At 29.1% G+C, this 72,089-nt stretch overlaps 2 protein-coding genes across 2 annotated transcripts; both read right to left on the bottom strand.

Moving 5' to 3' along the window:
- Nucleotides 1–32,573: 32,573 nt before the first annotated feature.
- LOC147807695 (uncharacterized) lies at nt 32,574–34,375 on the bottom strand. Its single transcript, XM_087166755.1, has 2 exons — nt 33,425–34,375; nt 32,574–33,356 (listed from the first exon to the last, which is right to left on the bottom strand). The coding sequence occupies exons 1-2, from the start codon at nt 34,373–34,375 to the stop codon at nt 32,574–32,576; spliced, it is 1,734 nt and encodes a 577-aa protein (XP_087022881.1).
- Nucleotides 34,376–34,461: 86 nt separating this feature from the next.
- LOC147807694 (uncharacterized) lies at nt 34,462–62,673 on the bottom strand. The gene is made up of 3 exons (XM_087166754.1): nt 62,633–62,673; nt 35,163–35,974; nt 34,462–34,988 (listed from the first exon to the last, which is right to left on the bottom strand). The coding sequence occupies exons 1-3, from the start codon at nt 62,671–62,673 to the stop codon at nt 34,462–34,464; spliced, it is 1,380 nt and encodes a 459-aa protein (XP_087022880.1).
- Between the last annotated feature and the right edge of the window lie 9,416 nt (nt 62,674–72,089).

The following is a 72,089-nucleotide window of genomic DNA, read 5'->3' as shown; positions in this document are numbered from 1 at the left end:
CCCAGAATTTTATCGCACCAACTAGGTCCATCAAATGAAGCCATTTAGTTCCTTGCAATTGTGTTCATATTATAGCCGTGAGAGAACTAATCTGATAGTCTTATGATGGTAGTCCAAGAGTTGATACCACAGCATTTCCTTTATTCACATGAAAAGTTTCCATTTTCCTACTCTTTCCAATTTGCAAAAAGCCTAGTTTCTATGTCTAGATAAATTGCTTTTTTTTCAGTTTTAAAACCACGCTAGTTATAAATGGTTTAAAAAAATTTATAGTTTTGTATTTAATCTTTTATAACCATACTACTTGAAACCGTACAGGTAAAAAATGTTCTTTTTCGTAAAGTTTATGGTTAATCGGATGGACAGACTTCTGCTGGTTATCTTTCCATAATTATGGAATGAAAATTCCAACAATGTAGTTGAAAATTTAAATGACATGGTGATGAAAGAATTTCAGGTTTATATTCAAAATAGTTAATTAAATATATAACTTATCGTGGATTGTCAGCTTTTTAATTGCAATAACACATGAAAAAATTGAGAGTACCAAAGCTTGTTAACCTTATCGACGCAGGAGTAAAATTTAAATGCAATTGGGAAGTTGCATATAGAAAAATCATATATTTTTAAGGTGATGCAGCTCTTCTTTAATGCCAGTTTTTATTTTATTCTTCTCCTTCCGTAGATGCCTAAAATTATTCATTGCAAATGTTTTCGAAAGTTCCAAATACTTGAAAATATATCCATTATATTACATGATGCCGTACTGATGTAAAATATATAATAGATTAAAATTTAAACGCGTTCTTATGTGCATCAATATCGATAAACCAATAAAAAATATTATTTATACTCGTCTGTTAAAACTAACTGAGTCAAACTTCAAATTGTTTTATGAAAAAAATATACATTTTCATCTTCTTTAAAGCTATTGAAAATTTGAACTTTCCTAATTTTATAAAATATGTAAGCAGTTTTGTACCGTTTATTTACATTAAAAAACTGAACATTTTAAAATAAGTTTTAATTTAGTTAATTCTTATCGAAAAAGAATCCAATCTTTTCCTGTTCTAATCTTAACGCTTCTGAAGCTTTTAAGCCGTTTCCTATATAAGTACAAAACACGAGTCTACCAGGAAAAGAGAGCTTTGTCATTCTTTGAATCACCCGATATCTTTCTCTCAGCATTATAATCGCCACGAGAGGGAGCTCTTAACTGTTGAAACTCTGGTGTTTGGGACGAAGAATGATGGAGTAATATAACAGGGTGGGCTCGCTATATTTCTGTTTAAGCTCTACGGTTCTTAAGAACACCGATAATGTTGAAGACTATAGCTTCCCAAATTTGGTGACAACATTAGAAAATTTAGAGAATTTCTCAAAATTCTATAGAAAAACATGAAATAGAAATGTAACTACAGAACAAATGTATTCTATTCAACCAAATCTAAAGAATAACCGTTACCCGTGTAAAGCAAAGTTGCAGTAAATATTAAATATCCTGAAGATATCAAATGATAAACTGCAAAATATCTTGCGTGAATTCAGCTCGCGATCATTACTTTATCCACTATATTTTTCACATTTGATTTCTACCTGTATTGACTAAAGGAAATTCAAGGGAAAGATCTAAAATGTGTTAAAGCTAGAAGATATGTACAAAAATGTCTATCTCATACGATTTTACTTCTCAAACATTATTTTCTTGGAGTGTTTGTGACCCAAGGCAATATTATAAAAATGAATGATTATAGTATTCACGGTTGATAACTGCTATGACATAATTGTAGGAATCATTATACAGTATGGCTCCTCCAATTAAGTTGTAGCAGCTTATTAAGATTTACACTTTTCTTGCCATTTAAAAAAAATGAAATTTTGAACTCTTAAGATTCTGAATGTATTGGAAAATCGTACTGTAGATAAACGATTTTTCATATAAATATATGGAACTTGAACTGGTGTTTCTTAAATATATGGTTTACGCTTCTAGAAAAACCTTAAACTTTTTCAGTAAAAAGTACTGGTACTCAGAGTGCCATTTCTTTTTATTGTGTCTGCAACAATAATAGTGGAAAAATAGTGCTCGGTGGTTCTCAGGACTAGAAACCGGAAACTCTATTTTATGCAAGCACACTTACCTTGTTCCATTTCGCCATTCAGTACGAACAGAATTAAAATACGATAAAAGATTTTTGAGAAACGGTCCTGACGTTGGATGATAAGCAAACTATCATTACCAAACATTCAGTATTTACTTCTTTCGAGTACACTTTTCTTAATAAAAATTAAGCAGTACTGTAGAGTCTTTATTTTTCAAAAATAATTAACAACAAAGTTTCTTTTGTAGCTTCCTAGTTCAAAATTAAATCAGTAAATGTCATATAATAATAAAATTTAATAATAAGAGACAAATTTTCTCAAACCTTAAAAAAAAACTACTTGAATTATAAAAAATACACTTAGTTGGAGTTGAAATAAAAAATTTATAAAAAAAATTATTCATGTTTTATTCAAAAGTAAAATGATAAGTGATTTATAGTTACATGCTCAAACATTCAAAAATATGTTGCTTTTTTCCCTGTAAAAGTACCTAATATCCCTCCCTTTATGTCTGACTACTCACTTTATTTCAATCACTAATGCATTTCTAAGAATTCATTCCCTTTATTTATTCCCTATCGTATGAAACTGACATTTGTAGAAAACATGTATTTGAAAGTAAATAAATATCTTTTACCACAACTTCACGAAATAAAGTAAGCCGTGGTTTGATCATAAATAATATTTTGCAAGTTTAATATTTATTCAGCTGTTGCTTTTTATTCGCCTTTCAAAAACAACTAAGCGGACAAAAATAAATACAGAAATAAGAATCATTTTCCCAGCTGAAAATTTTTTACAGTAAATGATACATATTGATATTTAAAGGTGATTCAGAGAAAAAATAATACTGTGAAATGTTGATAAAAAAAATAAGTAATACAATAAGAAAAAATTTGAAAATATTATACATTAAAAAATATTTAGAGAATCGTTAAATAATTAATTGCAACAATGTTAGTTTATCAAGCAAAGACATATCTCAAAACTAATGTAACTTGAACATTATGCAAATAATTTATTCAGATTCAAATTGTTATTCTTTAACTTAAAAACTTTATTTTAAAGCTTGAAAACTAATTATTCAAGTGAATATAAAGGGTATAGCGGAATAATGATTGAAGTATTTACAATTTCAAACGGATATTTCAAATTAAGTAGTAAAGAAAGATGAAATTTATCGCCTATTTTTGTTGTGTAGCAATTTGGAATCAAAGAAACCGGCACTTAGTGGATGGAACTCAGAAAAAGTTGGCCAAAATTTAAAAAATTAAATCTCATATAAGTACTAATGATTAATGCTTTTTAGTAAATATAAAATAATTCATTGCATTGAGGAATATTTTTACTTTGTTTTCTGTTGCATTAGATTTTCATGACAGATCTCTGATTTCAAATCTGCAATCGGTTACTCTCCCTAAGACACGCTTTTTAATGGCATTTTAGTCTATTTTTTGTCAAAATCCAAATATCTAAAAACGTAATATATAACGGGAAATCGGAAAAATGTTGCTGCATAGTTCTAGGCACATCGTCAGGATTAAAATTGCATAAAACCCACTCTCGGAAGCATCGTCATACGCTGCTAGGAGCGCTTCCCTTATTGAGAGCTAATTTTCCGTGTGATGGAGAGCAGGTCATTATAGGGAAACTCCTTTAGCTGCTTACCTCGCCATTTCCGAACTTAGGTTTTTATGCAATTTTAATTTGTACATTTCGACAAAAAATGCCATTGAAAAAAAAAACCGTAGCTTTAGGAGAAAAACTGAATTCAGATTTGAAATTCCCAAATCCGAATTAGTCAAGATCAAGTATTTGTTTAAATGCAACAAAAAGTTTTTTGTTATTCATATATTATTATTGTATTATCCATGCAAAGTAAGTAAAATATATTTAAAAGGTAACATATATTCTAATGATTTTAATTATTTCCTATAACTAATATCTTTTTCAATGGGATCGAGATCTCTGAACACTTTTTTTAATAAATACTATTCTAATGAGAACTAGTGAGAGAATTACTACGGATAATTACTGAGTAATAATCTCTAGAGCAATTCTTCATTGTTGTGCACTCATAATTCGTTTCTGAGATATCTCAAGTTTAGATTCAAAAGCAAAACAAAAAATAAACTATATCAACCCATCTTTTAGAAAATGATAAATAAATATATTGCATAATTATAGAAAACCGCAAGCATTTTAAAATTATGAGAAATAAGCAGCAGCTGTCTGTACATCCGATTAACTGTAAAGTTTACGATAAAGAATATATTTTACCTTTACGAATTTGAAACCGCTAACTACAAGTGCGGCTACACTGTTAGAAATTTCTCAGAAATAATGGGTAAATAGCAATTTATTGAATGGTTATTTTACCATATTTAATCAAAACAGTCAAATAACCATAAATAAAATGGTAGTCAAACTGTTAAATTTGAGAAAAACTGCTTATTAACTGCTTTCCCCTAATACGGTATAACAACCAGAATTTTGACGCACCAACTAGAACGATCTAATGAAGCTACTTAGTTCTTCGCTACTGCGTACATATCATAGCCGAGCGGGTTTATCTGTCAGTCTCATGACGGGCAGAACTGGAGTTCGAGTCCAAGTGCTGACATCACAATATTTCCTCCATTCCCTTTAACACATGAAGAATTTCCAGTGTCCAGCACTCTCCAATGCCCATTACCTTACGAAAAGCCGAGCTCCTATGTCTAATTACATAATCAAATTTTTCTTTTTTTTTACGTTATGGTTTTAAAAAAAACGTATAGTTTTGTATTCATGGTTTTATAACCATACTTTTCGTAAATGATTTCAAAACCATAAAGGAAAAAAAAACTTTTACGTAAACTTAACGGTTAATCGGAGGGTCAGACAACTGCCAGTTATTTTACCATAATTTTAGAATGAAAATTTCAGCAGTGTATAAAAACATGAATACAAAACTATACGGTTTTTAATCATTTACAACTGATATGGTTTCGAAACCATAGAAAAGAACTTTAACTGTACAATGGAGTTAGGATTTCTGTTGGGTAGTGGGCATTGGAGAGTGCAGGACACAAATTCACGTGTACAGGTCACAGGAAACATTTCATGTGTGAAAAGAAATGGGAGTAATAGTATGGTTTCGATGCTGGGACTCAAACCCAAGTTCTACACTCTAAAAACTGTACCTCTTAAATAAAAGGCACAAGCTAAATGTACCCTTTATTTTCTCGCGTTAGAGGCACATAACTAATGTGCCTTTAAAAATGAGAGGCACCACAGGAAATGAAAGGCACCAAAGCAAACGCGAGTCAATGCGCGGTACGAAAGGATTTTACCGGTTCCCTGTGCCTCTCAAATGGGCTTCCCTTTTTTTTCTTCGGTACGATGTAACGGAGAAGAAATATTTTATGAAATATTTTATGACGAAATACAAATAATAAAAGCAGAAATATTTTATGACGAAATACAAATAATAAAAGCAGACGATAAAATTAGAACACCAGAAAGTTGTTGAGTTTTTAGAATTAGTTTTGTGTGGAATTTGAGTTTTCATATTACCCGTTACGGGTTTATCTAGTTTGTTTTATGATATTTTATCTATCCCGTTACGGGTGAGTTTTCATATATCCCGCTACGGGCACTTTTTCTAGTTTCCTTTATAAGATTTAACTATCCCGTTACGGGTACTTTATATTTGTTATTGTATTTGTTGTGGTGTGAAATAAATGTTTTTATAAAAAAACTGAACAGTTCTTTAATATAGCTTGATACGCTACAGCTATGTATTAATTGGTGGCAGCGGTGGGATCCGTTCCAAAAATGTTTTATTAAGTTTTTGAAAGAATTGGTGATATTATTGTTATTAAGGATTTCCTACTTTAGAAAAAATTAGTGAATGAGATGTTTAAAATTGATGCCAAGAAGTGTGGAATTCGACGGTACTTCGAACTCTTTGAACAGAAAGCGAAGAGATTTAGTGTGAATTTCGATCTTTGGTTTTCGTGTGCTTTACAGCTTATTCCTGCTGAGAGGTCAGAAATTTATGATGATAATTATTATTACTTTAAGGGGACACGGGACCTTTCAAATGAAAATTTATGAAAACTTGTTTTTTAATTTAATTTTACTATTATGAACATAATTTATTTATTTTTTAGCATATTTTAGGAAATAGGCCAAGTAAAAAATATTTTATAGAAATATTGATTTGAACATAAAAAAAAATCAAAATAAGCTTGATAACTACAATGTAAACAAACAGACAGCTTATGGAACGTCGAAAGTGCCACTTTTCAGAAAAATAGCTATAAAATCATAAAAAATCATCGTATCAAAAAAATTTGAACAACACGTGATTCAGGCTGACTATCTTTACATTTTTAACAAAAAAAATTTTTTTTGAAAATTTTATGATTTCAAGGTCCCGTGTCCCCTTAAAGAAAATCTCATTGCCAATTTTCAGTATGATCCACAAGCTATTCCGTGTAATAACGATCGCCAGAAAGAACATTTTAATGAGAAATGGAATTCGCCAAGTATTGTGAAGAAATTTAGATCTGAACGTGAATGTTTCTATTGGGGTGAAATAGGTTATTTTAAGAAATACTGTAGACATCAAAATTCGGATTATAGAAAAGAGAATTATATCCGATTGTTGTTATCAAGTTTAAGCTCGAAAGTAATTTTTATTTTAATAATATTTATAAAACAAATGCATGTTTTGATTGGGGTAAAAATGCAGAATTTCACGTTTTTTAAAATACAATAAAAAAAAAAATCTGAAACAAGCTTTCCAAAAAAATTGCAGATGGTTTTTCATATATTCTGAGCTCAAATAATATCATCGATTAAATAATATTAAGTACAGTTAGTTCTAAAAAAATTGAAAGCTAATGTTCCCAAAATGGGAATGATGGCGTCTAGCGGGTTAATATGTTTCGCCAAAATCTGGATTTTAAAAAAATTCCTTTCAATGGAAAGAAATCTTTTATTTTACACTTGTTAAGTCATTTGTTTAAGCATATTTCATGTTATAAAATATCCAAGTTGTCAAAATCTACTTCTATCATTTTAAAATATTCTATGTAAGTTCTATTTTTCCATATTTGTGCAACTGTATACATCATATTGCAACTGTTACTAAATTATGTAAAATTGTTCTTTATGTGTGAAAATAAAAGATATTAGATTTCATGATATTTAGTGTTTAATTTTGATCCGTATAAAACTATTTTATTAAATCTCTAAATATTTAAAAAATATCTAAATTTATAAGAAATTTTCATTTTGAGGATGCATTTTGGAAAAAAAATCCATGAATTATGTTGACTTGGCTTAACAGAAATAAATATTATCTTTTTGTACCTATATCTGATTAGAAAAGCATCATTGTAGTTGTTGAAGTATCATTAAACGATACATAATTAAAGAACTGGTATAAATTTACATATTTTATAATTGTCTATGAAAAAGTCTTAGATGGAATCCCTTGAAATGATCACTTTCAAGTGGCCAATATTCAGAGAATTGAGAAATATTTTTCATTAAGAATTATTATAATTAATATCTTGGTAATAGTGTAAACCAAATAGAAAGTCCCTTTTTATATGAAGTGCTAGCAAATTACAAATAGGTATAAAAAAAAAAATTTCAAATCTGGTAAATAACAGGTTTTGGTACCACTAAATGCTTGTTTCAATGAGCGGTACATAAAAGCAAAATCTAAGGTACAATGTACCTTTCAAGTTAAGAGGTACATCTGATTTTGCCTCTGAAATCAGAGGTACATTGTGCCTTTCATTTTTAAAAGTACGTTGTGCCCTTAAAATTCAGAGGCACAAACGATCCAAATGTGCCTCTGAAATCAGAGGTACATTGTGCCTTTCATTTTTAAAGGTACGTTGTGCCCTTAAAATTCAGAGGCACAAATGATTCAAATGTGCCTCTGAAATCAGAGGTACAGTTTTTAGAGTGTATAGATCATGAGATTCGCAGGTTGATAATTTTGATTATACTATGCATTTTATTTACTTTCAAGTGGGGAAAATATAGTGGCTGAAAATATGGAATTTGTTTGATCCCTGCGGGCTTTGATCTTGTAAAAATCACTGTGAAAAGGCCTGGTTTCTTAGGACAGGACGCCGTCAGCTGGAAATCAGCGCTAACCTCTGATTGGTCCAAATGTGAGTTTGATAGTATACGTCATCGAACGCTCATCTTGAACTACAATTGCCATCCTACTCAACTGCAGTTGGATTACAACGTGACGTTAACCACAGAAGCAATGGCGGACAACATCCAAAAGCACATTGAAATATGTGCTTTTGGAATCAAAATCTTGGCTGATTTCACAGCCAAGATTTTGATTTTGACATTAAACATAGCTTCTTCATTAAACATAGCACTCTTCATTTAGCTCAGCTATAATGTGTTTTTTCTTGGACAAAGTCATTATTTGTTCCCTAAAACACTGGTCGACAGAAACAAAATCAATACTAATTCAAAATAAATATTTGTTTACGTTATTAACGCATGCGCAATGAGAGATAATATTTGCGTTGGACCGTTAGCTCACGCTGAGCTAACAAAAAAGTATTTTTTTGGCATCAGCTCTACGTCAACTTTCCGCTGACTCCCAGATAAGGCGCTTGTTCTAAGAAACCAGGCCTTGAGCTAACAAACCAGTATTTTGTTGGCCTCAGCGGGACGTTGACGTCCCGCTGACGCCCAGATAAGGCGCTAGTCCTAAGAAACCAGATCTTAAACATTTGCGGATCAAATTACAAAAAAATGTATCGGCATTCAGGATGCAGATACTTTTTACTGTAAGATTCCTTTTTATCTAAATATGCTAAGGAAGAAAAACAATCTGATATACCGTAAGTTTTACAGTAGTAATTATCGTAAAATAACAGAATTACTCTAATTAATTAAATAAATATTATAGTAAAATTTACGTAATAATATTTTACGGTAAAAATGAATTTTACGGATATAGCACCCAAAGTGCCGGTACTTTATATCGTAATTTGATATGTAATTTTTTATATGTAATTTAAAAAAACGGCATACATACACAGGTTTACAAATTAATTCATGCTTTTGATTGGACGATCAGTAACGATCGCTGATTTATCACTGATCTTTATTGAGGTTGATTTTAGTGTCTAACAGAGAATTGGATCTGTATACTCCAGTTTACAATTGTTATTTTTGTTGCAATAAGTATGCAATTCTATGTCAAGGGGAAAAACAGATGATGCAATTTAAGAAGATGTGATATCATCAATCTTTCTTAGGTTTAGCTCTTATGTCCAATTAAACCAATAAGTATACTCTTTAAAGAGAATGTTAAGTATCAGAAAACTTTAAAAGTATAAATTTAGTAACGTAGACCACACGTGTTGATCAAACACGTAAGCTGTTCACTAAATTTATTAGACATAGTGAATATAGAATAATTAAATATATTAAAATACTAGCAATAAACTATTTTTTTTCATCAATTAGCTAGAGATTATCACTGTTGTTATTTTTTAATAAGTGAAAAAGTGGATCCTCTATAAAAGTGAATCCTCCTAACGTTTAGCTAATAACAAAAGTTCTACTTCGTTTTTCGTGCATCCGGCTCGAACGGTTCGCCGTAAAATGTTCCAGTATTGACAGTGATTTTCCTCGTGCTTTAAACTATCTGTACATGCATTGTTCTGTAAATTTCATCGATTTTGATTGGATATATATATATATATATATATATATATATATATATATATATATATATATATATATATATATATATATATATATATATATATATATATATATATATATATATATATATATATATAAAATTACGCATCTAAAAATTTTTCAATGTGCAAATCCATTTCGGGCAAATCCGTGTTAAAACTATCTATTAAAATTTTTTCTTTGATAATTTAAGTAATTTTTCTATGTGCTAATCCATATCGTGCAAATCCGCGGCTAAAATTATTTGCAAAGCAGGAAATTTATGTTTCACTTTTCTATTTTATATTTTTTCTTAAATAAGCATCTATCTTCTAAAACTATTTATGATCAATTTCTAAAATTATCCAGTATAATATTACCTTGCGCACCTCCATTTCGGGCCCATCCTTGGTAATTAAAAAATCAAAGCTCAGAATAACAAATCACTTCAGCAGTGCAGTAAGAACGACACTTTAAGACCCTTTTGTTACACTCAATTTGCGCTTTTGTTTTCATCATTTGTTTCCATATTTTGTAATCTGGCAATCTTTCTGCGAAAACATTTTTAAATCATTCTTGAAAAATTTTCTGTCCATATAAGTTGATCTGATTTTGCTACTCGCTTTATAGTCCCTTTTTAATGTTTTTTCTTTTTCTTTTATTTTATTTTCTGTTTTTACATGTTATTTTTACTTATTTTTACTTTTTGTGATCTATTTTATTTGCTGCTATTTTTATAAAAAAAAATTTTGAGTGCTCCTCACACTATTGTATTAATATATTTTGCTTTGGCTTTATTGATACAATATCAGAAAGCATTTTTTTTGCGGATATAATCGTGTGGGCTGAAGAAAAGATTATATCTTTTTTTTCCGGTTTTTTAAATAAAATTTCATCCTTTTTTTTAAGCTGTTGTTTGTTATTTTTTTACTTATTTCCCCCCCCCTTTTTTTTCATATGTCATTGCAATTATAATTAAAAACTGTGAAAGGAAATTTTAAACCTTTTAACTTTTGTTTCGTCGAATCTATTTTCATTTTTATAAAGCGCTGGGAATATTAAAAGTTCAAATTACACGAAATTTGCATGATTGTGTAGCTTTAATAGCTTGCAAGCACATCTCCTATGATACTGCACTTAGTAGGTATCCCCTTAGTTGACTAGCACCGCCCCTTTTTTTGCATTTCAGGTATAAAACGTATTTTTCTCTGCAAAGTATGAAGCCTCATAAAAGATAAATAATATATTATTGATTTTGTAAAGATTTCTAATTCAAGCAGCTTTTGTTGAAAATATAATTATCTTTGATTAATACGACTCTTTGTATGTAATGTAATGGTCACGGCCAAATCTTAAAATTGTAAATTTGAAGAGGTAAGCGAAATGTTTGCAAATTCACAACATTTTTTCTTTGTTTAATATAGAACATAAACTGTTTTCTTTATCTTAGACGCAGTTCAGTTTATAGAACGTGTGTTTTATTGCACGCCAGGAGGGACGATTTGAACATCTACCTGCAACATATGGACCTGCAATATTCAATTTCTTTTCCCATTGTGCTCACATATGCCATCAATATGAGAGGTATTTTTACAAATGTATTTTTTGGATATACAATAAATATTGTGCCTTGCCTGGAGCTTGCTACAAAATTGCTGTTCCGAGTTTCTTACATTCTGTAATGTTCTTTTCAGTTTATTTATTTATTTATTTTATTTTTTGCGCCCCTGCCTGATTCTTGGAAATGGGATCAATTAAATTATATGTTATGATTAATGCATGAAGGGCAAGCATTTGATAGAATGCTGATTGTTCCGAACTAAGTTTGAAACATGAGAATTATTACATATACCTTAACTTACGCATTAGACACAATATGTAAATATTTTATAAAGTGACAAATGTTCTTTTTTTTCAAAGAATTTAAAAAAGGTCACTTTTTTTTTGTTTGAAAGATGTTCCACGCAAAATACAAACGCGATTTTTGAAAAAAGAAATATTGAAAAACTACCATTAAGGAAGAAAATTATATTTGTTTCTGACAACAAAGAAAAATGCACTTTCTTTAAAATACTCAAGCATTTTATGAAATACCTGATGTGTTTTTATACTTTGTTACTTTTACATATAGAAATTCGATTTTAAGCTTTGGCATTGAATAAAAATTTAAATCGTTTTGTACTATCCTAAGCAGCTTTCGGCATTCTATAAAAATGACTAGGAATTCCATAGAATTTCTCCTTTCAAACTCTGCCGTTAGTGAATGACTAAAGCCTTATTTGAAGATGAAATTGTATAAACCCGTTTAAAATAAAAATAAAAAATAGTATTAAAACCATTTTGGTAATTTTTCCGTTCATTTGATAACGGTTTTCCGGAAATTCTGCTCTTCCAAAACATGGTTTCTATTACCATACATTTTGTTAAAATACAAAACTGAGAGGTAAATTTAACCGAATAAATGTTTTTTATACCATGCTCTAAAGTATCAAAAAAACTACCAAATTTATACCATTTATCAAATTTCATCACATATTATGAAACAATATTTTACTGTGAACCTTACCAAAAATATCACCAAAGCGCTCCGGTAAGAATTACTGATCTTTTCTCTTCCATAGAGCGAGAAATATGGTAAATTTTACCATATTTTGGTAATTTTAACCATACCTTTTCTCAGTGTACGTAGGTCTAAAGTAGTCTTTAAAGACAATTAGTTATGGGTGAAATTAAACAGTATTGTGCGTATCATAATATATTCTATATGCATAAATCCATACCGTGACCTCGCAAAAAAAATCTTATTTCGTTTCTTTTCAGGTGGCAACGGCAATGTCTTTATTCCGAGCTGCGATGACTTATTATTTGAAGTATTATTTGAAGTATTTAACTCTTTTGGCAATATTGCAAAAAGAGCCGTGGTGGCTCAGGGGATAGAGCGTTCGCCTTCCCTTGAGGTGAACTGGGTTGGAATCACAGCGATGACTGGTAGATAAGAATTCCGCATCCGGCTTGCACTGACCACAGTGCTGACGTGAAATATCCTCAGTGGTAGACGGATCATGGGTTAGAGTCTCCTTGAAATTAGGCTAATTGTGTTAGGTTTTCGTGGTTCTCCTCTCCATGTAACGCAAATGCGTGTTAGTTTCATCAAAAAGACATAAGTGGAGGCAAATTTCTCCCAACACTTGATCCAGGAGTTCCCCAGTCTTCTGGATTGGATTCAAAATTACAAGATTTTTTATAAATTATTTATAATATTGTCTCGAATTTTATCTCAATCAATTCTGAATGCATAAAAAAATTACATTGGAAAATTTTATTTATCTGTTCAAATTGCACCTAGAAAGCAAAGTAAATAGCAATTAATAAAATATTAGTTCCACGGACTAGTTAATAGTCGATAAAACTTTAATGATGATATTACTTTGAAATATCTGTATTAGAAAAAGTATATATACATCATCTGAAAGATAAAGTATATCATGTTAAGAATGTAATAATTCGCTAGTAAAATGGAACATTATTGCATGCCTGTTATTATTTTTGTCACTATTGCGTTGAATGTACCCTATTGCATTAAAAATACTCAAATCTTTAATTGCATACTTATACTTTTTAATTACTTGCATTGAAAAACCAGCAATAAGCAATATTGTTCGGATTACGATTAATTTTTGTGCGTTGCTACAAATAAAAAACGGTTCGCACTGTTAGAAATGTCTCAGAAAAACAATTACTCTGACAATTACAAACTCGGGTAGCAATTTATTTTCTTGCAGAGATGATTGTGCTCCAGAAAAAATCCGGATTTTCAGATTTTTCGCTAACTGCGATCTGGAAATTTCCAGAAATCCAAAGATCAGAAGTTTACTGAAATCATCAATCTCATTTATGTATAAAAATTCTTGAAAATTTCATTTAAAAATATTAGAGCTAGAATTTATGCTTGGTGTCTCTTTCATTTGTAAATGTTTTTTCTGGTAGAATAATAAATGTGCTTAGATAAAAGTAAACTAAAATTAAAAAAAAAACTAATATTAATGTAAGCTGTGAGAAGTACAGTTTATTAATTGCTTTTATCTAATACAGTTAAAAACCAAAATTTTATTGCACCAACTAGACCCAACTAATGAAGCCACTTATTTTCTTGCAGTTGAATGCATGTCATAAGCCAGAGGGCTAATCAGTCAATCTCAATGAACTACAGAACGGCGGTTTGTATCCCAGCGATTACACCACAATAAATCCTCAATTTCCTTCGACGCATGAAGAGTTCCCTGTCCTCTGCACTCCCTTTTTTGTGACCCTGGACTATTAAGTTACAATTCTCACACTCACATATGGATGACAGTACGATAAGGCTTCTTAATTAAAGCAAGTCTTGTATTTTCAATCTCATACAATAGGTGAAACTTCCAAATAAACTATTTAAACCATATAAACCATATTCCACGATTCATATGCTAAGACTCAACGGCAACCCATTACCTATTACAACCCATTACTTCAATACCCATTACCTACCAAGAAACCTAGCTCCTATATCCAATTAAAAAAATTTCACGGTTTTGAAACCATGCTCGTTATAAATTGTTAAAAAACAGTATGATTTTGTATTAATGGTTTATTTAATCATTCTAGTTGTAAACGGTTTCAAAACCATACATATAAAAAAAGGTTTTTTACCTTGAATATTACCGTTAATTAGATGGATAGATGCTGCGATTTGTTTTACTGTAGTTTCAGATTGAAAACTCCAACAGTGTGGACCATTTAAGTTTTAAGAACTTTTTACGAAAGATTCAGTTTTCAATTCCATCTATAGCCATGCTGTTTTAAGGTATTGTGGGATACTTTTAAATAATACTTTTCATTTTTATGTTTGTTTTTTAAGTAAATTAAAGGGAATGTCTTAAAGAATGCGGGGTAAGTTTAAATAATGCTTTTAATTTTTATGTTTTTTTATATAAATTTCCTTCGAGTTATAATTCATTGTTTCAACTTAAACACTTATAGCAGAACTATATTTACAGAAATATTAGTCATTAAACTAGAATTTATAAATTTAAATTCTAATATAAAATTTAATCTGTAATTTTATGATTCAAAAGGGGAAATAACTTTAATTTGTTCACTATTTCTCTTCCCTTCTATATAAAAAATAAATTTCTAATATATTGATAGCAGAGTCAGCTATATTTTTTTAAAAAAGAAACGTTGGCTTACTGTTTTTATATAATATAAAATTATACGAATTTAAAAAAACAAGTTTATACATCAGAATTTTTAAAGTTTTGTGAAGCAAGTATAATTTATTTTTGCCCCAAAGCTAGCTAAAACAAATGAATAGTTTTCATATTAGTTGATAGTTAGTTGAGATATTTTTAAAAAGTTCTCTAAATTACTACATTTACATATTGCTTAGGTAGGCAAAGCAAAGCAGCATATTTTCTTTGAAGGCTTAATTCTGCTTCATTACCATTAATAATAACCATTGAATTTGGTAATGCATAATTTTGTGTTTAAATTTCTAAACAAAATATACTTTGAATTCATATTTTAACTAAAAAAAACTGCATTATATTATTTAATTTATTGTTTGCAGCATGAAATTGTTTGAAAAGAATTTTTTTATACGAACATGAAACTGTGATTTTGACAAACTACGCTCATTAATTTGCTACCCCCGACTCATATATGGAATACAATCACTGTATAGTAGCGCCTTTATTATTCAAATGAAATGCATAAATCAATAAAAAGTTCGCTTTTTAATAACTAATAATTATATTTTTCTAAAGTCTAAAACAGTTCTAAATTAATTATGTTCGTAATGATTGAAATGAATTTATTTCAAAGATAATTAAATTTTTAAAATCAATGGTTTTAAATGTCTCCTAAAGATTAGGTAAAAAGGTTACTAATTAAATGCTAACTGTTCATAATTTAACTATAACTAATTAAATGTCTTAATACACTTCGAAACAAATTTGTACAAGGTAATAAAAAATGGTAGATAAAGATGTGATTTACTATCTCGCTTGTAAATATGTTTAAACAAGATAATAAAAAATGGCAGGTGATAAAAGGGAGTCTTATTATCTTGCTTACGCTTGTTCTCTGATTAAATTACTTCGCGTTGCTTACGTCTCTGTCATAATTTGGTGTTTAGATACTAAGAAGGTTCTTGTTTGTGGAACCGAAACTATTGTATGTCCATCTGTGCTTTATCCAAGCTATTTTTCGCCTTTGTCTACCTAGCACTAAACTATTTGTTTTGGGTATAAGAATTCAATTACTCTCAAATATTCAATCGGTTTAATAATAATAGTTCAAATATTCAATAATAATTCGATGGTTTTAAAAAAAAGAAATTTAAAATGTGTAATCGAGAAATAGTTTTGGAAATGGAATCAATTAAACAGCGAACTACTATGCGCAATCATATTTTTAAAATCATAGTTTTTTCTTTCATCAAGAAATTTTGCAACTACAGGTTTAATAATTTTTTTCATATTTAAATGAAACCGTAATTTATCATAACAAACAAATTGTGATAAACTTTGCAAACTTTACTCATAAATTATTTGTCATATTGTTATTTGACTCATCGTTTTTTTTCAACGCATACATATTAAAAGAAACAAACATTAAAACTGTCAAAGCCTAAATTTTTGAGTCAATAAACTATTAAAAAATCGGCTTACTTTAGCCTCATAGACCCAGTTTTTTGAACATACAAATTTTTTCAAACAAACTTATATAAATATTGAAATTTGTACACATAACTTTTTAATACATGAGCAATTGTTAATTTATCCCTGTCGGCATTTCACAAATAAAGAAAAAGGGGAAATGTTGGATGCTTAGAACAGTTTAGGTCAAAATAAAACATGACTATTCAATATAAAACGAAAACTATTCGATGAAAACTATTCGATTTCTGTTAGAATTCTTTCAAAAATAACGGTTAAATAACAATTTATTTAATTGTTATTTCACCATATTCAAACAAAACAGTCAAATAACTATAAATAAGATGGTATTCTCGCTGTTAACTGTGAGAAAAGCAGTTCATTAGCTGCTTACACCGAATACGGTTAAAGAACCATAATTCTATCGCACCAACTAGGCTCACCAAATAAAACCACTGTATGTTACAGCCGAGAGCGCTAATCTGTCAGACTCATGACCGATTGAAGGGGGGCTCGAGTCCCAGCGCTGGCACCACAATATTTGCTCCATTCCCTTTAGCGCAAGAAGAGTTTCCATTATCTGGCACTTCCCAATCTGTTACCCTGGATTATTAGAATATCATACTCTACTTCACGAATAGATGGCAGCACCGTAAAGCTGCTGCACTATCTCTAATATCCAGTTAAATTTCTTTTTTATGCTTTTGAAACCATGCTAGTTGTAAATGATTAAAAAACCGCAAAGGTAAAAAGTATACTTAAACTTTACTGTTAATTAGATGGAGAAGCTTCCGCCGGTTATTTTATCATAATTTTAGAAAGGAAATTCTAACAGTGCACAGTTGCAGCGCTTTCATATAATCATTCCTAAGAATTTTCTGGAAACAAATATTTTTCTTCAAAATTTTTATTCCTCTTGAAACGACACATCAAAAGACAGATCGTTTGAAACGACATACCCCTGAGACATTAAGTCTACCTTGAGAGACAAGGATAAGTGCATACCCGACTTCTATTAATAAATAGATTATGGCAACAGTTCTATAAATGTACCATAAAAGCAAATGTATGACTTTTATAATCTTTCCTTATGCACCCTAATGCACTGGAAATAAAAATAATTTTTTGGTTTGGTAACCAAAAGTTCATCATAAGAATAGTAAATGTTGGGTATAACATTTTTCTGATGATTTGTATCTCAAGTTTAAGAAATTTATGATTTATGTTCTGATAAATATTAACGAGAAAAATCAGACATCCATAACAGCATATAGATTTAAATCATATATGCGGACTTTAGTTTCAAATACTTTAAAGAGTTAAGAGTTTTGTTTAAGTATAGTTTATTATAGCTTATCTTTTTTCTTCATTTTTTTTAGTTTGTTTGATGTCGTATGGCAATTCTGGTAAAAAATATTTTTGTTTTTTATTAAATTATTTTCTTCTGATTTTTCTAAGTCATTTTCTTAAATGCAAACATAAATACTTTAAAACATTTGAGTACATTTGGTTATACTACGCTGAGAAAAAAAATTATGGAGAAAATTATCAGAATATGATAAAAGTTTCCGTGTTTCTGACTCAGCAACATGCTCGGTTATTTTCATTAAAGTGCTTTGGTAATGATTTTGATAAAATTAACAATAAAATATTGTTTCATAAATGTATGTTAAAGTTTCGTAAATGTGATGAAATTTGGTAGTTTCATTATGATGTGATAGGACATGGCACAAAAAAACATTTATGCATTTAAGTTTACTTTTCGGTTTTATATTTTTGCTAACTGTATGGTAATAGGAACTAAAAATATGAAAATCAGAATTTCCGGCAAACCGTTACCAAATGAAGAAAACCGTTAACATATGAATTACTGAATGATTTAACTTCAGCATATTTTGGTTTTATCACCAAAGTTAAGTTTTTTCAAACCAGAAATATCTTTACCATACAGTAAGGTAATTTTACAGGAATTCCTTTGACCCTGTTCATATTTATTAGTTTCTTTTCTGTAAAATATTTTTCAAATGAAGAAAAGCAAGTTTTTTACTGAAATAAAGCAAATGCTAAATTTGTGCTATGCGTGTATATATTCGGCAGTTGTGAATTTTTATATATTGCTTTGAATCCTCTCGAAAAAATTATTAATAATTTTAGTAAACTTCATAAATTAAAAAAAAGTATAGTTTTAATAAAGTTATGCTGAACTTCCTTAATCTCAACTAAAAACAAATTACAATAAACAGTAAACTTTCATGCAAATCTAAAATAATTTTGCATTTCTAGTATGGTTCAACAATTCTCCTGAATTTTAATTTTGTTTTAATTCTGCTTGGAATGGCTGTTTGAGGAGTCTCTGCGTAATCATTCAAATTTTTGAAGCTTTAGATAAATACACTGCTTAAAAAAATTTGGGGAGCACATGACTTTAACAAAATTCTACAAATATTTCTTCTTATAACTGAGACAAAACATAACTCCCATAGTCTTAAGTATAGCAGAAAACTGAAGAAGAAAATTTCATATGCAAATCGACCATCATGACGTCAAAAATCAGAAAAAGAATATAAGGGCAGAAATCTTGATTTCACAGAGGTTGCTGTCTTTCGTTACCTCAGTGGTGAAATTTAACCTTTCAGCTTTTGTTCTGAGGAAAGGTTATTTAAAAATGTCACGACATCATGAACGACCAGAATCCATGGCTTGGCATATCATCGGGAGATTGGAATTCGGGCGAACATACAGAAATACATCGAAAGATGTTGGAATGGCAAGAAATGTATCTGTAAGACTCTGGAATTCATTCCGAGAAGCAGTGCAGATTCGACGTCATTCAGAACACGGTCGTCTAGATGCTACAATAGCAAACAATGACCGATATATCTAGTTAATAGTTTGCTGATACAGAATAGTCAATACCACGTTAATTCAAAGACAGTTTCTTTTGGCATCAGAACGAAGAATCTCAGAACGAAGAATATGCAGACGAGATCCTGAGATTTCATGATAATGACAAAACTCATACAGCTCGTCTGGTGGAGAAATTCTTGAAACTGAAACATAACAGCGTATAGAGTGGCTGGCATGCTCTCCTTATCTTAATCTAATCGAATTCACTTGGGATGCACTCAGGCGAAGCGTTGCTGGAAAATCAAGGTCTCCTGTTACGACCTAAGACTTCAATATCGCACTTTGTCGAGTTTAGAACAGTATTCCTTAAAGCCTAATTGATAATCTCATCGAATCCATGCAAAATAGGCGTGCGGCACTCTTAGCAATTCGGGGGGAGGACCATACACCATATTAAACATCATGTATCATTTCCGTACAATCAGATTTTTTAATTTATCCGTCAAATTACTGCCTTGAAACATCATTTCATGTTCTTTATTCCATTTCAAATAATTAAAGTTCCCATACAATTGTTTTTTTCTTTCTTTTGTTCTGTATTGCGTTTAGTTGTACCAATATTTTCAATTTTATATCTATGCATGACTATCAATGACTACTGCCATGCATTCATCCCTTTTTTGCTATCTCCCCTAATTTTTTTCTGCATTGTAGTTGAAAATTTTAGTCTGCAGAGTTTAAACCTAGGGTAAAACCTAGTTTTTAAAAATATTTCTTTTGGTAAGTATTACAAAGCTACAAAATGAGTATCGGAATGTAAAGTTTTTATAAGAGTTGCTACTGAAGAGTTTCCTGAGTTGTCACAAACATTTTGTGTTAATTTTAAGTATGGTAAATATTGATAATAGTTTTTGAAAATAGGAGCATCTGAACTGAAAGTTTTTATAAGAGTTTAAATGTTGCTGCTGAAGATTTTTGTAATTTTTCAAAACTATCTTGTGGTGTTAATTTTCTCTATGGTAAATAATGATGATAATTTTTGAAAAGACGAAGTACCTAAATGTGAAGTTTTATAACGCCCTATCCGAAGTTGTGGGTATGACATATTTACCCAAACAAAATTGGACATTTAAATTTCTGAGGATCTTAATTTAGGCCTCTAGATCGCATATACATTAATAAAATTTATAAATTCACGATATTTTACTCGTTTCAAAAAAAAATCAAGTAAGCTTCATGTGTGACATAATATGGACATACATTTAATCTTTCTGTTCTGAAACTCCAAATTCTGTGAATTTTAAAAACCATATGAACTTTCCTTTTTTTTTCATTTTAGACAAAAAAATTTAAATCAGTATTCATTTAAAAATTATTTACTCAATTCTTAGCATGCGTAGGAACGTTCCAAAGTTCCTGTTGCTGGTCCGACACCCCCTTATATGGAAGTGACTTGTCCGGCCAATGAATTGATGACACACATAAATTATTTACTAAGTAAATTTTTTTAATTATGATATTAATGAATGATACAGTAATTATATCAAAAGGAAACAATATCAATATTTTTGCCTCTCATATTGGTTTTATCACTGTAACTGTTTTTACATTTGGACTGTTGCTGCTTTTTAGTTTATTATAATTTTTAAATTTTTAAGCTTCTTCGTTCCAATCCTCGGCTTGTTTCTTTCTCTCTCTTTTTGTAGATATTCTGCATACTAAAGTAGTTTCCGTTAATCTTTTCCCAATGATTTCGGGATTTTTCGTTCCCCTGCAGAACGAAAAAAACCCGCATAAATTAAGTAAATATAGCATTAAAAGTCCAAATATACATATTTAGCAAATTGTATTGTTAATATTTATTATTAAGATGCTTTGAAATTTTTAATCTTTAATTAAATTTTGTTTTCTTTCAAATTTTAAGTATTTACATTTTATGCTAACTTAATAAACATTTTAATTGCAGTTTCAATTATTCTTATTTAATTTTATTTTATATTCATTTAGTTTGAGTAAAAACAAAAAGCAAACCTGCCCGTATTATTATATTTTTTTAAAGGAATATTTAAAAGATATACTACCAAATAGTAAAATCATTCACGTGTATTAAAATAATTTGCTAAAAAATTGTTTTCTTTTTTGTTTAAATTTCAATAGAGTTCTTACAGCTTAATTTATTTACTAAACCATGTAGTATTTACAAAAATGCAGGATCAATAATTTATCAATCCAAACTGAATATACAAACTGCGCACAAACGTGCTTAAATGATGCTACGCGTATATAACCTCATCATTACCTCGGTCCATATAAGTGGACCTTTGCTTTTTAGCTTCTAAAAACACTATATAAAAATTTATAGTTTTACCCTCACTAAAGCTTTTGTGGATATTTAAGCTTTCTTGGGATTACGTAATAGATGCAGAACATGCAAGTTATTTGGGTAGAAATCCACATAAACAGAAGTGATTTTCGGGAAATGACGCCAAACCCACAGGGTAAAAAATGTAACAAAAATTAAATATTATTTTATTTAGTTATTCTAAAAATAGTACTGTGCTATGCATGAAGATTTTAAATTTATATTTATTTAACATTTTTAAGTAATACAGTCAAGAACATGCAGACATGCATCAGAACACGCATGACAAAGTTTATGACACCGTAGTAGTCAAGTGAAATCTCATTGTATGATAAGTATTCAATTTTATGTCTATTTATTAATATTTTTATGGGTATTTTATTTAATTCTTTTATAATGAGATGCATACATATATTATCTTATAACTTTAACTTCTTGTGCTTTTTTCCATAATTTTGGAAATTTTATTTACCTTCAAGAATTAAATATTTTTTATAGTTCATGCTAGTTACTTTTCAATATTTTTTGCGTCGTTTGGGTGGTTAAAATAGTTTTGAAAGTGAGATTTTTTCCTGTAATGCATTTAGTATTGCTGAACTAAACAATAGACTAGAGTCTTTGACTATTGTAGTACTGGAAGAAACTCCGTAGTTCATAAAAAGAAATTCTATATAATTATTAAATCTATTCATCTTTGCATTTAAATAGACCATGGTATAACATCATGCATGTTTCTTATTACTTTTGATGCAATTTAACATTTGAAATATTTATAATATTTTACTCAGGGTAAAACCCGAGATCCACGCATGTGGACCTACAATTTTTAGCCCCCTGTCAATATACTTCGTATTTTGTTTCTCTTATTATGACCTATGGCAGTAAAATGAAAATTTGGAACTGTAAAATGTTTCTTTATACTTCAATAATGAAGAGAATAAATTGAAACTATCTGAAAAGAGTTCAATTAATGCACACAAATTAGCACTTTCCTGCTGTTGTCAATTTTTAAATATTGTTTCGAATCCTCAAAAAAGTGTTATTAATATTTTTAGTACACTTATTGAATTAAAAATGTGCAGTTTCAATAAACTTGCGCTGAACTCCCCTAATCTCAACTAAAAACAATTTACAATAAATAGGGAGAACTTTCGTGAATATCAAAAATAATTTTGCATCTCAAATATGTTTCAATAAATCTTCTGAATTTTATTTTTTCTTAAATTCAGGTTGGAATAGCTGTTTGAGGGGACTCTGCTTGATCCTTCAAATGTTTAAAGTGTCACACTAGTTGAAAAAATTTTCAATTTTCAGGGTTTAAACCTTGCGTAAAACTAAATTTTTAAAAAATAATTTTTTGGCAAGTAATAGAAATTTCCGAAGCGGAGTTTCTAAATGTAAAGTTTAATAACATAAAATAAAATTTGTGGTTGTGACATTTACCCAAACTAAATTTGCTATTAGTTAAAATATTTCAAAGCATTGGTTTAAATTTTTGTTGATTCCAATACAGACCACTAGCATAAACATTAATAACTGCTAATTTCCAATATTCTACAGTTTTTTTAAGAAAAAAATAATAATAATTCCTCAAGCTGCGTGAGTGACATAAAATAGACATGTTTTTTTAACTTTAAGTTCAAACACTCTCTATGAATTATTACAATTTCTATGAATTATTACAACTATGTGAACTTTTTTTATGTTAGATAAAAATGTTTAAATAAGTATTCTATGAAAAATTAAATTATTTACTCAATTCTTGCTTGTGTCGGATATGTTCCAAGTTTTTGCTGCTGGTGTGGACACCCGGTTGCGGATGTGACTTATTTAGTCAATGAGTCAATCACAGACACAAATATTTACTAAGGAAATGTTTTTAATTATGCTATTAATAAATAATATGGTGATGATATCAAAAGGAAATAAAATCATTTTCTGTTGCCTCTCACATTGCTTTTATCGCTGCAATTTTTTTTTTTTTTTTTACTTTCAGACTGTTGCTACTTTTAAATTTTTTTATTTTTTTATAATTTTAAGCTTCTTCTTTTCTCTCCTGGCTTTGCTTCTTCTTCCCTCTTTTTATAAATATTCTGCATTCTAAAGGAGTTTTCTTTCATCTTTTTCCTATGATTTTGTGATCACTCCCAGCTATTCATTCTCGGGCAAAAGGTTAAAAAAAACGCATAAGTTTAAAATAATAACATCAGAGGTTCAAATATTAGTATTTAACTAATTGTTAATATTTATTACTTAAGTTGTGGAGAGGATATTTTAAGTTGTGGAGAGGAAATTGTTTAGTTACACAGTTGTTTTGCTTTAAATTGGCGTTTTCTCAAAATGTGTATTTTTCATCTTTAGGAACATTTTTCTAAGAAACTACTTATGTTAGAGTCTTAAAATTTTCACAGTGTATTAATTAATGAAGTGTAATTTTATTGATATATAGAAAGGAGTTTGTTTTATTGCCAATAATATAGCGAAAACTCCCATTTTTTTAGTAGTATTCAGTATTTTTTATTTTTTTTCTAAAAAACCATTGCAGATATCAATAAAATTTCACTTCAGTAAAAATAAAAGTGTGTACTTAACCACCATAAAAAATTTCAAAGCTCTAAGTGTATTACATTCTGAGAAAACGGTACCTGAAAATAGGCATTTTAACATTATCGGTATACGATGTTCCGACTCCCCTTAAATAGAGTAAATTCCATTTTTTTTCTTCAAATTCTAAGTATATACGTTTTATGCAAACATAATAAACATTTTAATTGCAGTTTCAATTACTCTTATTTTCCTTTTCCTCCTTTTTATTTAATTTGAGTTAATAAAGGAAACAAATCGGCCCCAATATTGTATTTATTTTAAAAGAATATTTTAAAATATACTACGAATAACAAAATCATTCACGTACACTTAAAAAAAAAATATTTTGTTTGTTTAAATTTCAGTAAAGTTCTTACCGTTTAATTTATTTTCTAAACCATGCATAATTTACAGTAGGATAAGGAATTTATCAATTCAAATTGAATAAATAAACTGCACGCAATGTCACGTGCTCACATGATGCTAATTTTGATTTTCTAACTCAGGTTCATGCGATTACATCAACGAATATATTTATTGTTGCCCTCTACATGTTTTTCGACGTACTATTTTTTCATAAATTTATTTTATAATTACTTGAGACTACATTAGTATTTATTTTAAAAAGATGTTGAATGCGCGACTTTAAGTAAATGTCAAGCCCGTAACAATTAATAACTATAATTGAAATATTAAATATTTTTTTGCCTCTGTAATTCAAAGTAACTTAATAAATTATTTTTGAATACAAAATTTCAAATCCTACAACACTCAAAGAAATTTTTATGTGGAGGTATAAATATAAATTTTTGTTGCGAGTATTAATACAAAAATTAAGAGTAAAATTAGATATGCTTGTTTGTTGTAATGAATGATAATATTGTAATAATATCAATATTATAACTACATATTATTTTTACATAAATTTATTTTATAATTTGTTAAAACTACATTAGTGCTCAATTTAAAAAGATGTTGAGGGTGTTACTTTAAGTAAATGCTACGCCCGCAACGCTTAATAAATGTAATTTAAATATTAAATACTTTTTTTCTCTCTGTAATTCAAAGTAACTTAATAAATTATTTTGGAATACAAAATTTCAAGTCTTACACTCAAATAAATTTTTATGTGGAGGTATAAATATAAATTTTTGCTGTAGTCATTAATACAGAAATTAAGAGTCAAATTAGATATGCTTGCTTTCTCTAACGAATATTAATATTATGATAATATTAATATTATAACGAATGTAAATATTAATAATGAATATACACTTTTCAGCAGGCAAAAGTGAACACTTTTCTGCGTGATCATTAATGTCTCTCAGATTATATATACAAATTTAGAAATTTTCAGCTTGTTTGTGGTTTCTAATGCCTCCTGCCAATACCAGATGGCATGCTTGGTGAAATCAAATTTAAGGTATAGGGTGCGCTTCTTGATTTTCAGTGGAGGCATCTATGGCCAAGAATACGACTTCAGCCACACACACGTCACAGTCTGTTTATAGAACGGACCCATTCATACGTCCATTCATCCGCTGATCATAATTTTGATCTGAACCAGAGAGCGATCAATCTCCGATTCAGTACCCCCAGAGGTATGATTTATTATGGAAACATGGAGGACTTTGCAATCCGACAGATTTAACGTGCACCAGTCACATTGTCTTCGGCAGGGGAGGATTGAACTCACAAACTCTTGGACATGGCCCCAACGCTCTTCCGACCAGGCTATATGCGTATAGCCTGTATCTCGAGAAATTTTTAAGCGAATTTTAAAAAAATTTGCACAAAATTATTAAATTTATTTGTCCAAAAATAACTCCACGCAAAAAAAAATAAATTTTAACGAATATTTGTTATATTTTTATTACTTTATTTAATAATAGTCGAAACAATTTATGGTAAAGTATACAATTTTTTTTACATCATTTTAAAGTAGGTATTTTTCATGGTAAAGTACAAAATTTGAAAAAAATCGGTTGAATAGTTCGATTTCTCAGGAACTATTCGACCAATTTCGTTCAAATTTCGTAATTTGCTAGGTAAAAATACCTACTTTAAAATGATGTAAATTTTTTTTTTACCTTATAATTTGAAATTTGTTCGACTATTATTAAATAATAAAATAAAAAACTAATAAATATTTATTAAAATTTATTTTTTCCAAGGAATTATCTTTGGACAAGCGTTTTTTGTAATTGTGTGCAAACATTTTTCAATTCGCTTAAAAAGCTCTCGAGATATTGCGAAATACGTAAAAAGTAAAATTAGTACTAAGGGGTCAAACCTTTAGACCGTTCTCCTGACCAAACAATTAAAACCATATTTTCCAGATTGCTGCTACCCCCTATATTTAGGGGGTCTGAAATACTAATTCGTTGAAAAGACAGAAATTTTTATTCAGAGAAAGTACGTACTGATTTCGTAACTTGAAATGTCGTATGCTCTTATTAATTAGGATATTTGAGGTTACCTCTTCGAACCATCAAGAATGAGTACTAGAACGTGAAGATCCTATAATTAGATCAAAAGTTATATTCAGGGTGATCCGATTTTTATATTACGCACTGTACCCCAAATCAAAGACAGTTCTTTTTCATCTTATAAAACACAAATTAGTTCAAAAAATAGCTATTTTTTCTATCGTTGTTGTTTATCATAACCTCAATTTACAAACATAAAAAATTAGGATATTCCAGATGCTGCGTCACTTTTATAATAATATTTCTTTCAAAAAAGTCAATATTTTTCAAAAACAAATTTATTTTGTTTTTGCAAAATATGTAATTATTTTAATAAAAAGAACCTGGAAGAAAATTACCAGGATTAGAAAAATAAGCAACTGTACTTAGAAGACAAACTTAAATTTAAGAATACACAGTGTGTGATATAATGAGAAATAAATGAGATGCAATTTCCCTCGTCAACGATATATAATGTACATTTTTTTTACTCAATATTGTTATTTATGTTCTCATAAGATTTACATAAATCTGTTACTTATATAAATTAATTTTATAATGTTTAACTTTTATTAGCTTAGGTTTTGCCGAATTCATAATGAGATTCTGTCTGTGTATGTTTGATTATATTGTATTGTCTGTATATTGTCCACATGCATCCTAAATTTATAATTCTTGCTTTATAATGTAAGGGAGAGTGGGGTCAATTGTAACAGGGTACGATTGTAACAGAGCAAAAATTTCGAGTGTCGGGTTCTAGATTTTTTTCCCAGGTGGCACACAAGGTGTATTTAATAAATCTACGTGTACACCCCTGCTGGCAACCATTTTTATGTACTTTTGAGAGAGTTACCTCACAAAATTTAATTTCGCGCTACGTAAGTACTTTTTTGGTACTAGAATATTATATTGTAACAAAGTAATTTTGTTTAAACAAATAAAAATTATTAACCGAATATGTAAGTGGACACCTTAATTAACATTTCAATAAAAAATAATTAGTTTTGTTAATTAACTAGCATTGTTTTTAACAAATGAAGCTGAAATGGCGTCTTGGGGACGATTGTAACAATAAGTAAAGGGATGATTGTGACAGCTGAAAATAAATAATCTTATGTTTACAAACCATTACTTAACTCTTTAAGAACCACCAATAGCTGCCTATATCATTTATATTATGTTGCATGTGCATTATTTTATTTGTCACCTTTCAAAGCATAAATTAAAATTTTCAACCCCTTAAAGTTAAAAGTTTAACCCTTTTGGTCTCTGTTCATTATTATTTTTACTCCTAAAATATCACTACTATTTTGATCAATAAAAAAATATATCACAACTATGATAATATGTATAATTAACTATGTTTTAGTTGAATTTATGAACTGTTACAATTGACCCCGTAAGTGGGGACAATTGTAGCAAGTGCACGACTGTCAAAAATTGTTAATAACTAATATAATAACATTTAAAATAAGGTATTGATTGTTTTTTCTAGTAGAGGATCTAGTACTCGTCTGTCAATTAATACTAATAATATATTGGTTTTTTGTTAGTTAAAAATAGTTAAGTAAAAAATGTTACAATTGATCCCACTCTCCCCTATGGTAAAAGTAGCTTTACTGACTCTTAAGTGTATCATGTCTTACTGTAATTATAAATGTAATGTTACCGAATAAGAAACATGGTGGTGGCTACTACTTTACATAAAGTACTATAGTAAGTAGTATAAGTAATAATGTAAGTACCAAGTAGTGTAGTAAGATCATTCTAGATCTTTCACTACGCCAGAAACGCCGGTCTAACCCGGAAAATCCATTTTTATATTTTACAGTAATTTTTATAGTAATATTCATTTAATAAGATTGATTCAGCAATTTTACGGCAATTATTACTGTAAAAATTTAGGTATAACAGATTTTTTATTCGCAACATGTTCTGGTGCAAATGGATTTTACAGTGAAAAATACCAACACTCTGAGTGCTGGTACTTAATGTAGCGGTGGCACTTGCGATTTTTAAATATAAAGAAAGGCGTCATTTAACATAAGTTTTTTAATATAAGACGAGGTTTTCAATGTAATAGATTCATGCGTGTTATTAAAAATAGTTTACATGTATATTTCTTCTGAATGCATTAGATGCTTATTTTCAAACATTTTTAACTCATGTTACTACGTTATTCTAAATCGTGGAACAATAAATAAAATTATTTTGTAATTATTTATTTAACATTCCATGAAAGCATAATTATAGTTCTTAAATATAAAAATTGGAAGCAATTATTTTTTATTAAAACTCTTAAGTTTTAACAAAAAAAAACTCTAAACTCTTTATTAAAACTCTAAAGTTTTATAACAGATAACTTTCTTGGCAAGTCGAAAATGTCTTTAAAGAATGGACAAAAAAAGATAAAAATATTTTCGATTGCAACATCTGTGCAAGAGAAACTTTATCCTTGATGAAAACATCGAAAAAATTTGAAGCTATATTTATTGTTGTTTAGGAGAAAACAATTCTCAATCCATTTCACCAGTTTCTAATATTAGTGAATTAAAAAAAAAGATTTCTTTCTTTTTTTCTTTTTATGAAACTCCCATTCTTTATGATTTATGATCAAAACATTCTAAGAAGACTATTTTAAAATTTTAAGTAATGCGGACATCAGAAAAAATACAAATAAATGTTTGAAAAAAGAAAGATAACTTATGACACAAAAGTAAAAAAAGAAATGTACTTTTTAAAAACGATGAACATAATTTAGGAAAGTATTTTATTCGAAATAAAATATTCTTTTTAGGGAAAGTTAGAAAAAAAAACTTATCTATTTATTTCTAAATAGTTTATAAATTTATTAAAAAATTATTTCTGTAATTAATCTAATATAGCAACTTGAAAAAATGTCCATTTAACTAGTATTTAGTATATGAGTAAATTTATAAAAAAAACTTAAGCACATTTTAATTACATAATAACTTTCTAATAAAGTAATAAGTTACAAGTTGCACAGTTAATTATTTTAATAATGCACACAATAACATTTTGTTGATTTATTAGTAAGAAATAAAATATCTGACCCTCTTGATCATCGAAACGTTATTAAGTATGATAGTGTGCTTCATCGTTATACTATTCATACATAAAATACACGATTGTTGACCCGGTAGTCTGAATACTTAGTCTTTTCGTCTAGACATTAGCCAGATCGCTTTCGAAATACTTTTAGCTCCTTATTTGTAGACAGAAATAGTTGTTTAGAAATAGATATGAAATCTTTTTTCTCTTTTATGAAGGCAATTTTCATATTAATCAGAAGTCTCTTAAAACAACTCTTGACAAGCAGTTATCATATTAGTCACTAATGATTTTATACATGGTAGCATTTCCTAAAATTATTTTTATAATCCAAAAAGGCATGATCATATACTGCAGTAGTCTACTAATGCTTTATACCTAATTTCATTCTCTAAAAATAAATTAATATAATTTGAATTTGCATTTTCACCCGAAACATCAAGTTATGAGTATTCTATAATGCACATTATAAATATCTTATAAGTATTTCTTAAAATTTAAAGGTTCCTTTTCAGAAGTACTATGTACTTAATTTTTGTCACCTAGAACACTAACTTAATTCTAATTTTATGTATTCGTCTTCTTCCTCAGCACTGCAGGTCTTCTCTGTGGCGTAACTACCCAACACCTCCCAGAAGAAGGAAGGCCTCAGCACGGATCAATTTAGTAGTCCGCTCTAACGAAGATAACTGCGCAGTAGATGAAAAATAAGAAAGATGTCATTACGTTCGGGGTCCTAAGCTGCGCAGTGGTTGAAAATACGAAATATGTCATTACGTTTGGACTACTAAAGGATATGTATGGTAACCCATGCTGCTCTTATCTAGGAGGTGTTGAACTACAACTGGAAACATTACCAATAAATTTGGTTAACAGTTAGGAGTAAGAAACAGTTAGTAACTATAAAGATTAAAACAAATTAGTTAACATTTAAAAATAAGATTACGAAATTATTTTTAAATCTCTAAGCTTTCTAATTTAAAAATAGTAGAGTTTTAAAATTAGCATTTGTAAAACTATTATATTTGCGAATTTTTTCATGCACCTTTATTTATCTTGAGTTTCATAGAAAAAATTATTTCTTTCAAAATAAAATTTATTTTAAGCTTCTTTGAACAGCAGAGATACTTTCAGTCTTCAGGTTTTCCAATCACGTCTAAAGCATTTTATTAGCGAAGAAATGTTTCATATACTTGACTTTACAGTCAGTGCACTTTCTTCAAATCAAGACAAAAAGCCTTAACGTTTTTTATAGAAATATTTATTGTATCTGTAACCGGTAAAGTTTTGAAATCCAGCATTTTATAGAAACTGGATGGCAAATTTAGAAGTAATTAAATATTATAAAAAATTCCTCTACATTTAAGTGACAAAGTGGAAAAGGGAAATTACATCATCAATTTCAAGCAGCCTCTTAAATTCCCGGCATGATATATGATAGATTTTTTAATAAAAAAAATAGTGCGTGGAGTCCCTCCGCGTGGAAGAAGTTAAACTTCGCAACCTGCGACGTTAATTGTAGAAGAATCAGCAGTCGTAGAAGGATCACTAGTTCTATTCAACGACTTTTTTTCCTGCTCCGCTCGCTTCCGTGCTCTGTAATCACGGTAATATTGTGCATTTTTCCCTCGTGGACCTCTTGAACCAGTGGAAGTGCTTGTGGTTGCCTCATCGTCTCGCCCTGGATAATGTATTTGTATAATGCGTCATAATGTAATTTCAGAAGAGAAAACCTAACAATCAATTGATATTCACAATAGACGTACCTTGACATAAACTTAAATCCGTCGCATTGTCCGAGGGATTGTTTTCACTCATTTTTTACAATTGTTGTCCACTAAATTTGAAAATAAAAAATACTAAATTATATGTATATCAAAACAAACTAAGAAAATATTTATAGAAAAACAATACTTTTATGACTGTTATTATTTTTATGCTAGTGAGAACCGAAACAATATGGAAATGAATAAGGGAAAAATGAATCCTACCACGTGATTTCCCAGCCAATAAAAATGTAGCGTTAAACGTTTAACGCAGCCTTGTTGGAAGTCGCATAAGAAGTATAACTTCAATTATGTTTTTGTAATAACATAAGATTTTTTTAAGAGTAAGGGTACTTAAATAACAGGTTTGTGATGACATTTTTTCCATAGATTGCTAATGAAGCATTTGTTATTTTACAGCATGACTAGGTAAAGCATAGAAAAGCGCCTTTAAGCACGTGGCTAGAAATTTTTCAAGACAATTTGGTTAAATAACAATTTATTTAAGCCTCATTTTAACGTATACATTTATATTGAAACAAGATAGTCTAATAATCATAAATACGACGGTATTCAAACTTTTAACATTGGGAAAAATATTTTATTAATTTCTTTTACTTAATACAGTTAAACAACTAGAATTTTAACACACCAACTGGACCCACCTAATGAAGCTACTTATTTGCATCTGGGTAGATATTACAGCTGATAGGGCTAATCTGTTTATCTCATGATCGGCAGAACGGGGGTTCGAATCCCACCGTTAGCACCACAATATTTTTTTCTATTTCCATCAGCACTGTTGGATTTTGTTGAGAGCAAATCAGACTGAAAGTCACGTAGAACAAACTGAAAACTTAACTTTTATTTACATCAAAAGGAATATAAAAACAATAAGATGTTGCCAGCACAGGAAACTCAAACTATCTAACTAATCTCGAACTCAAACCTCAACATCCTCCCTACCCTGGTCGACCTCGATGGGGATGACCAGAGCTACCGGACTGGTTATATTGTGACCATTAACTCTCAGCTCACAGGATCTTATTTTTCCATCTCGTCCTTCATGCAAGTTCCCCACTCTAGCTTTCTTCCACATGTGACGTGGTCGGACATCTTCTTGTAGAAGTACAATATCGCCAATTCGGATGTTAATGATATTGTCCTGATTACGAACTTGATGAAATGACCGCAATTGAAGCAAATATTCCTTAGACCATTTTTTCCAAAAGCAGTCGAGTAAGTTCTGCTGCTGCTTGTAGAATTTTCTTAGCTTTGTGTTGTTATTTGGGCTGGATGGAATGGCCGTTAGTTTCCGTCCTGTCAAGAAATGGCTTGGTGTTAAGGCTGTGGAACTGTCATCTTCGTATATCAATGGTCGGCTGTTCAGAGCGGCTTCTAGGATTATACGCACACCTAAGTGGTGGAGTCGTATGTGTGTATGCTGGATCAAAAGGTGGACAAAATAGTGTTTACCATCGAGCAATAAAGGGTGTCGAGTGTCAGATGAAATGTTTGAAAATTGCAGCCTTCCCCCAAGGCGTAAATAATTATCTTCGAGAAAGGGATTGAAACAGGAAATTTTGGATTTTTTCGGCAGGGGACGTTCAGCTTTTAAGGCATTTATTTCAGCTGAGAAACATTGATTATGTACAGTTTGTATCCAATAGTTTTTAGCTTTCTCTATTTCATTACAATTCAGTTCATGAGTTATGCGTTGCTGAGTCTTACAGTTGTATACAAAACGTAGTATCCAGGCAGTCACACGAAGAAGTTTCGTGTAAGAACTATAACTAGATATGTGTCTATTATGGGTTCTGTAGTTGCAACGTAGGAGGATTGAAATTTGGTTCTTCGTGATTCAGTTTCAACTAAAGGTTGTGTATGTGTAGATAAAACTTTGATAGGCCAAGTTTCTGGATCATGTTTTAGCCATTTCGGGCCGTGCCACCAAGATTCTAAAATCGATGATTGTGATGGAAAGGTACCACGAGTAAGATGATCCGCTGGGTTATCTGTACCGGGACAGTGGCGCCATTGTGCTGAAGTAGTGTTTTGAAGAATTTCTGTTGTTCTGTTGCAGACAAATGTTTTCCACTGGTTGGGATTTCCCTTTATCCAACTTAAAGCTACAGTAGAATCGCTCCATAGTATGGCAGTGTGGGAATTCATGTTCGTTTCCCTGCAAAAGTATCGGAGTAGGCGAGCTCCTAGTAGTGCAGCTAACAATTCAAGTCTCGGAAGGGTGACCCTTTTGATTGGGGCTAGTTTATTTCGACTGCAAATGAGATGGATCTCTGTAGAAATATCATCTGCGTGACGAGAGTACAAGCAAGCACCATATGCAAGTTCCGAAGCGTCGCAAAACACATGTATGGTAACGTCGGAATTTTCGGAAAAGCCAATCCATCTTGGGATGCATATTTCATTCAGATAGTGTAATTCATTTATCCACTTGTGCCACTGCTGTGCTACAGATAGAGGTAATAGTTCATCCCACTGAATACCACTAAGCCATGTATCTTGAAACAATATCTTCACAACTACTGTAACTGGAGCAAACAAGCCTAGAGGATCGTAAAACTTTGACATCAACTTCTGTAGTAAGCGCTTTGTTACTGGTTCTTTACATGTTTGAACAATTTTTGTCTGTACATCAATTTGAAAAACATCACTGTTAGTATCCCATTCAGCACCCAAGACTTGCGTGATATCCTTAAACGAGACGTTTTCTTGTTTCCACATATCTTTCAAAATCTTAGAATTTGTAGTCCATTTGTCTAATGGTAGGCTAATAAGTGATGTAAGTTGCTGCAGTTCTTGGTAAAGAATCAGAGCTTCAGTATCCGTATAGGTCCCGTTACAAAATCATCCATATAGGTGTTATTCTCAATGTGTCTAGTTGCTGTAGGATATGCTTGTTTGTGTTTTGTAGCCAATTCGCGAAGAGAAGCTGCTAATAAAAATGGACTAGAAACGAGTCCAAATGGAAGACGTGTGAATCGATAGGTTACAATTTTATCTTCAGTGCGGAGTCTCCCATCAGGAGTATATGTAGTATTGTACCAAATAAATCGTGTTGCATCTCTGTCCTCTTCTGCTAGAATCAGCTGCAGAAATGCTTGTCGCCCATCACTAGTGATTGCTATTTTAGAAAGTCGAAATCTCAACAATGTGGCTAAGATATCGGGAAGAAGATTTGGTCCTACTTCAAGAGCGTCGTTCAAAGATGGGTGACCTGGAGAATGTGAAGATGCATCAAAAACTATACGCCACTTAGTTTCTCCATTTGTGATTTTCTTTACTGCGTGATGGGGCAAGTAATATAAACGTTCCTCATTATGTGTTTCTGAGACAACTTCAACGTGTTTTTTATCAATATAATCTTGCATGTGCTCAATATATTTTACTTTGAATTCTGAATTTGCATGCATTTTCCTTGTTAAAGATTTAAATCGTTGAATTGCGACTTCATAATTGTTCGACGAAAGTGGAACTTCTGGTTTCCAAGGCAATTTTACAACTCTTCTACCATCGATGATTTCAAAAGATTGATGAAAGTTCGTCAAGAGTTCAGAGTTGTGAGGACTTATTTTTTCTTGTGTTGGTTGTATGCCAATGCTCTCTAAGTTCCAGAAATTTCGTACCACATTATCTAATTCCTGAGTTGAAGTATCCACATCAACATTATGAACCGTTGAAATGAAGGAAACTGTTGCGTGTGATCGAGTTCCACTAAGTACCCAACCAAAACTTGATGGGACCAAGGCCAGAGAATCCGACAACCTGACTGGAGCTTCAGAATTCATAACAATCCAGTAGTAATCTGCACCGATTAAAATCTCAATTGGTAAGTTCGACAATGAATCATCTGGATCAGCAAGTTTCATTCGCTTGTTTTTAGCAAAAAGTGAAACATCCGTTGATGAAGGTAGGTGTGATGCATATTTGTTGGAGCTTTCAAATGCAGTAACATGAACTTTAGATTTGTCCCAGATACTTGATAACTGAAATTTGACTTGTCTTCGCATGTAGCCAACATTAGCTGGGGATTCAAAGGCTTGAATGTCCAAATGTCTGGTTGAAATCACTGGAAGTTTTAAAGTATCCACAAGATTAGAAGAAACGAAACTAGATTGACTTCCACCATCCAAAAGACAACGTGTGAGTTTTGTAATGCCAGTGGGCCCAGTTATGAAAACTCGTGCAGTTTGCAAATGAACGAAACTGGAAGACGATACATCAATTTTGTTTGTAGATGTAGCCACAGGCTGCTCATTGGTTAGGGGTTTGCATATTGATGTATGGTGTTTTCTCTTGCATTTGGAACAGACAAATTTTTCTCTACGAGGGCAATTTTTTTTGGTATGTCCTCGGTTAGTGCACAAAAAACATCTATTACTAGTCTTCAATTTCTGTATGCGCACGTCTATGTCCGTTACAACATTGCACTGTTGAGGCCAATGTCCGACAGTTTCACAGAAAGGACAAAAGGGTGACATTATTTTACTTTTGGTAACTGATTTAGAATTCACGTTAAAATTTTCTAAGGAGGATTTAATAGGATAATCTGGAGCAAGTGAACCTTTAATATTACTTGCAGTAATTGATCCCTCGACCTCTTCTGATAAAAATTTCATTAATTTTGAAATATCGCTTTCACCAAAATTTTCACGTTTGGCATGTACAATCCAGTTACGACAGATTTCATGAGGAAAAGCACGAAGTATTTTAGGAGCCAAAATTCTTCCGTATGATTGAGTTTTTTCTCCTAAAGCATCTAAAGCCTGTATTCTTCGATTACATTCAATATATAACTCATTTATTGCTGCTGGAGAGTGATTTTTGACAGGTTTTAGGTTTTCTAAATAATCGAGATGAGCCTGTATTATTTTATCTTTATCGCCATATTTCGATTTCAAAATATCCTTTGCTGTGGCGTATGTTTCTGCAGTTATATTAATTCCATCAACTATTCGTTTTGCTTCTCCATCTAAATATCCCCGCAAAAAAACATGCTTGTCAATCAGCGATAAACTTTCGTTTTTGTCGATACAGTTTTCAAAACGCTCCCAAAAACTATGGAATTCTTCAATTTCGCCGTAAAACGTATTTATTTTTATTGTAGGCAACTTTACTGTAACATTTGAAGGCGAAGCTGAAAAATTATTTATATTGGCAGCTGTTGGCGATGTTTCAGAAATTGAATTCGTGTTCCTATTCGCTGTTCTTTTGAAATTAAATAACGCCAAATGAGCATATTCTGTGTATCTTTCGCATTCTATTATGTCTTCCTGATATTCTTCATCATTTAAAAAATTATGTATTTCATCGTCTGCCAAGGTTAATTCTTTTATTTTATCTTGTAAACGTTCAATGTTGTATTCCTTTTCAGTTTGTGTACTAGCAGCATCGTTCAATTTCGTCGTTAGTTTCGTAATGGCGGTACGTAGCGTTGTTCGTTTGCGTTTAAATATTACAAGTTTTTCACTACCGGTAGCCATTCCAATTCAGATTTTTGACGAAAGTAATTATAACAAGTTCAGTATGACTCACCGAGTTATTTCGGCACCAAATGTTGGATTTTGTTGAGAGCAAATCAGACTGAAAGTCACGTAGAACAAACTGAAAACTTAACTTTTATTTACATCAAAAGGAATATAAAAACAATAAGATGTTGCCAGCACAGGAAACTCAAACTATCTAACTAATCTCGAACTCAAACCTCAACAAGCACATTAGGAGTTTTTAGTGTCCTACACTCCCCAATTTGTGATCCTGAATTACTAGTATATGAAACTCTCATTCACGCATCGATGGCAGCACCCTGAAGCTGCTTTCACACAAAAAGTCTAGTATTCCCATCACTAATATTTCGATCATTTTAAAATCATGCTAGATGCAAAAGATTAAAAAAAAACGCACAGTTTTGTATTTGTGGACTTTTAAACGTACTAATTATAAATTTTTTACCTTTACGGGTTTCAAATTACGTTTTTCAATTTTCATTTTGAACTCACTAATAATACATTTTTGTCTTAATACAATTTTTACTAAATACATTTTTATCTAGTACATTTTTTACTAATATTATGTTTATACCCGACCTTGTCAAACAACGCCCAGTCAAATCTCTAAGAACTTCAGAACTATTTGTGCTATTGAAAACTATTATAATTAAATTACTATTTTAACTCTTGAAAACTCGAAGGTATTAATTTAGACGCTGATACTTTCGTTCACAAATTTTAATTATTCCGTTAGGCAGAAATGTTCGGAAAATGATTTTCTCGCATAACTTCAGCATTAGCCATTGTTACAAATAAAACTGTAGACTGTTCTGTTTCAACTTATACTGCACATTCACTTAATTTTTACTAGCTCAAAGATCACAAAGCTATCTGAAACCCCGTGTTTGCTTTGTTTATGTTTGTGCTTTTGAAACGCGTTTCCATGGAGTAAAAAATTTTAAATCAATGGTAATTTAAATAAATAAAAATAATAAACTAAATATTAAAATCAATCGATAAAATTTCTTTTTCGTTCAAATCAATAAAACGTTTGGTATTAAAATAATATTTGATTTTAAAATTATATTATACGATTATATTATAAAATTATATTATACGATTATATTATCAAATTATATTATAATATTTTTCCGAATTTAAAAATAAATTAATGTCCATAACTTTCAAAATCAAAAATAATTAGATAAATAACAAAAATTTTGCAAAAACATTAAAGAACATGAGAATATTATTCAATAAAATTTTAGGTTACTTCGAATTTTCGATTTCCTAGAAATGTACTTTTAAATCGTTACTTTTTTGTTTAGTACTTGTACTTTTACTTGTACTTTTTACTCGTTACTTTTAAAAATAAAAACTTTTTACTCGTTACTTTTTTTTAAAAATACTTATACTTTTACTCGTTACTTTTTAAAAGTAACGTTGCCATATATGATAAAATGCCTATGTGTTTTATAGATTACCAGTGTTTCATACATTGCTAGCATATTTTTTTTTATCATCAAAAACTTGCTTCAATTTTCTTCTTATTCATATGAATATCAGAAATATATTTCATATTATTTTAGAAATGAGAATAAGCAGAATATTGATATTAATACAACTGACCAAAATAAAACCCATAATAAGATGAAATAAAATTTATTACAAATATTTTAATTTTAACAAATTTTTGTTTTAAAAATTTTATTAAGATATTGTTTTGTTAAAAAAATATTGTTTTAACGATTTATAAAGTAATCACTTTTAATTGTTTTCTAAGTTTTTAAAATATGTTCTTATCTATTTCATAATTTCGTCATAAAAGGGGTTATATGATATTCAATTAGTTCTGTGGATTTCATCCCAAAGTTTTATCTCAATCATCTTTGATTTATTGTTCTTTCCCTCCTTTAATCTTTTTCTTTTGTCAGCCGGCAAATTAAAACAAAATCTATAGCTAATTTAAATATTTAACAAAAATAACAATCGTTTTAAAGAATCCTGATTGAAAAGGTATACAAAAAAGATCTTGTTCTTATGTATTCTACTTTGATTTGTCATTGCTTTTGAATTCTTTGAATATGTTTGATTTTATTTTCTTTAGTCTACCTTTAGAAGTTTTTTTCTCTTTTTACAAATATTCCATTATTTGTTGAAGTTGTTTCCTTAGTTTTACACCCCCACAGATTTCAAACTTCTGATTAGAACTTTAAAGTAAGCATATTTATTAGTTTCGGTTAAACAGGAAATTCATTTTAAAGAGAATATAAAATAAAACTAATTATTTTGTTTATTTTTCATGGGGTAAAATCTAATTTAAAAAATCAATGATTTAATTTCCAGTATTTTTCCATATAATCTTATTTTTTAATCGGTGCTACTCTAACGTTGAGATAGTTTAATGGAATGAATAATCGATAATTTTGTTTCCATCATTTTGAGAAAAATATATTTAAAACAGCCAATAAGACGAATTTTTAGTTGCTTTTGTAAGTCCCTTAACATACACTGGAGTAAGAAACTAAGAGAATTTGCAGACTTGATTGATTCCTAGAACTACTGAATCAATTTAAATGAAGTTTGATATGTTCATACATTGATACAATACAAAGCAAATAACCATTCAAGAATTGTAATAAACACGTATGATCATGCGTAACACTCATTGAAGTCGGAAGGTATGAAATTGCCACAGGAAATGATAAACTGCCTTATTTCAAGTATTAAATCAAGCTGCAAGGCCTGTATATCTGTAGGAGGGAACCATACCCCCTATTAACCCATTTTTTTAAATTTTTTTTATTCGGCAACTGTTGTTTCATTCTTTCCGGCTCCAATCTCATCACATATGAAAGCAATTGGTTAATATCAAAGTAAAATAAATACAATATAAAATGAAAATGAAAGATAACCCTCAATACTCAGCAGGGATAGACAATAATACATACCTATTTGAAAAGATGTATACATTGTTCCGTATAGTACGGCTTTGAGGAGAACTACTCCAGACTACAAGTCTGGGACTGTCTGCTACTATGGTAGCAAGCAAGAGCACATTTCTAATGGGGATGAAATGGATGAAAGAAGGTGTTGACTGGTTTACTCACGACGACCCATGCGAAGATTAAGACAAAACTATTCACCCTATACCCCTATTCGAAGTGTCTTTTCCTCGTAACCATAGAACCCGCCACGATACGAGACGGGTGTCTGGATGAGCTCTCCTGAACGCCACACTATACACACATCGTCGGATGTTTCATATTTGCAAAACTCTACTAACAAACTTTTAATGATAACTATAAATTAGTGAACACAATAAGTAAATAAATACAAATAATTAACTACCACTATTCCTAATGTTTACGGCATAACCGAAAATTCTCGGGGTGTCCAGAAAAAATCAAACATTAGCATCAGTGTTGATCCTTCGAAAGTATTTAGGGTAAATATGACACGTCATTAGTTGTTTTGAGTACCTGGCGCCAATTTAGACTTTGAGGGAAACAATACAGAATCTAAGTATGTAAATATTTAAAATTTAAACAAGGGGATGGTTTCACCGATAATGATGATTATCAATGCAACACAAGATTTCGCAAATAATAGTGCATTAAAAATTTCAAAAATAATTTTTATTAAATTCTGTTCTTAGAAATTTGTTCTTAGGAAGTCTAGTTTTGCATTTTTAGATTATTTAAGGAAATCTTTCTTGTTAGGATAGATAAGAGATTTCAATTAAACAGTTTTCAATTTTATTTTAAGTATCTTTCTAACTATAACTAAAAATCAACAAAATTATATGTAGTGTGTAGCAAAAAAATATATATATACAAGCAACATATATTATTGTTTTTTATTGTATCACGCAGATTAAACAAAAATTATTAAGAGAATAACACCATCTAGAAATACGAACTTTAAGACTCTTAGTTGTGATTTCATTTCAGATAGTCATAAAATATAACATCCATACTCTAGGGATATTTCTAGAGCTGTCAGAATTTTTGATGGAATGTTCTTCAAAGAAAAAAAAAGACTAACTTCAGAGTTGATAAAATCTGATAAAGTTCCGACATGAAAGACTGCAAGTGAAAGATATAGTAGTCTAAAGTATTTTTACTGAAAGATAAAGATGGCTTTTAAAATCATGCATCTGAAAAAAAATGAGTTTTAAAGAAAGAAAAATGACGATTTTTTTTTATTTTAAAGGAAGGAATAAAATATTATTTTTGCAATGTTGAACTTAAAATATTGCTTTAATTTTCGCAACAAAGAGTAAATTTATGCATGAAAATAAAATATAAGCTTCGATTTTCATTTCACCTAAGAAAGCTAAATGTAAAAAAAATTATAATTGTACAACTAATTGATTTTCACGGTGATCCGCTGTTAAAACGACGCCAAGTATAATGCCAAGCTAGAATTATTCGTATTTAGTTTGTGGCTTCCATATCTCCGCGATTACTTTCAATATTAAATCAAAAGGCTTGTCTTTCCCATAGGATTTTCTCCGCGTGAATTCCGCAAGATAAGACTCTAATAGATGACTAGCCATGCATTTTTGCCATTTGTTCCTAATATTAAAACGCTCTTTTTTTTGTTGGCAACTTTTCACGTTGCATCGCCGCCAACTTCATTTCGCGTTCATTTACGCCTACTCGATAGCAAGGTAGTACCTTTTTTCTCAGGAAAAACGAAACGGCATCTTCCTCACTCCTCAGTAAATTAAAAATCGCAAATTTCTAATTTAAATTTTCAAAATTTAAATTAGAAAAAATAAATTGCTATATATCGCGGTATGAATGCAAAGCCTAGAGCTGAAAGTAAAAGTGTGTATGGTTACTCTTAATTTGGCTACTTTCGGCAGATTTTTATATATATATATATAATTTGGCGATTTATCATGATCGTCGTGAAACTAAAGTAATTCATTTATTTTTATCTAGAATTTAAAATTCAAAATTTAATTTAAAATATTTAAATTAATTAAAAATATTTACAAGCGAATTATAAGTATTTACTAACTTTTGATGCTCTAGAAAAGAATGTATTCATAAAAAAAGTAAAAAAATAAATAATTCTAAAAAGATTTAAATATATAAACAAAACTAAACTCATCGGCGTGACAGCCCATAGAGGGCCAAGGCCTACTGTGCCCATCAGAGTTTTCTTGAAATAGGGCTCTGGGGTGCAGGAGCAGATGTTCCGGTCAGGTGGTCAGCCGAACGCGGAACCCCCAGTGTTTAGTTCCCAGGCATGCTTGGTACTCATTTATCGACCCACTGAAAGGATGAAAATCTGAGTCAACCTTGCCCGGCCCGAGGAGGCTTATTATATATATAATAAGCCTCCTCGCCGTATAAACCATCTCCTAGCCTCCTAGTATAAACCATCTTTATATAAATATATTATATATATAAATAAATATAATTATTATACATAAATACATAATAATTATAAAATTCAAACTTTATAAAACACAATACAATTCATTTTAAAAATTATAGCATCCAAAGGTTCTACAATTAATTTAGTATTTATATGAATAAAAGTAGTCATATCCATTTCAGTCTTATTTTTTATTAACATAGATTAAAATCTCTCTATTCAAAGTTAATAGTGAGTTACGATATGCGAATAACAATCTCAATTATTTGAGAGCTGTGGTTTTCCCCCAAAAAAAGTTTCTCGCAGACTTAAACGTAAAGTCGTCAAAATATATTTTTCAAATGAAATCTCATAATCATAGATTGATTGATTAATTTCATAGCTTTAAAAATTAATCCGAACTATTAAAAACAACTAGCGTTCATAAGAATAGTATTAAATAATCATCTATTGTTAAAAAGTAGTCAACTTTCAACACGTTTCTATCTATGTTTTGCACTTTCTATGCTAAACTATGTTGTGCACTTTCAAGATTCAATTGCATGTAATGTATTGGAATAAAAATATATACACAATCAACGCATATTATTCTTTTTATTGCATTACGGGGATAAAACAATAATTATTAAGAGAATATCACCATCTAGAAATGCGAACTTTAAAACTCTTAGAAGCTTTAAATAAATTTTAAGAAGAAAGTTATGTTTCATTTCAGATTGTCGTAAAATATAACATCAATACTCTAGGGATGTTTCTAGAACTGTCAGAATTTTTGATGGAATGTTCTTCAAGGAAAAACAAGCAAACTTCAAAGCTGATAAAATCTGAATAATAAAGCTGATAAAATCTGCATGAAAGGCTAAAAGTGAAAGATATAGTAGTCTAACGTATTTTAACTGAAAGATAAAGATGATTCCTAAAATCATTCATCTGAAAAAAAAAAGTTTTTTAAGAAAAAAAATAAACCATTTTTTTTTGTTTTGAAGGTAAGAATAAAACATTATATTTGTTGTGTTGAACTTAAAACTGTTTTAACTCTTTCAACAAAAAGTGAATTTATGCAAAAAAATAAAATATAAGCTTCGATTTCATTTCTCTTGGCTGGTACCACAAGAAAGCTATAAAATTTTCTTTATGAGAATTTAAAATTTAAACTTTGATTGAAAATTTAATTTGAATTTTCAAAACTAATTAATATAGACAAAAGAAAGATAAATATTTGCTAGTTTTTGATGCTCTTGAAAAGAATGTATTCATTAAAAAAGAAAAAACTAATTAATTATTAAAAGCACATAAATATATAATGTAAAACTCAAAAATTATAAAATGCAATACAATTAATTTTAAAAATTATAAAATGCAAAGGTCATAAAATTAATTAAGTATTTATAAGAATTAAAGCATTCATATCCATTTCTGTCTTCTTTTTCATTAGCATAGATTAAAGTCTCTCTATTCAGCGTAAATCGTGAATTAAGACCTAGCAACAGTCTCGACATTCTGAGAGCTTAAATTTACCCGAAAAAAATTTCCTTCTCGCTGACTTAAATGTAAAGTCAACAAAATATATTTATCCAACTGAATCTCATAATCATAATTAATGTGTATCTTTTTGCTTGCTTTAAAAATTAATCCTAATTATTCAAAATAACTGGTATTCATAAGAATAGTATTAAATAAACATCTATTTTTAAAAAAAACAGTTTTTAAAAACTGTAATATCTATGTTTCGCACTTTCTAGATTGCAGGTAATTTATGCGAATGTTTTCAAAATAAATAATAAATTTCTTAGCAAAATCTTAGTTGTTTTGAAAAGCAGTTATAGTACAAAATTTTGCAAACGAGCCTCTCAAAATAGGGTTGTTTAATTAGTATGTTAATTTTACTGAGAGCATGGTTCATTTTGATTCAAAATCATGTGTTTAAACTGTTTTTGAAGAATAATTTAATCAATTTCCTACAAAATCTGTACTTTGTCATTTAAAATTATGTAAAATAAATTGATATACAAATTTGTATTCTATGCAAGTTATACGCTTTTTATCATATATATATATATATATACAGTGGTGGCCAAAAGTGTGGACACTTTTTGAAAGTTTCATGTTTTTCTACTTTGTGTGCTTGTAGAATATATTAATTTTCACTTAAATACAAACGTTTACATTTCAAATTGAAGGTAATTTAATGTAGAATTTAATAATAAATACAGTATTACAATATCTGCATTACAAAAACAGTTATGCAATTAATAGTAAGATCTATCTTAGATTTGCATTTTTTTAAAGTGATTCTTACACAATCGATACTTAGTAGGATAACCCTTAATTTTTAAGACAGCTTCACAGCGTCTTTTCATCGAGTGAACGAGTGTTTGGAGTTCATCTTTCGTAACCACATGGTGCCAAGAATCAATTATAGCTTCACTTAGTTGTCTTTTATTGGATGGACGTTTTTTTCGTACAAGAATTTTCAAACGTCGCCACAAATTTTCAATTGGATTGAGATCAGGCCTGTTTCCTGGCCATGGTAATATATCTATGCCTTTATTTTGAAAGCATGCTTTGTATACTTTTGCTGTGTGGCATGGAGCTGAATCCTGCTGAAAAATAAATGGTGCGTTGTTGGAGAGGAGATCCCTGAAGGAAGGTATCAATTTTGGTTTCAGGATAGTTTCGATGTATTTTTTGGCATTCAGGATGCCAAATCAGACCGAAAAAAACACACAAGTGCTACTACCTATAGAAAAATTAAACGGCTATGTCTTCAAGATAGAAAAATGTCATCAGATGCCATTAGATGTGAAATGAATGCAGCTGGTATTGCAGTAAGTTCAAGAACAATAAGAAGCAGCTTATCAGGATTTGAACTACAAGCTAGAATTCCAAGGAAAAAACCATATTTAAATCAAAAGCAACGTAAAAAACGAGTTAAGTCGGCAAAAGAACACATTAAATGGTCAGAAAATCAATGGAAGCAAGTAATCTGGAGTGATGAGAGTAAAATATCGCTCTTTGGAAGTGATGGTAGAAAATACGTAAGACGTAGAGTAGGTGAAGCGCTTCATCCTGATTGCATTGAAGCAACTACTAAAAATCCAACAAATGTCATGATTTGGGCATGTATATCTGCAGATGGTGTGGGCCGAGTTAAAGTAATTGATGGCATCCTGAATGCCGAAAAATACATCGAAACTGCCCTGAAACCAAAATTGATACCTTCCATCAGGGATCTCCTCTCCAACAACGCACCATTTATTTTTCAGCAGGATTCAGCTTCATGCCACACAGCAAAAGTATGCAAAGCATGGTTTCAAAATAAAGGCATAGATATATTACCATGGCCAGGAAAAAGCCCTGATCTCAATCCAATTGAAAATTTGTGGCGACGTTTGAAAATTCTTGCACGAAAAAAACGTCCATCCAATAAAAGACAACTAAGAGAAGCTATAATTGATTTTTGGCACCATGTGATTACGAAAGATGAACTTCAAACACTCGTTCACTCGATGAAAAGACGCTGTGAAGCTGTCTTAAAAATTAAGGGTTATCCTACTAAGTATTAATTGTGTAAGTATCACTTTAAAAAATGCAAATCTAAGATAGATCTTACTATTAATTTCATAACTTTTTTTGTAATACAGATATTGTAATACTGTATTCATTATTAAATTCTACATTAAATTACCTTCAATTTGATATCTAAACGTTTGTATTTAAGTGAAAATTAATATATTCTACAAGCGCACAAAGTGGAAAAACATGAAACTTTCAAAAAGTGTCCACACTTTTGGCCACCACTGTATATATATATATATATATATATATATATATATATATATATATATATATATATATATATATATATATAGATAGATAGATAGATAGATATATATAAGTTCATAACGAAGAATAAAACAAAGAAAAATAATAGACAAATGAAAAAGGGGGGGAAATATATATATATATATATATATATATATATATATATATATAGACTCCTAAACTATCCAACCGAAACAGATGAAACTTGGCATACGGATAGTCTAAGATTTAATTAATTAATGAGATTTAATTAATAATTTAGATTTAATTTAATTGGGTTCCAATTTGGTAGAACGCAGGACTAATAATTCTTTGCTTTATTGTTCCTAATTTTAAATAAAGCCTAATTACCTAAAAAATGAAACCTTATTACCTAATTTGATGATAAAAAATCATGCTAGCACACTAAAAACTTATGTGATCAATTATGTTAAGATTCAAAAGAAGGCAAAAGCAGTGATTCATTAATTCACCTGAAAATTTAACTTACCTGGTTCTTCAATCAAGCTCTTTGATTGTGTCAGTTTTTGCCTTTCATTTATGAGCACGATTTCGTTGTGCTTATCAGTACTGATTTATTTATTCTTTACTTATTGTTTATTCACCCCGTGCAACGCAATTTGAATTGAGGTATTTCCAATACTTTTGAGCATTTTTTCACTTTAAATACAGTCTGTCAAAAAACGAAAACTTTTTTTAAACCAAGAATTTTAAGTTTTTAATTATTAAAAATTTATAAATATTTTCTTTTTTAAAAATTGCATTTTAGTCTGTAATTTAGCCATAGTTTTATATAAATATTTTCATTTTCCTTATTAAGCATCGCTTAAATTAAATGTTATTTAAAATAAATTATTTTATTTTATTTCACATCTTGTATGCAATGTTTAGAAATTATTTTGGTATTTGAACAATATTAAATGTAAAAAATATATTTTTGATTGTTATTTGCTTCTTAGAAAAGTGTTTATTATCTCAAATTTAAAATTTTCAATATTTTTGTCTAAACAGTATTGTAAAAATGTTTACAGAGATAAGCTTTAAGGCCATTTATTTTTCTTCTCAGTGATAAAAAATAGAAGAAAACAATGTGGCTGAAAATATATTTTGATTGTTACCCTAACGTGGGAATCCTTTATGCAAACAATGAATGAGTTTTTCTTTTCTTATTTCCTTTGTAAATACTTCTTAAGCAACTGACTCTTTGCTGATAAGAATAAAATGGAAAATCTTTCTACAGTATTAATGTGTTAACACAAATGAAAAGTGGTATCTATGAATTTATTTAAGGACTTAAATTTTTCCCATGTTTTTACAGTATATATTAACTATATTAGCAGTAATTAAGTTAAGCTAGTTTCTTAAAAATTATAAGGGATAAAACTTTTGTAAATGCAGTCTAGACTTTTAGAACCAATATCCAAACGTATAACACTTTACTTAACAAATGCATTTTAACATTTATATAAAAGTCTACATCAGATATAGATCATTCTAATTAAGTAAATAAAGATAAGTGCTGTCTTGAATATACTGTCAAACATTTTGGATCAAATTAGGCTGTAAAGTCGCATGGTCGTGAAGGACGAGATGGACAGACAAAACTTAACCTAATCTCTGATGAGCAGTTGGCAATTTTAGAAACCTAAATGAAATATTTTGTTTAAGTTTTCAAAAAATTTCGAGATTTTTTATTGTTAGTAGTGCTTAAAAACTTTTCACTCAATATTTAAGTATGTTCTCTGTCATGCCTTACACGTGTTTTATACATAATATAGGAAAGTATTAAAATGTTCAAAAATTACGATGAGAGTAGTATGGTATTTCAATTAAAATCTGAGATTGAAAAAAAAAGGAGAATAGTAATAGAATTACTTTATTTACGTAGCACTAAAGCTGCTCAATGGACTATTGGCAGCGGTCTAGGAACAACCTGTTGGGATGATCCGAAGGCTTGCCATCACAATTTTAATCCTCCTGCGAACAGGATGGCTCTCCCGCTTCGGTAGCCCGATAACCCTGAGCGCGATGTCGAACTTACGATAGAATAGTTTGATGAAAGCCATTATATTATCATTATATGGATGTTTAACTTGCAAAATCGACTAACTCTCTAAAAGAAGAAGTTAAGAAAAATTATTAAATAGTATATATCTAATAATAGTATTTCTGTATTACTGCATATGCATCTTTTATCTAACAACATAGTGGAAGTATGAGACAGAATATCCTTAAAGTCATTATTATTATTACAACAATTTTTTCGTATTTAATGGAGTTAATCGCTTTGGCAATTGAGAAAAAGTTATTAATTCAAATTCTGCCTTTGAATAACTTTTATTGTTCCAAAAACACTTCATTATATAAAATTTATGTTTTATTAAAAAGTTTAACAAAAATAAATAATAATTGTTCTGCTACTGGTACATAATATTACGCGATTTTTATTTAAATTGATTTATTATCAATATAAAGGTCTTCTTCATTAGCTGTATTTGAGCTCTAATCACGTTCATATAGTTTTTTAATACTCGTGTTTAATTGCAGAAATGATTTTTAATAAGCCCGTTATATCTTTCCTCTTTTTTGGTGTCACAGTTCTGCCAATTGGATACAACAAATCCTGGTCTACATTTTTCAAACATAGTGCATTCTGTATCTTCGTCAAAGTCATACTTGGATTGTTTGACGTGAGGTTTCGACTTTTCTAATTTTATGCAATGCATTTTCAACCAGTTTGCTGGTATCCCTGTAACTGTAACTTGGTGATAGACTTTTCTAAAGTACTTGTAGATAAAAAGTCCTGGTGTGTCATTTAAACTATATGAACTAATGCTTTCTCTTTGAAAAGTTCTTTTTTATAATATACCAATCATATGCTATAATATTCTGATTTTTTTTCATTGAGGTTCTGTAATAACAAATTCTGAATAGCAATATTCGGTGATAGCAATTTAGCGTCAGTTTACAAGTAACTCTATATACTTATTAGAAGTTTCATTCCGATTGATTCAGCTTGTATTTCTGTACTTTTAAGCAATTTCAATAAGCATAAAACAGCTTTAATGTTTCTGCTTTGTCTGGCACATGAGTCTGAATAATTTACTATTAATATTATTACAGTTTTAAACACAAATTTTTTACATACTTTACTAGCTATGAAGAAATATCCTGAGACCATCGAAATCCTTCAGTTAGTTTCTGATTAAAAGAACACGTAACTTACATTTTTAATACGATCCACGCATTCGAAATTGTAAACATATTGATTTCGCTTATAGTAAGCTACCGATGTAGTCAATTTTGAAATGGGTAAAGCTTTTTTAAAGTCAAAATAAATTACGAAAATTTCTTCGGATTCTGCTATTCGATCTGTAGCCATACGACTACAAACCTGTTCCGCCTTTTACAAGTTAGCGTCGTTTTCGAATTTTGCCATTCTTATTCCTTAACTGTCCGACGAGACAATTTTTGTTTATGGAGAATCGTAAGTACATTGCATGTACCTTTGGATGGTTTCAGTGCAAATTAAATTTAGTCGAAAATACCTTGTAATGATAGGTTTTTTTTTTCACTGGCTCTATAGTTTCTACTGCCCATTGGGCGATGTAAAGTTCGTACATTTTCTTAATATTTAAGCATTTTCTCCTTGAGTTATACGAGTTTGTGTAGTGACTCGTGTAGATGTTGTTTGGAGAGTTTATATGTTTCAAAATGAGTCGAGAAATAAGCTTGCATGTATCAAAACATGTGTATCCTCAATTTTATTGCCTAGAACATGGTAACCTCGACGATCAATGTAGTGAAGGAACCTTGCTGCAACAACAGTCATATAGTAGTCAATCGCATATGTGATAAGTATCCTTGAATTATTTTTTGCAAACCGAAATATCATCTCCGCTTTTTTCAAAAATAATACATGAAAGAGCGATCTTGGAATTTTGCTGTTATGCTTCCTTCTTTTCCTTCTATTTTCTCTTTCTTTATTTTTAACACACCCATTTAAAAGAATATTTCACTCAAGTTAGGTATGTAACTAATGAAAATGCCTCCATGGCAGCTTTCCTTTCATCCGGCATGACACTTCTGACGTCATCGACAAGGCAGATTTACAAATAAATGTTTTTTCTGGTATTAAATGCCCACTTCTATTTCTGTTTCTTAAACCTTTTATTCCTTTAATCTTTTGGACATACAGCAGGATTACAGATATTTTGTCCAACTGAATTATTTGTTGGAATTTTTTCATTGCTCTGATCAGATGACGTGCCCGAATAAATACGAAATCGTTTTCTAGAGCCTAACTCTTTGTCAATAAGTTATATTGAAGAACCATCCCATTCAATTTTGTCCTTTTTTGAATAGTTCTTTTTAACGCGTTTCATTTAAATATCATAACGGCTTAATTTGAAATAAATTGAATTTTATTAGTACTTGCTTTTGCGGCGGTTCTAGTTTATTGCTACTAGTAGTTGCAACTAGTTTATAATTCATATTTCTCGTACTTAGCTTGTCTGAGCGATAAAAGCTCTCGTCTAACGAAGGAAATTGAAAGAACTACTTTCACATAAGTAGGTGGAAGAAATATGACTTTCTAATGAGACTTTCAATGCGATTTTGTAATAGCAGCAAGCGATTTTTATTCTTGTTGTCATGGCAACAATGGAATTTTATCTCCTTAGTAGAGAAAAAAAGAGTGCGGTTGGTAACTATATTTTTATTATGATTTAAATGCGTTATAGGAATGAGTTAATCAGATTGGCTTTTGAAGTAAATTACTTCGTATTCAATGGATAAAAAAAATTTGTCATTTAGTAGAGTTAATAATCGAGAAATTTGCTTTGAATCTATACAGTTAGGAGCCTATTACGTGTTTTAATATTAAAACTTAATAAAACTCAAAAAATGGAGTAAATCGATATGGCAAATGAAGACTTGATATATCGCACACCATTAACTTCAATATTTTTTTTGTAAATTTTCGCGACAAGGACGTTTTTTATCAGCATAGAATGTTTTTAAATGTCTTTGAAACGTTTTAGAAAGTTAAAAAACCGTATGATTTTAAAATTTCATATGTTTCGTCGAAGTGCAAAAAGCCATGCACATGAAAAATTAATAAATAAATAATAAATAAATAAATATAAATAAATTTAAAATTTAGGATAACTTATTCATAGTAAAATTCTTATAAAGACAATAAAAGTTTAATATTTGCTTAAAATCCAAACTGAACTGTTAAAACTCAAACTTTCTCTCCATAAATAACGACAAATTTTATAAACTATTTTTTAAATAATTTCTTGCGATACCCTTTACAGAAAAATAAACCATTACTTTTTATCGATATCACTCAAGAAAGATATTTAAACCCTTTAAGCCATGTAATTTACAGCTTCTTTTACTTTGATTGTGTTACTGATTAACAAAACAAAAGTTTTATTATTCTTACATTTTCTTGCTTTCTATCATGATAATAGTTTAGATAATGAAGTATCTGTAATGGTTAAAAATAATGGCTGCTGTTTTCTAAGCAAAAGCAGCGAAGCTTAAAAATTTAGCTATCTTCGATTACTGTAATTAAATTTTTTAAAAATTCCTTGACACAATTCAAAAAATTTTTAAGGCGATTCTTCGTTGCTTTTTTATATGTTTCATTATATTGAATATATTTCATAACTCTACTCTTAAATTCTTTTTAAAGCTTTAAAATGTTCGTGTTTCTAGTCAATGTTGGTGACAAGTCAATTGAGAATATCACCAAAAAAAGGGCTCTGCTTTATGTTCTTTAAAAACAAAAGATGTGACATTTAAAAAGAAATTCACGAAAAAATCTTTCTCCTTTAGCCTTTCATTGCTTGTCGGGCATCTTTATCTTGATTGATGCCATATTACACACATTAAGCTGACCCGTAATACAAAAGGTTTGTCTATTCAATGGCTAATCTATGATCTTTGAATAGACGTTTTTGAAGAGAAAAAAACGAATTCATTATAAACTTGTTCAGAAATTCCCAACAATCGTGAAAAGAAAGTTAAAAGTGAGGAATGAAGGTATATGTCACTAAACTTCGTAATTAAAAAATTAATAAGATGTTAATGTACCATTTCCTTCTTCAAAAGTCCTCCTAAAATTCAACTCCTTATTTCTATGCAAAGTTTTCAATTATAATTTTATGTTTTTCAAACGAGTTTTGTTGCCAAACAGAATAATTTTTTTATATTTTTATGTACAACTTATTGAATATTATTTAGCTGCTTACTATTTTTTTTAATGTATAATGAAAGTAATTCTGAAAAGAATTATATTTCCAAGCAAAAGCAAAAATTTTAAAATAGTTCTAAATATACACAAACATTTTTAAACTTCGGTAAATATTATAAGGATTTTAGCTGCCTATTTGACTTTATGTTTTTGATTTAGAGTTTCTGACTCTATGTTCCTCTAGCAGAAACTACTATATTGTTTCGTGTTGCGAGACGAAATATTTAACGACTAAAAGTTTATACCAACGCATTTTCTTTTTACAGAGTAATTAAGATTAATGAAGTATGTTAAATCACGCTTTATGATATTTTTGCAAATCTACTAGGTTTATCTAAACATTACTTCTTAGAATTTATATAGTTAGACTATTTTTGACTCAAAAGTAAAAAATAAAAACACTTTTGGGACATAAAACAATAAGTTACAATTTGCCTTGTTGTTTCTCCAATTAATGGGAGCTTAAATATACCTTAATTTTCATTAGGTCAAAAAATTATTATATTCTTCTTTTTTTTACTTTTCCTGATGTTTCAAATTTTTTTATACTTTGAAATAAAGCATACATTATTTTATTTTTTCTAATAATAAAAATACTTCTAGCAAAAAAAAAAACGCAAAATTTGCGAAAGTTTTATAAATTTATAATTTTTTTTTAATAAATGCATAATTTTTTTATAAATGTATTGTTTTTTTTATAAATTAACAGTTTTTTTGTAAGTCCTATAAATTGATAATTTTGATAGATGAGTGCAAAGGCAAAAGAATTTTATATTGATACAATAAGAGATTAAATAAAGAAATATTCAGAACGAATTTTTAAATTTCTGTTAACTAGTGATATTTTTTCTGTGTCTGATGCATTTGAAACTAATATGCAAGTTGTTAAAAAATTTAGCAAATTTATAAAAAATAATAGTTAATAATTGAATAATAAATTATATATTTGATTTGAAATGCTCACATTTGATTAAATTATTCACTAGATGGAGCGCCACGTGCCAGTTTAACAACCAATTAGCAATCTACTTTCTTTAAATAATTGTTTGTTACTACTGAAAACGTCTTCAAGCAGTAGTTTTACCTGCAGCAGTTAAACGCGTCCTTACTGTTGTTAATTGAAAATGCAGTCCATTGAAAAAAAATTTGGTACATAATTAACCAAATATAGAATACTAGATCTATTTCAGTTTTGTAAAAGGGGCCTTAATAACGAAAGTTGCAATTCCATTTAAGTTTAGGTCAATAAATATTATTTTCCGTTACAAATCTAAGAATTTGAGATGACTATTACTGAGAAGACAAATATCTTGCTCCTTAAAAATAAATTTTAAAATTGAAATTTTGACAAATTTTATAAAAAAGCTTTAATGTTTAAAATAATACGAATAACGAATTCGATTTTTAATCGAATTATACCCATTGGGTTAATTATTCGTATTGTCAATATTCTTATCGAAAACTGCAATAAAACTTTAATTTAAATAAAACTTCTATAGTTCCTTTCTCATGTAGTTTTCAAGAAAATCATTAGCTTTGATAATTACTGGTATTAAAGGTTAAAAACAGTAAAAAAATCCTCTGTGAAATAATAACAAAAACTAAATCGAAATTTATTTATTTATTAACTTTTAAATTAATTAAGTTTTGTCTTCGGAAATATTATCACTTGTAATTAATCAATAGATTTATTTTATCAATCTTTTATGTTTATGTTATTAATTTATTATATGCATTCCTTCCAATAGTACTTTTTTGCAAGCGGAAAAGAGAGTAAGGATCTATATTTGCATTACTAACATTTACATTACTAATTTCCTTACTTTCATTAATTGATTTATTATTAGGAGCAAGGATATCTTGTTTCATCAACAACAATACTATAATGAAAATTATTATTTTACGAATTTATAAAAGAATGAATATTTATTTATTTTTAAGATCAAGCACTACTTAGAGTTATCATGAATTAACACTACTAAATTGATACTATATTCAATTAACTGACACTATTAAAACAAATTGACACCATATTCAACAAAATTACTCTTTCTCATGAAAAAGAAAATTCGTATAGTTCTTTAACGAATTGAATTGAATGTAAGTTTTAATGGCGCAAGGTCCAGAGAGGACAAGCTGCGCCATATAGTTCTTTAACAAAGAATATTTTTAACTCCAAAACATAAATGATTATTATTAAACGCAATGGAACATAAAATTTTCACGAAATAAGTCTCTGTAGAAGCGGAAGAAAATATTAATTCGATCTATGTTATTTCATTTACTTTTTGAGGCAATTTAAATTAATTATGAGGTATGAGGCAATTTACGTATGAGGCAATTTAAATAAGTCAAAGAAAAAAATAACTGGTCGCGATTTACTGAGTGTTAAACTAATATAATTTTCTCACCGAAAAAATGAGGAACAAATTTAGCAAAAATGCATTATGGAAGAAACGGGAATAAAAAACAGCTCTTTCAGAAAAAAATTCAAATATTATTTATTTTGGGAATTATCCTCAACGAAGACATAGGTAATATTTACATATGAATTCAAACTACATTAATTATTTATTAGTTTGTACTGGAAGCATTTAAATACATTTCAAAACAAATATATATCTTTCAAAATATAAACTCTAGCGTTAAAGAAAATTATTTTATCCGATCGTGCTAGTGTAATTTAATAATAATGTAGTTTTGGTTAAAGGTTTAGACATAAAAATAGTAAAATATTAAACTTGCCTACATTCTAGAACAAATTTGTATAAAATTACTCTTACACATTATTGTGCATAATTCTGAATTTTGATTTACATAAAGAAAATTTATAATGCTTTGTGTTACTTCGGTTTCATTCATTTGCTTTTAATATTTATTCACTTCGGTTTGTATATACATGTCGCTAAATGCAAATCGTATTTCAGTAATCAATGTAGAATAACAATTGTTTCAATATTTGCACTAATCTTTATGTTCCATTATTCTTTAAATTTAAAATCCTGAAATTACTTTTTTAACAAAATAAAAATTTAGTTTTCATTTTTATTCTAAGTTTATTAAAATGAGTTGATTCAAAATTTTGCGATTTATATAATCAAACAATGATTGTTATATCAAATTTGAAATTAATTAAAAATCATTTGCAATTAATTCAACAAAGATTTGCGCAACATGTAGTATCATTATTATATTTCGCAATAAAGCTTCGGCAAATATTAATTTTTAAAATAAACAAAGATATTATGATAAGTTTACACAAAAATTATTTAAGAGTATTTTATTTTATCTTCGAATCTAAAAATAAAACACACAGTCAGAAACTTTTCTATGAAATTTTTAGATGATGGAATTCAAATTACAATGGAATATTTACATTTATAATTCCCACAAAATTATTGAATAAGCTTAGAAATTTTTTATGGATTAAAAATTTTTAATGTAATATTAGGTGTAATTCTAAAAATGCGTTGATTCTTGAATGTATATTATACGAAATTAACATTTTCGTGCGAAATTTTTTTTTAAATTTTTATTGTGCAAATGATTCTAAGACAAACGAACATGATTCAACAACAACGGTGAATGATACAATATAAATGACCAACTTTAAAACAAACTTTCAAATATTTGATATTTAAAACTTTGCATTTTTAATTAAATAAAGCGTAAAGCGAGAGTTTAGAGTTTGAAATTTGCTCTACTGCAATCATTTACAAGAAGTCGGCTTTATTCAAGAAATTGTTTGTACCGTTCGCCTTCCAATGTGGTGAACCGAGGTTCGATTCCGGCGATGGCTGGTAGATACGAATTCCGCATCCGGCTTGCTCCAACCAAAGTGCTAACGTGAAATATCCTCAGTGGTAGACGGATCATGGGTTAGAGTCCCCTTGCCGTCAGGATAACCGTGGGATGTTCTTGTGGTCTTCCTCTCCATGTAACGCAAATGCAGGTCAGTTGCATCAAAAAGTTCTCCACAAAGGCAACTTTCTCGCAATACTTGATCTAGGAGTCCCCTTGTCTTCTGGATTGAGTTCAAAATTACAAGGCTACGGAGTTGAACATTAGTAGTCATAAACCCAAAAATTGGGTCGGCTGTTCAACGACGGTTATTAAATAAAATAAAAAATTAAACGCCTTAATATTTGAAACACTCATCTATTTGCAAAAGAAATTTAAGTTTATAAGTTCTGTTCAACTAAATGCTTTACTATTTGAAACACTCGTGTTTTTTCAAAAGAAATTTGAGTTGATAAGTTCTGTTCAAGTAGTTGCTTAAATATTTGAAACGCTCATCTATTTGAAAAAGGAAGTTTAAACTTATAAGTTCTGCTCAACTATAGATGCTTAAATATTTGAAACGCTCATCTGTTTGCAAAAGAAATTTAAAACTCTTTCGAAAAATACTTGTAAGAGTTTTGGTAAAAGTTTAAACAAAATATGAAGATACTTGATCAAATTTTTAATGTGTTTAAATAATGCTTAATTGCATTTTCAAACCATAAACATTTTCAGGCCACGTAGTAAGATAGTGCTGCGTTATAAGTTAATTCAAATGACATTATCTCACGAAATGCCCAATAATATTTTAAAGACTATGAAACAATGATTAAAAATAGCAATTATTGCATCACTATATTTTAATAATTTTTATGTACCGGGTGTTTCTTAATCACTACTCACACTCAGGCTGCAAAATAACATTCAAACTAAAAACAATCTTGTCAAATTATAATTAACTATTAATTTTATCTGGTATTTATGGAAAAAAATTCTCAGAAAAGTAGCCACCATAGGGTTAAATTTGGAATGATTAGGTAAAAACTAGATATTTAATGAACCATTTTTCAGTTGTTATAGAACAGAGAGTAATTAAAAAAAAATTTCTATTGGCAAAACATTGGATAAATTTCCCATCAAAACTATTCAATCGTCTATAGTAAAAAGAGGTGAAAGGTGGTTCTTCCGTTAGTCAAACTAGTTTTGTTATCCCGCTTTCCTCGCTCCTTTAATTATCCCGCTTTCCTGGATGATGATCGTCAGAATTTGAAAGCGTTCTTTTCTTGAAGTTCAATGTTATTTTTAGATCTCTAATCTAGAATTTATTCCTTTATTTGTATAAAAATACAAAAATTTCAAGTTAAATTTATGGTAATTTATCATATCTGGAAATAACAATGGAAATTTTGTATTATTTAATATGTCAATCAGTGTAGTGCATTTAAGTTTATTCGATGAGTTTTTTTCTCACCTTTTTTATTACTGACTACAAGAAAAGTTAATACTTTTAATGACGCAAATAATGTCACCAGTTCATAAATTCCTATAAAAAATTGAATAATTCATGAAAAAAATAAAAGTTTATCCCATTTTATTTCAATTTGAAGTTAATACTCTTATTTATCGCAAACAATGTCATTAGTTTAAGATCAATTTTAATATTTTTTATGCAAAATGAAATATTTATCATAAAAAAAACTGAAATCGATAATGTTATTTCCCAGATCTTTATTAATGATTTGGCATTCATAAACTTTAAAAAGAACTATAAATTGAGTTTTTGTTTTTAATGTGTTTCTCTTAATATAAGAGAAATGTGATTTCTGTTTAATGCAATTAGATTGTTAAAATTATTTCATCATTAAAGCAGAAGACTCTGGCATTCTATTTCAGAAAAAGTAACATTATTCATAGCCTATATTTTTCATACATTATGTACTTATTTCTACTGTATTATTCGTAATTATTTCATTTTGCAAACATATCATGAATTTGTAACAAATAGAGACAAGAATTTCTGAAAAAATAAGTAAATATTAAATTTTTCATCTATTTTTAAAAAAATATTTTACGCAGCATTCAGACTATAAAAGTATCAATGACAGAACATTCTCCTTTATGATCTTTATCTTATCCTTAAACCTATAAACATTTGTTTCACCATCAGATTCCGATTTTTCTTTTCAAAACTTACAATTCTAATTCCCCTTTTTAAAAAAAAAACTATTTCAAACTAAAGAAAAAATTAGCTGTATGATACGTCATTATACAAAGTATTTAATCAGTTTATTTTGTTCGCTTATTGAAGGAACGGAAAATTTGAACTCCAGTTTCTTTTAAAAAAGATTGCTCAGAAATATCAACCTGTAGCTATATTAAGACGAGACATGAAGAAAAAAAAATGTCGGATATTACATGCTTCCTCGTATGATAATTTTTAACATTTAACTCTTTTTGTAAATTTGTATCTGTTGCGTCATAAGTAGACTACGCAAACATTATTCTTTTTTAAATTGATGATCATTCAATATTTATCAGCACTGAAAGACTTAAAGTAATAAAGTAAAACATATGTTGGAAAAAGTATACATATATATATATATATATATATATATATATATATCTTGTATATATATATATATATATATATATATATATATATATATATATATATATATATATATATATATATATATATATATATATATATATATATATCTTGTATATATATATAAATATATACAAGAAAACACGAAGAAAGTTAAGAAAAACAATAAGTTTCATTTATTGCGCTTAAGCTGCAAGTAAACAGAACTCATTAGATAAGTTCAAAATGAAGAATAAAACAAAGAAAAATTATAGACATATCAAAAAAAGGAGAGGGGGGGGAATAATAAGTAAAAAATAACAAACAACAGTTTACAAATATATTTAAAAAAAAATAATAAATGAAATTTTATTTAAAAAACCGGAAAAAAAAAGATATAATCTTTTCTTCAGCCCACAGGATTAGGTCCGCAAAACAGAGTGCTTTCTGATATTGTATCAATAAAGCCAAAGCAAAATATATTAATACAATAGTGTGAGGAGCACTCAAAAAATTTTTTAATAAAAATAACAATAAATAAAATAGATCACAAAAAGTAAAAATAAGTAAAAATAACATGTAAAAACAGAAAATAAAATGAAATAAAAAGAAAAAACACTAAAAAGGGGCTTCAAAGCGAGTAGCAAAATCAGATCAACTTACATGGACGAAATATTTTTCAAGAATGATTTAAAAATGTTTTCGCAGAAAGATTGCCAGATTACAAAATATGAAAACAAAAGCGCAAATTTAGTGTAACAAGAGGGTTTTAAAGTGTCGTTCTTACTGCACTGCTGAAGTGATTTGTTATTCTGAGATTTGATTTGTTAGTTACCAAGCATGGGCCCGAAATGGATGTGCGCAAGGTAATATTATACTGGATAATTTTAAAAATTGATCATAAATAGTTTTAGAAGATAGAAGATATCAGACAATTTATGTTTCTCTTTTCTCTTTTATATTTTTTCTTAAATAAACATCTATCTTCTAAAACTATTTATGATCAATTTTTAAAATATATATATATATATATATATATATATATATATATATATATATATATATATATATATATATATATATATATATATATATATATATATATATATATATATATATATATATATATATATATATATATATATATATATATATATATATATATATATATATATATATATATATGTCTGCATAAAAGCATATAATTATTTCTTAGAGCTACATAAAATTTAACTATAGTCACCAGTAATTATTAATCTTACATATTGTTTTTCTACATTGATGTTGATCAGCTGAATGACTAATTGGATATTTCTTAGATTAATTAGAAATTCGGTTTTTTTTTTCTAAATATTTACTTTTATATACAATACACCAGAATAGTTGGAAAATTTCCCAATTTTTGTGATCGATCCCGCTAGTTTTACGCTCTTTATATGTGTCTTTATGAAAATTAATAAATGCGTGAAGAATTACACAAATAGCTTGAATTTTCTTTGGCTTATTGAAATAAAACTTATCCTCTGAAGGGCCCTATTAGTAGATATGTAATAGGAGTTTTATGTAATAGGAGTTTCATGTATGAGTTTTACGTAATATGTTCAAGGTTTATTCTTAATTTTTATGTAAGAAGAACCTACAAGTTTAACGATTATAAAAGTATTTAAAAATGATAGTTATTTGGAAAAAAGACTGAAAATGTTTCATTTATATTTAACCATTTTATTATTTTATTATGGAATGTAGAAATTTGTAATTTTTAACGCAAGTTCACTAATAGAAAAAGAAATCAAATATAGTTAAAATCAGAATATTAGACTACGAATTTATTCATTCAAGATAGTACCAATTTATTTATTCATTGTGTCTTAAATGTTGAACTGTAATATGAGAAAGTTTCGTCAACGCTGTGTGAAATTGAATCGAAATTTCTAACATCTTCCTTTCTGAAAGCTCTAAAATTTCCAACATTGAAGGAAAGAAACTGGGAAAATTACCACACTCTATGATACTACGGTTCTGGTTTAAAAAAAAAGCATATTTCTTTTTAATAAAACTAAAATATACGGTACTGAAACCATAAATATACTAATTTTTCCATTTATATGAAAATGATTTACTGGAAATTCAGGTTTCAAAAATTAAATTTCGTATTATCAAATATTTAGCAGAAAATACAAAACTAAAGAGTAAATTTAACCGAAAAAAATATCGATTATGCCACGCTCTAAGGTATCAAGAGAAAATTACTAAATTTTACCACAGTCGCAAATTTAACACATTTTATAAAACAATATTTTGATGTTAAATTAATCAAAATAATTCCTGAAACATGTCGGTAAAAATTAATGATATTTTTGATGTCCCCATACAGCTAGAATTATGATCAATTTTCCAGTATTTTTTTAGTTTTGACCTTAGTTTTTTCTCATTGTGTTATTATTTCGCAATTACTGGAAGTTAACTTGTATTACTTTATTCAAATGAAATACTTTTATTTATAATTTAAAAATCGCAAACTCAAAATATTAAAAATCCTCTAACAATATAAACTTATTTCAAGTATGATTACTGAATTCCACTCTATATAAATCCTCAGCTGAAAACTTTATTTACGAATGCATTTGAACATTTTCTTCAAAATAAGCTATTCCTATACTCAATCACGTCTCGTGGGCATTGAAATGGCAGTATTTGAAATGATGTAGAGAATCGCAAAGATTTCTTGTTTAAATAAACCGTTTTGACAAAGTTTACTATACTTTATCTTCGGTGATGTAGTATCCAAAGACTTCAAAATTTCTACAATTCTTTGCATCGATCTATTTTATTTTAAATAAACTATGGAGAACATATTAGATGTCATAAGATGCATTCCGTTATTTTTCGTGACATTTGAAATCAACATTGCAGATTGTACTTTTTTAAGTCTCTATCGAAATAAGCTAATACTTAGTTTCAACCTATTCATTTGTGAAAATATTTAAAAACTTTGAACTGGGACAAACTTTACAAAACTAACTTATAAATATTACTTTCAACCATATAGTTTTCATTAAAAAGTATCATTTAAAAATATTTTCAAGGGACCTAAATTCGTTCAACATATGTCCATGCTTCTGAAAACGAATTTCAAGCTCTATCAATTCCTTTAAACACAAATTTTGAACTAGATCCAGTTTCTAAAACACAAGTTCCAAGCTTTACCATTTTTTTAAAGATTGAGTTTCAAGCTACGCGCAATTTTTAGCACTAATTTATAGCTAGGTCCATTTCAAGCAAAGAACATGCTTTATTTCAAGCTATGTAAATTTTTTATTAGCAATTATTAAAAATGGCATTTATTTGGCAAAAAAAGTGCGTTTTATTGAACATTAGGGTACAAGAAGAATTTGTGCATATGAGAAAAACAAATAATAAAGGATGTTTCCTTAAAAAAAAATCGTTTTTAGTTGGGGATGTGGTTTCCCCCGACGACCAGCAACGTTGAATACCTTTGTGGCATCGAGTCAATGAAGTTATTAATGAGGGGTTAGAGTATCCGGTCCCACTCCCCCAAAAGAACTCTTTCCAGTTCTTGGACAGTTTGTGGGGGTGGTAGGAGTCCAGCAATTCATTTGCCTAGAATGTCCCTAACTTACTCGATTGCGTTGATGTCTGGAGAACACGCTGGACAATTCATTCGTATGATTGCTTCTCCGAAAGGAAATCATTCATCGGATGATGTGGCCTGCAATTGATCGTTCATTAACATGAAATCATCTCTACTTGCTGCAACGCAAGGTCTCAAGATCTCATCTCTATATCGATGACCGGTCAGAGCTTCATTTCGAGTGATATGGAGAGATGTGCACCTAATAATGGAGATGCCAGCATAGACCATCACTCCCCCACCAACAAATCTAACACTTTCGTGCACGAAATCAGGATAATTTCTATTGCCACATTCCCTCCAGATGAAAATACGCCTATTATCAGGATGAAGAGAAAAACGGGACTAGTCAGAGAAAAGAATATTGCGTCATTCATTTCTTCTCAGGTTCACATGCTCTGTTGTCCACTCCCTGCGGGCACAGCTGTACCTTGCTGTTAACGTGACACACGCCATTGATCGGTCAGCATACAGATGCACAGCGTGGCTTCGGACAGTTTGTGTCGAAACTGTGGTGCTAGTAACCGAGCGAAGGTGTTGTTGAAGAAAAGTGGTATTCATATTTCGGTGTCTTCAAGCCGTTCGCGTTAAATAATGGTCTTCATTGGGCTTGTTTGTACGTCTACGCCCTTGCCCTAATCTTCAGCCTGCATTTCCAGTCTCTAAAAAGTTTGAGCAAAACTTGCTTTTAATATTGTATCCCTTCTAAATAAAAGTTAACTATATTCGATATTATTTAGTCTGATGTTGTTGCTCGTGGACAACTCATGATACTCAAAATTTAGCATGTTCAAGCAATTTTATCTGGTACTTATAACTTTTGAAAGGCCGTAAAATATCTCTTTCCTCAATATCTATCATAAAACTGTCCAGAACTGACACAGTTTCAAATATACTAACATAATACATTGTATAAATTATTTATCATTTATATGTAGTGGTCTTTCCTCAATATCTATCATAAAACTGTGCAGAACTGATACAGTTCCAAATATACTAATATAATACATTGTATATATATTTGCTGCCTATTAAAGCCACACAAATTACCAAAGTCTGACCACGAAAGAACTGGAGCAAAGTGGTGTTGCATATGAACTTGAAAATTATTTATCTGTAGTGGTGTGGAAAATAAGTTTCAATGAATAAAAAATAATGCGTTAAAACATAAATTAAGCTACCATTAGAATAAATTTTTACAAAAAGCGTAGAAAGTTGGCAGTGCTGTATGATATTTCTTTTTTGCTTTGTTAGTTTTATTTGAACTGAATTTTAATACATAACAGAAAGATTTATTATTAATAAATTATGCCCATGTTTTAAAAATTTTAGTATTTAAGAAATTTAGCTAAAGAAATAAAAAAAATTCATAAGATGGTAATTTTTGTTTATGTAAATATTATATACATTCCGAAATGTTTATTGAAAATAATACGAAAACTGCGAAGAATTCCTCAACTAAAATCAACTTAAGTGGTCAATTTCTAGTCCAAAAATTATTAGATTCCCTTTTTACATTTAAACTCATGTACGATGATAATAATTTTACGGATGCCTTTTTCTTTTACTTTAAAATCGGGCATGATTAATGCTCTCATTCCTCAAAGTATTCACCTTTGGAGACTGTATCTGCTTAGATACAGTACGAGCTACTCCATATACGTTGACTTAATAGATTGAATAAAAAAGGAAACAAGAAAGAGTGTTTCATACTAACTTATCATAATTCATAAGACCACTGAAGCAAGAATTTGTTTAACTAAAGTCATCGGGATATGAAAGATATGATTCATGACACCATTTGACGATACCCATTTCCTTTATTGCTACTTAGCTAAGGAGATGCAATGTTTCATCTCTTGAAGAAAAGTTAATTTCTTATTCAATACTACAATTTTAGCTTTTCTTACCTTTCGAATTTTTTTTTTTTTAATTAGCTACATTTTTATTATATTTACAGTCCTGAAAATGTTTATTAATCTCACTTTTAAATAAAAATAAAAAAACAATTAAAGAAAGAGTTTATGGAATACTATGAAATACTATAACTGAATTTTTTTAACGAGTTTATATATCTTTTACTATTATGTATCACCTCAAATTCTACATAAAATGATACACTATTTATGTATATATTTAATGCATTCTTACTGCTTTGTTTCGGACAAAAATTACTGAAATTTGCATTAAATGCCAGTAATATTGGAATGTACTATTTATTTAATTTAGAGCTAGATAAAAGAGAAGAATTTTGTTTACTTAAGTATTAACTACAAATATTTAATCAATTATCATTATTCATTTTACAAAAGCTTCGTGTTATTTCATTTGTCGATGCTATTATCGTACATTCTTTTTGCTTTTATCATACACTTTCTCTAAATTTCCTTTTCATGATTCAATAATCCTTGCACTATATTTATGTTTTGAGGATCATTTAGTTGCGAAATCAAGTAATTTCTGACGAAACACGAACTCCTAAGTGTATGACGAAAATGCCTTCTCTACTCCGAATTTCATCGTGGTACAATGTGTGAGATTGGTACACTGTGTTATTTCCTGCTTGTTTTACTTTTGTTATTTACCCGACCGGTCTGAATAGTGATCAGGAAACTGACCTCATGTTAGAAAGATCCCAGGTTCAAATCTCTGACAGAAGCCTGGATGTTTTTTCCTTCTTCTCTCTGTATTATCAACCCTTCTTATCGAAAAAGCAAAGTTGACCTACCTAATATAGTGCCCCTGAATGATTGGTCAACACATTTATCCTTCTAATACCCGAATTGTAAATGTTAATATATAAGGGAGAACATTTCAATTATAACTTTTGACGAAATTCGTTACCTTGAAGATTTTCCCACTTTGTTGAAATGTTCGCACAAACATATACCAGAAAATTATTTCGTCAAAAACAAAATAAGTATCATGAAATTTGAGTACCCATTTTTCGCAGTGTATTTATAAAAAAAAAACTGAAAAATGACAAATTCAATATTACCTCTCATAATACAGAAAAAAGTATATGAAGTAATAAAAAAATAAGTAATTATGATGGCAAGTAGTAGCTCATTTTTAAGAATAAATTTGATAATTATGTTTTTTTAAATTTGAAATTTAATTTCAGATCCATCCATCCACTAATCTATCTATATATGAATATAAACAACTTTTAATTATATTAAAAACTATGCGTATTCAAAATTGCTGTAAATAACTAAACCAGCCAAAAATAAAGCAAAATTGAAACCATTTATCCATTTTTTAACAAATATTTTGATTGAATTATGAAAGAAAAAATGCCACTCCCTTTCTTTGCAGGCTAATAGTCTGTATAGACATCATTCTCATAATTTACCGTTTAAGTACTTCCATATGATTCTCTATCATCATAAGTGTCAGAAAAAAAGCATGAGAAAAGCGTATTTAAAAAAATCTACAAAATTAACCTAAATATATTAAAAGCTTTCTTAAGTTTTATATTCCGTTAATTTTGTTTAACCTGAGATGTTTGCCAAATGCTTACATTTCTTAGTTTTAGATAAAAATCAAAACAGTGTAGCAGTTTATTAACGCACAAATCTGTACAAAAAAAGAGAAAAGAAAGAATTAGCAAAAACTCATGACTTAAAGTCGGGATTATTTATAATTTTATAACGGGAGAATCTCCTTCTGACTTATCGGTGAAACTGATTGAGAAGATAATTTAAATTTAACACGCATTCAAGGAAAAGAAAATTTTAGGTTCTCATACAAATTTTGCGCTTTTCAATTAACTTTCTTTCCTAAGGAATCTTATAGTTGTAAAAGAAATAAGTTGTTGTGCTTTTAATTAGTTTTTCCATCCCCAAATTGGAATGCCAATCATATTTTACTACATCTCCAGAAATCCCCAGTTTTACTTGTTAAAATATCTAAATTATTATTTTTTTCTGCAGTCGAAAAACAAAGTTTTGCACTTGTTTTCTCTTACTTTTGCATTATCTTTTGAATTATTTTTCGACATTTAATTTTAAATTAACGGTAACAGCTCAAAGTTTTCTTAAAGTTGTTTGTATACAAAAAAAACATCGTTTACAACAATATTTTCGGTTAAGCATAATGTTCTATGTGTGAATAAATACCAATTATTAAATTCAACCTAATATTTAAAATAGTCAAATTAAAATCGCCAAGTTAAAGTCGCCAAAAAGTTAATTAAAATTAATGCAATAAAATTTTTTTACGACTGTACTTGAAAGTGAAAAGACTTAAATTTCTATCCTGCGCATGCTTTTAAATAGATATTAGGAAACAAATAAGTAGCAGAACGTCGCAGGTAGTTTTATTATTTTATTAGCTCATTTTGAAAGCTTTTATTGCTATCTAAAAGTATAGTAATGCAACGTAACGTAGGTTGACATTTTATTTTAGACATAGCTAGAAATGTATATTAAAGAAAATGAAAATATTTGATGAAAATACCTGACGTTTCTAGTTCGTGGGAAAGTATGTGTCTAAAAACTCAATTTAAAGTTTTAGTAAATGTATAAATCAATTAATTCTAGGATGTATAAAAACAGAAATATTCAGCATATAGAATATTAAAAAAAATCTCTTAAAATGCAAAGCAAAACACTTACACATTGATAGAGATTTTAATATTTCTTCTCATTTAGCTCTGCGTTCTTTTTTAAAACAAATTCCATTATTCATTTTCATCATGCAAATCGATACGTTCTTAAATTTTTCGTATGTTTAAAAGTTGAGATTTCCACTCAGCTTTGTTTTTTATGTTTTATGATGGCTTAGTGTAGGCGTCAGTATGTGAAACTTGTTTTGAATTTAACAATTTGCTAGTAAAAAAACAAATATTTATTTTAAAATTGATTTCGCGTGAATAAATTTATATTTTCAAAATTAGAAAACTAACTTTTCGGCTAACTAGCTAGAAATGTATATTTAAGAAAATAAAAATATTTGATCAAAATACGTCAGACATTACGAGTTTGTTTGAAAGTATGTGTCTAAAACCTCAATTAAAACTTTTAGAAAATGTATTAATAAATAAATCTGAACTGGTATAAGAACAGAAAATTCAGGATAAAGAATATTTAAAACAATTTTTTCAAAAGCAAAGCAAAACACCCACACGTTAATAGATTTTTTAATGCTTCTTCTCAATTATTTCTGAGTTCTTCTTTCTTAAAAAAAAATTTTCATTATGCATTTTCATCATGTATAAATCGATACATTCTTAAATTTATAGAATGTTTGAAAGTTGAGATGCCCACTCAGTTTTGTTTTTCTATATTTTACGATAGCTCAATGTAGGCGTCAGCATCTGAATCTTGATTTGCAATTTAACAATTTACTAGTAAAAACAAATAATTAGTTTAAAATCGATTTCACATGAATAACTTCATATTTTTAAAATAAAAAAAGACTAACTTTCCGTAATTTTAGAAATTGTTGGAAGTATGAATATGTTTCTTTTTTAGCTTTGCATCTATAAAATTGCTAAACAAACCTTTTGTTAATAATATTTTTATTACTATGATTAGTCAAAAGATATTAAATAAATCTGTGTAAGGATCGTAACTTTTTATATCACAAGAGTTAAAAATGAAGGTATTGGCTTTATTTAACTAACATGTTTATCGATATTTATAAGTTAAACAATTACTTTAAATGATTTTGCAATACGAATTTCATCGATATCTATCAGCATAATACTCTGATAAGACAGAAAAAAAACTTTGAACTCACTCTGTGTGGTTAATGAATTATTGTCTGAGTTGTCATACAGGATTAGGAGATCTTTAAATAACTGAGTCAATATTTGCTTCTTTTTAAAGAAAAAAAATTTAGAAATGAAGGTTAATAAGATTTTAATTGGAAATCAGAATTTTCCCCTCATAATTTAATGTCTCGTTTTTAACAGTCTGACTTAAGTTCTATTTTTTAATATTTCGCAAATCTATATAACTAACGCGGAACTATAGATACGTATTCGGAACTTAAGTCATGCATTATAAAAACTCTCCGAAAAAGCAGCATACACAAAATTTCAAAATTTGGACTCGTGGTTAAGTGATTGTTGAACGCTAGTTATTCTACAGCAGCGTATTGATATTTAAAGTACGATTTTTTTAATAATTTTTGTTGATGCAGAATGCTTAGGTGGCAAACTAATCCTTTAACTAAAGCAAAAGGGGCGAAATGAACCAGTTGGCATAATTGCAAAGGAACAAACATATAGCACTTCGAACTCTAGTTCTATCCACAGACCAGGGAAGGTTGTCTCGTTCTTCCATCTCTTTAGTGTGTAGATTAAATGAGTAGCTATCATGCTTGGCGACTAAACACTGGAGATACCACGTTCGATTGACCACCCAAATGGAAAATCTTCTCTTACACCCTAGAGCACGAATTCAAGAAAACTGTGATGGGGATCGAAATTCTTCAAAAAAGCAACATAGACAAAATTCCGAAATTCGTGCTTGTGCTTTCCAAGTGATTTTTCTATACTAGTTATTCTACAGCAATCCATTGGTATTTAAAGTAAGCTCGTTTTTATATGCTTTGCTGATGCGCAACGTTTAGGTAGCAAACTAAGAGAAAGGGCTTGGGGGTAGCAAACTAAGGTCTTTAGGTAGCAAACTAAGGCAAAGGGAAATGAGATCCTAGCATACTTGGGAGCTACAAGCTAGGGATCCCGCGTTCGACTGACGACCCAACAGAACATCTACTCCTGCACCCCAGATCACAAGGTCAAGTAAACTGGGATGGACACAGAAACTCTCCAAAAAAAGCAACATAGACTAAATTCCAAAAGTCGCTCTTGTACTCCTCAAGTGGTAGTTTAATCCTAGTTATTCTACAGCAAGCTATTGGTATTTAAAGTACAATTGTTTTTATGTGTTTTGTTAATGCTTGATGTTTAGGTGATTCAGGATAAGTGCCAAGCAAACTATCGAGCATTAAAGAAAAATGTTTAGTTTATGCTTTAATTTTTCTGAAATACGAGTTAGTTAATTAAAATCATTGAAGAAAATACAGCTTGCTCACAAAATAAAGATAGTATCTCAATGTTTTGTTCTTGGTGCATAAATTATAAGGTAAACTCAATCCTTTTTTTTTTAATTTTTCAAAAGTAGCTAAGATATTGACTTTTTATTTTTATTTGAAACATGAATTTTTTTTTCTTTTCTGATAATGGATAAAGATAATATATCAAATACCTTAATATATAATCGACAAATAATATAAATAATATACAATAATACAATCGAAACAAATAATATAATCGAGACAATATAATTTTTAAAAGATGTAAGTAATTTTTAACATGCAGTAATGATTATCTCGTTTTTCGAATTAGTATAAATTTGTTTTTGTTTGATGTTCGATACCAGCAGCAAAGAATTTCGACTTAACATTTGTCACTGATCATTTAGTTTCTACCGCAAATATATCTGCATCGAAAAAGAGAAAAAATAGGAATGTTTCAAATTAAAAGTGAATAGTAATCCAACAAATTTGCATCTTCCGCCCACACTGAATGAATTCGACTAATTATTTAGCTTTTTTTCGCCGGAAATAATAGCCATGATTAACTAGTTAATTCGGATCAAGCCCAAATGTAGAATGCTGAACCAACTAATCAACTAAATTGCATACTGTATTTAATTGAACTGTTTCAGTTAATGAAACACTGAGAAAAAAAAGTCATAATTGAATGAGATATTTTTTTAAGTTCTCTGCATTTTTGAAAATAGTTATCTTAGTGATTATTTTAGTTATAAGTTGAAGCAGCTGAATTTAATTATTAAAAGTAAATTAAAAGTACTAATTGCATTTTTTTCACATATGTTAGAGCACTTCTTTTCTGATAAGTATATAATCTGTTGCATCGAAGATACATTTAAATTTAGTTATAGTAATTAGCAAAAACCGTAGTTTTCATGCGAAAAGTAAAGGCAAATATTAGGTGAGATAGATTAATTTAGTTAAGTTTCCCATTATGGAAATTTTAAACAGACGTTTTCTATCGTCCAAATTACACTTAATTACTATTTACTAGGTAGGTATTAGACAAGTTTAACCTGTCTAATAACTTGGACTTTCATTATTAAATACAATTAGAATTTTAAATTTTTTGAAGCAAATTATTTTTTTCCGATATAACTCATTAGTTATAAATATAATACATTGTATGTATTTTAATTGAGTATATTTTATTAGATCTCTTTTAGCATTTATTTAAATATAATTATTATTTTACGTTTTCATATATATATATATATATATATATATATATATATATATATATATATATATATATATAAAGGTTTTTGGAGATTTTTTTTTTTTATTCACGTAATGACTTTGTAACAATACAGTATAATATTGTATTGTAGATTGGCTGGAATCTATGACTGGAGCACAAGTAAACGAAAATAAGCGTAAGATCCGAATATAAAAATGCACATTAGCATACGTTTTTTAAAACGTGCTTCCATCATTAGTTAAATATTAGCGTAGACGTACAGTATATCAGTGTGACATGAAAATAGTTATAAAATGTCGTCAAATTGGTTCGATCATCTCTCATAGCTATCGGCAATGTTATTATGTACCTTGCTATTTTAAAAGGGATGTTTCTTTTAATTCAAAGACAGAATTTTTAAATTGTGGGCAATCTGATGCACAAAACCCTATTTCGTAGTTCTTCAATAAGTACAAGAATGAACTGGCAGCGGGTAATTAGGGTAACAAATAATTCCTTGAAAACTATCAGGGCATTGAGGACAGCACAAATGTTCTGATATTGCAGTAAGAATGCAAACCATCTTCAATTTTCACATCTTGTAGAATAATTCCTTAGCATCTAGTGTGCTACCGTTTTGTTCTATTGCAGTAAGTGACAGTGCGTGGCTTCTATTCTATGCTGTCGACTGCAAATGCATTCTGGGGAATACTGATCGGAATTGTTACATTATTTTCCTTTGTCCCTAAACATTGAGAGTTTTATTTCTGTTTGGCAATACAAAAGATGAATGCCGTGACAAAAAGCTGACTTAGAAAATCTGAAAATGTAAGAGAATTATCTCTTATTTAGAGGTTTCGTTTAACAAGACAAAAAAAAAATTGTGCACGTTTTACTGAGGAAAAAAATATCAGCAGTTCCTCTGGGTTCCGATTTTAGGTGTGATTCCATATTTAGAGTATTAGATTTTCCCAGGGTTTTATTCCAGTTGGCCGTTTTTAAGCATGCACAAATAAAGATAACAATTCAAAACGTTGTTTGTTTTTTTTTAAATTTTATATGAGTTGAAAGCAAAAACTTGAAATCAAAGTTATGTGACATGTTCACCACGCGATGAATTTATATTTCGATTTACACAGCAAATATTCATGAAAACTTTTTTATTCTCCAGTATTATAACAGAAATAATCAGGATACA

The sequence above is a fragment of the Parasteatoda tepidariorum genome, chromosome 6 (assembly GCF_982258835.1).
Source record: "Parasteatoda tepidariorum strain Cologne lab strain chromosome 6, Ptep-v5.0, whole genome shotgun sequence".
NCBI classification, from domain to species: domain Eukaryota; kingdom Metazoa; phylum Arthropoda; class Arachnida; order Araneae; family Theridiidae; genus Parasteatoda; species Parasteatoda tepidariorum.
Note: the sequence above shows the minus strand (reverse complement) of the source record. Positions and strands in the feature narration are given on the sequence as shown.

What these genes read in the sequence shown, in the direction of transcription:
- LOC147807695 (XM_087166755.1), bottom strand. Translation starts at nt 34,375, where the DNA reads ATGTGGAAACAAGAAAACGTCTCGTTTAAGGATATCACGCAAGTCTTG. An exon ending in CCATAATAGACACATATCTA is followed by an intron (nt 33,357 to 33,424) that starts GTTATAGTTCTT and finishes TACAACTGTAAG; the next exon opens with ACTCAGCAACGCATAACTCA.
- LOC147807694 (XM_087166754.1), bottom strand. Translation starts at nt 62,673, where the DNA reads ATGAATTGTCCAGCGTGTTCTCCAGACATCAACGCAATCGA. An exon ending in CCAGACATCAACGCAATCGA is followed by an intron (nt 35,975 to 62,632) that starts GTAAGTTAGGGA and finishes TTGCCCTCGTAG; the next exon opens with AGAAAAATTTGTCTGTTCCA. An exon ending in ATCTTTTGAAATCATCGATG is followed by an intron (nt 34,989 to 35,162) that starts GTAGAAGAGTTG and finishes AACACGTTGAAG; the next exon opens with TTGTCTCAGAAACACATAAT.